Here is a 72,089-nt window from a genome sequence, read left to right on the forward strand (position 1 = left end):
GGATCCACGCCTACAGCTGACGTCAGCTGCTGTAGGCGACCATAATTCCAGCCGCACGTCAGCAGCAAGTAGGAATCATGTTGCATAGTAGCACTCAGTTTGGTGGGTCACCTTTCCAATTAAATTGTACAATGGGTTCACCATTTTAGCCCCTATACAATCCCTATGTATGGGTATATATACCAAATATTTGGTGAGTCCCTATACTCTAAGGACTCACATTCCAACTCATTGGAGATTCATTTTGTCTTAATATTTGTTTTATAATCACTTTATATGGTGATTGTCCCTATTTAGAGACTCCACTGGAGATGCTCTAAGGACTTCCAGTCTCTCTTTCAATTTATCAATTTTTTCTTTGTAGATTGCATTGGTTCCGCACATCTTATAGAACTTTTCCTGATTCCATTCCAGTTCATTCTTCTCCTTCTACAATCCCTTATTATGTTCTTACAATTCATTATTCTTCTCTTCCAAATGATTCTTCTGTTGTTCCAATTGATTAATCTTTTCCTTCAATTCGTTCTTCTCTTTTTTTCAATTGCTTATTCTCTTTTTCCAACTGCTTCTGCTTTTTCAAGTCTTACTTTTCCATTTTCAAAGTATCATTATCTTGAACAATTTTCCTACTTTCTTACGATTACGAGGTTCATTTGAATATGAAATCCACTCTTGGAAATACAAGTGTTCTGGAAGTAGTAAGTGTTAATTGCATTATTCAACATTTGAAGACAAAGTTTTGTCCTCATTTTCTAATACTCTGCAGTATTAGTTTGGCTTTGAGTCATCACTTCTTGTCTTAGTTCTTCTTCAGAATTCTCACATTCCTATTTTTTTTTTCACCCAGAAGTGGCTCAACAATCCATTCATATAATGTTTGATGCCTCATTGTCTTGATCACCGACTCCTTGAGCTGAACTGGGACTCATTTAGTGTCTTTCTTAGTTGTATTTGTTTCTGGTTCCTAAGGTTGAACTGGCAATTGTGGAACTAATTATGCATTTGTTATACTTGGAGTAATTGTATATACTTCGTCTTCTTTTATGAAATTAGCAGCATCATTTATCCTTCTATCAATTTGTTGCGAAAATTAGATAACAAAAATTAAACTCATTAAGTCTTGAATTTTAGTGGTCACAAGTATACGAATCGGATGATTGTATAGCATATAAGCACGGATATCGTCCCACAAAGATCGAATTGCTTCTAAAATCTTAATAACTAAATGGAAACAAATTATAGTGGAGAAGCTCAGATTGAGCATTTTGTTTCACCAGTGGAATGGCTGCTGTTGCTCATCATGTAGGAACAGGTGTTATTTTCAACTATAGTACCATATAATACCGTACAGATTAGTTTAGTTACTAGATTCGAGTAAGAATCTCGGTTAAGATGCTAAACAATTGCTCCTGTAATACGCCCCAACATGCATCAGATACAACATGGATTAGTGAGTGGAACATGATAACTAATTAAATATGTAAGGGATGCTTTGAGGCCTTTTGAAATGTTAAGCGTAAATATGAAAACACAAATAAAATATATATAAGAAAAAAAACAAAGGAAAAATCTTAATATAGACAGTTCGGATTATTGAAATAAAATCTGAGGATGGGCCCCATAATAGGGCTGGTCCTTATACGGCCCAAAATCACCCTGAACATGGAACTCATAAAGCGCAGCTCCCAAAGTTTTGGGCGATGTATTGAGCTTTGAGCTAGCTAGGCCGGATTGAGAGTCCTAATTTAACTTGCAATCTGCCTATATGCATCACATGATCTGGACTACAGTTTCTCGGAGCAAGTTAGTTTTGTACACGAGTACTCAAATAAATTTTACTTCTTGGAAGCTATCTGAATATTGTCAATTGGAAATGATGCCATTTTAGGTGAGGAGATTGTTGCTGGAGATGACATTTATGGAGGTTCCAATCGGTTGCTATCACAAATAATTCCAAAGACTGGAGTTGTGGTGAAGTTGGTATGATTTTCTTCTGTTCTTATGTTCATTCAGTTTGAGTGAACTCTGAATTATAATGCTTTATCACACAGATGAGTGAACACAAGTGATTTAGATGAGGTTGCATCTGCTATTGGCCCCTCAACGAAGCTTGTGTGGCTGGAGAGTCCTACCAATCCTCGACAAATCATTTCTGATATTCGCGTAAGATATTTATATACTAGCATTAGACAAGCTCATAAGTGCTTGATTGCTGGTATGATTTGGGAATGAATTTCCATTCGCTAAAGATGGTCTCGGAAGTACCCTTTGAGGTTGTAATGTAAAATATCTTGCGAAGCAATAAAATATTTGTCATTTGACTAGAAGTTGATATAGAAGTTCAATATGCACTTGTCTTTGCCTTAGAAGTTGATGTGCGATTGTCTTTGCCTTGTGAAAGTTATTGTTCTTATTGTGTTTCAAAATTTCTGTACTATTTAATCAAAGTACTTAGAGCTTCATACTTCCATTCCAATAGTTTATGTGCTTGCTTTTCTGTAGATCAAAGTTCATGGCCAAATATGCAGTATGGTGGCTTCTAATTTTTCCTTTTTGTACCTGACTCTTTTACTTTTTGTGCTATGTTGCTCATTGATCCCACCAGTGACGTAGTAGACCAAATTGTAACTTTCTTTGCATACTTAAACCCAGGTTCCATGCTCTACAATCTATAGATAAGAGTACCCAAATTAGTTGTAAATGGTTAGGAGATATGTAAGCTAGTCATTTAGTAGTTAGAAAAGCTATTGAAATATACTGTGAACAACAAAGGCATAATATAACTTGAGTGGGTAGCATATTGCATAAAATTTTGATTTGTAGGTATAGATGTTTCTAGTGGCAAGTATGTTAGAGTAATTCAGGGATTCTATGGTACAGCAGCAGGGTTATGTAACATTATGGTTTTAATTCTTCATCTACTAAAGGAAAGTAATCTGTGGGTTAAATAAAAGTTTGAAAGGCGCATGGGTTGCCATGACCACCCAAATGCAAAGTTCAATAAATAATTAGTTCCGACTCTTTACACTACTTTTGCATTGATGCTGGGCTATATTGCTGATAGATGAAGCAAGCATTGTTCTAAAAACCCCCACCCAGGCCCCACCTAGGCGCTAGGCAGCTAGTCACCGTCCCAATTAGGGCTGGTTTGGTATTGCTGTGCTTTGAAAAAAAGTTGTTTCTGCTGTGCTGTGAGAATAAGTAGCTGTGAAATAAAGCAGTAGAGTGTTTGGTAAACTTTTTTGTAAAAGTGCTTTTGAAAAAAAAAAGCAATATTATAGTGTTTGGTAAACTTTTATGTAAAACAAATGTGAAAAAAGCCGGGTTTTCAAAGCTCGGTTTTGCAGCTTCTTGTTTTTGGCTTTTTTTCACCCAAAACTGTGAAAAAAAGCTGAAGCTGAATGTTTACCAAACACAAAAACAGCTCCTAGCTTTTTTTGATACCAACTTTTTTCAGAATCACCTCAGTACCAAACCAGGCCTTAATCCCTAAGCTTTTGAAAATTAAGAAAGGGCGCCTAGGTCCCCTAGACCCGCTTAGGCCGCGACTCTCATTTAGACAGAAAATAGATAACTTTCATTTTGCATTTTATTTTTTCAATAAATTATAGGAGACTTGTTAAATACTTGGATGGACACTCATTATATGCTTGTTCCTCATGTTTTCAATGTCCTAATACTTTATAATTTATATGTCATTCTATTTAAATTTATATCCCAATACAATTATGTATTTTTTAAGTATAAGTAGACACTAGGCACTAGACCCTGGTCCATCGTCCGACTAGCGCCTAGTGTCTTTTAGAATCTTGGAAGCAATAGATAACAGTGTTGCTCACTTCTTTCTGTTTAGTGATTTTTGTCATTGATTCGATATCATAAAGTTTGTTGATCTTTTCCGGTAATAACTTTGAGTTCTGTATCTTATTTAGTTTCTTTAGTTAACAAAATTATGATGAGTACACCAGGGTGCTATTTTCTAAAGACAAATTTATTTCATGTCCTTGACAGAAAATAGCAGAGATGGCTCCTGCACATGGTGCTATTGTGTTAGTGGATAACAGTATAATGTCTCCCGTATTGTCACAGCCGCTGGATCTAGGAGCAAGTAAAGAAAATAACCTGCTGACTTCCAAGCTTTTGCAAATTACAAATCCTTTTAAATTGTTATTATTTTTTGCTCGTCCATCATTCTTTCATACATTGTTATGCACTCGGCCACAAAGTTTATTGCTGGACACAGTGATGTCATGGCAGGTGTTTTAGCTGTTAAAGGCTATAGGTTAAGCTTCTTACTCTTATCTTTACCATTGGTTTTATGTCTTATATCCATACCGGACTTCCTAATTGTTTCCACTATTAACAGCTTGGCGAAACAGTTATATTTCCTACGAAGTGCAGAAGGCTCTGGGTTAGCTCCATTTGACTGTTGGATCTGTTTACGAGGAATGAAGACAATGGCATTGCATGTTGAGAAGCAACAGGTGTGGTTTCAACTGCGCTTGTAACTTTGTCGTTTCAGATATCAATCTTTCATATATTTTAAAACATTAGATCATTCTAGACACTGCATATGCTCTCAACTATCGGCTTTTCCTGTTTTGTGAGTTGTAGAGATTGATTACCGTGGCCTGTGTTTTATGAGTAGAGGGATGGAAGGGGGAGTTTCCCTAAGAAAACTGATTTCGAAAGCAGATAGGGTTCTCAATTAGTGCACGTGTCATGCCTAAATGTATCATGCTGTAGGCTATAAGACGCAGTCTGCAGTTAATAACTTACAGACATACTCTTGATTTGCCTCGTTTTGATTCGAAACATATCATTTTGTCATCTTTTATTATTTACAGGGAGTGTGAAGTCCCTTGTAAGCCTGCCCTGCTTCACGTCTCATGCAAGCACACCATCTGCAGTGCGTGAGGCCAGAGGTCTGTCAGAGGACCTTATTCGTATTTCTGTGGGGATCGAGGACGCAAATGATTTCATTGCTGATTTGGACCATGCACTTAAAACCGGCCCTCTCTAGTTGCCCAAGGGTTATGACTGGCATAATGATATCCGCCTGCCGTGATTATTTATATGAATCTCAGACCCAGTTTTAGAAGTGGCATAACTGGAACAGTTGTTGAACCATTCAATCTCTGCATGCCTCTTTCTTCCACAAATCCACGAAAAGGTGAGCAACCAGTCCCAGGTGTGCGACGTCGAGAGAAGATGATGTATCAATGATGAACCCCGCTGAAACCGAACCAACCAATTTCGGTTTGGTTTGGTTTTTTGTTTCAATTCAGTATTAGGTTTGATTTTTTTGGTTTTCGGTTTTTCTAACTCACCCCTAATCGGTAACGTTTAATTTGAAGTGTAATGTAATATTGTCAACTATAGTATACTGCATTAACAATGTAATCTAGTGTTCCAACTATAATATACTACCACACCGTATGGGTCAACCTTGGTAGATTAATACCAACGCCATTTTATTTAGCCTAATTAAACATAATTTTAGGATAATTATGTAATCTTGGAGTGCAAATTTGAACGACTACTGTGTAACATGACCTTAAACCTTGTGTGTTTACGTCATGTTGTAACATGATTAAGATGTGTTCTCGAGTAATAACATACGTCTTTTGTAATGGTACATTATTGGTATGACAATAAATGTTAATTTAGTAATTCAATCACATTGCAGTACCACCACCTGCCTTGACAACGTAATAAAAATATCATTGTAATCATTACGTCATTCTTTGTCATTAACTGGAACCTCATCTTTATAGTGTAACGTTTGATTGTAATTTAAACCATTAGTACATCTTACATTGTACTTATTTTTCAGCAAGGTACCGTAGAATCTCCCTAAATTTGTTTATAGGTTTGGATTTTGGTTCAAAACAATTTATTTGAATCAATTTGGTCGATTCATAGCAATCAATTTGTTTATAAATTTTGATAACCATTTCGTTTTCAATATTTTTTTTATATATATAAATTGAAAACTAAAATCTTGTTTGCTAATTAGTTGTAGTTTTTATTTTCAAAAACCAAAAACTAAAAGTACTTCAAAACCTAGCATTGAACAGGTTTTCAATTTTCATTTTTTTTAAAAAGTAAAATCTTATTTGATTACGAAAACCAAAAACCATTATCAGAAAACTGAAAACCGAAAACCAAATGGTTACAAACATGGATCGTTGACACATCCGTTCTTTTAAAGAACACACGTTCTAAACACAACAAATCTGGTAATCATATGCCCACTTAAGAAAATTGTGTATGAGACTTGTACAAATAATAATCTCCCACGCACTGATTTTTGTCTCTGTAAATCTGATATTCGACTACATTTCTTCCGTCTGACAAAAAAATCCGTACATTTCTTCCAGACCAAGAAAAGAAAAACAAAACTACATTTCTTCATTAGATCAACCAACCAAAACAGCCAAATTTCTTTATCAACTGTCAATAATTCTAACTGAAGCATTGGTTTTCCTTTTACTCCTTTTTTTTTTTTTTTTTAACATCACATCACGAACGTCATTGTCATTAGAACAAACGACATACGTTTCTACGATAAATATACCTCCAAAACCAACTGAAAATAAAACCTGCAGCTAGCAGAATATCCAAGATAACAAAAAACGGCTTCCACAGCGGTTTCCAGCGTTGCTGTCCGCTTGTTGTACGGAACCACTCTAACTGTCATTCTCACTACCATCAGTGAATTTTACACACCAGCCAAAATCTTAAATGGTGTATGTACAAACCCTTCTGTCCTAGGTTTGAAAATTTCCCTGTACACAACGCAAAGACGAAAGTCAGTGCCTTTAGTAAATTTAACGGCATTATTTGGGCTAAAACTCTTGCCCTAACAAAATTTGCATTTCTTCAAATGTGATTTTCCGAGTAAGCAGCTACGGAACATGTCATAAGATTCATTTAGTCTAAATCACGTCAGTACAAAGGTGAAGCTACTGATATAGTAAGTTATCGTGGCCTCTGACAGAGAAACTGAGGACTTCAAATGTATCCACAGAATGAAGATCCAATAATTAGATCTTATAAATGTTAAACTCAATTTCTATGTATGGAGAAACATAAAACAATTTGACATAAGAGGTAAAATGTGTAGGAGGAAGCAAAGGTACGTTAAACAGTGGATAACAGAAAAGGTATATAATGGGAACTTACTTTTGGATTTTAATGTTATAACTATTCACTGCCAAAATCTTCATAACTTACACCTTCTGAAATGGTGTCCAATCTGTTATTGTCTCCTGTAAGAGTGACGGATCAAAATCAGAAAGCCCCTTGCAGTGTAATGAGGAAAAGATATGTCAAGTCCTCACCTTGATGTTCTCTATCACGAGAATCCAGAAAGTTGTCATTATCTGTAGCCATGAAGGGTGATCTAGGATAGCTCTCCAGTATGTCTAAAACATTTAGAACAGGGATTATTAAATAAACATGAGTGTAATGACTCCTCATGTTTAGTGTTTAGATAGCAATTTCTAGAGACAGAGAGATAGAGAGCACCTGAACTCTGAGAAAAGTCAGCTGTCAGATCCGAAAGGCTGAAATTTCGAGGAATCTGACCTAAAAAACCAAATGACGAACAGTCTGCATCAAGCAGTGATTCATTTAGGGGCTGTGAGGTCGACTCTACGCTATTGAATGCTGCAACAGAAGCATCTCCAATAGCGGGCCGCGTTTCCAGGATGTTTCCATCAGCACTAAACATGTATGAACTGCCTGAATATCCAACTTCTGATTTGACAATTCCCCCATTCATTCCTTGCATCAGACCTATGTTGGAGCTCTGGTTCGGAAGCATGTTTGGTTGGACATCAATCCTATTGGTATGAGCAGACATTTTAACAGCATTGTGCATACTAGTGTGCAATGTCGACCCACCATTAGTAAATGCATTAGGTAGGCAGGAAGCAACTTGGTGGTGTATATTTTCTGTCTTCAGCGCTGGTCCTACCTGCTCTGGTGCGTAGCAAGTCGAGTTTTGGTGCACTGTGACATTGTCATGGTTTTTTTTTTCAAATTATTACTGTTATACCCGCAGTTAGAGCATGGATGACATATAAAAGCAAGGATAAGAATTGAAATGAAATGTGATCAGATGAATTTAAGGAGACAAATAGCAGTCGTTATGTCTTGGTATTTAGTTTGTGTGCATCACTGTTGCCAAGTTAAGTAACACCAAGAGAAATATTTTTAAATGGCTGATTTATTTATACCGAGGCCCTACAATTTCAGAGACACGAAATCAGGTTACGGGTACAGATCTCTTGGTCCTGTGAATCTGTAATTTTAAGAGAAAAATCTGTAACCTTGATGTGATATATTTCTAAATGCCAACTATTATTCCTCCATGCAAAATGAAAACTTAATCGAAAAGTTGTTTCTGGTAAAAAAGACAGACTGACAAAGAGAAGGCGGCAGCGGGGGTTGGGGGTGTTGGAGTGGAGAGAGTATCCAAAAAATAATTTCAAAGAAAGTAAATCACACTGATCAGCCCCTAACCACTTTCTTCTTTTCCCATCTATTACATCGCTTATTTTAAGTGGCATACCATTAACGTGAATTGTGAAATAACCAAAATGACATACGTTTACAGATCAAAATCCACATGAATCTATAAAGCTTCATTTGGACGGATACAAAAGAAGCCCAAAGCTTAAGCATCATAAACTTTCCATCAAAGTGAGAAGAACTCTTACTTGATGAAATTTGAGATCCATTGGAACTAGATATTGAAGCAACTTTACTTGAGTGTAACTGACTCATCAACTCCACCTGTTGCTTAAGCAAGTTGTTATATTCTATTATTTGATGCTTCACCATCAGTCTTAAATAATAAGCCCTGAAGAATTCCCGATTCTCTTCCTCAAGTTTCTGCCAAACTGGAAGTGCAGCCAGAATTAATGACAAGATAAGCATAAAAACACACAGAACATGACCCTAAATTTCCCTAATTATTGACAGAGCAGATATTTTTATAAGTTAATGTTGGAGATTAACATTTCATAGTCATTGCAATATAACTAAAAATTTAATTACATGGGACAGTTCAGGATACAAAGTTTCCTACATTGGAAATTAATCATTTCTAAATTGCTGCAGAACAAATTCAGATTCGAAGGCTTATAAGTTAGGTTTCTCATCACCACTGACCACTGAAGAAAAAGAATAAATCTACAAGTTACAGCAGCTATGATGGCTAATACACGACCCCAAAATCAAAGTCCACCAGACTGGCTAATAAAATGAAACACCGTAAGCAAGAAGATATAACTTCCAATTCAGAACAGTAGGTGTATGTAAAAGGTTGGCTCAATACAAGCCAAGATGGATGTGAAGGGAATCCGACATCGGAGAAGTACAACAATAATCTAAAGTTTAATTATAGATGTTCCACTTCTAATTGCACCGAGGCCTTTTGAGATCAAATCCCACATTTGAGGTCCATTGGGCTTGATACCACCCATGGAGTTGGGCCTAGGTGGTTAAGTGGGGTCAATAACGGTGCATGGTGGCCTTAGTAGCTTATGGAGGCCATGACAGCAGAAGGCAATAGAAGTTGATGGCCCCATCAAGAAGAATACAAGCACTGTACAAAAGTAAACTGCTGAAAAAATACCCCAAGGGAACAACTATTCTGACATGCACAATAAGGTATGCCTAAGGGGCCATAAAAAGGAGCAAACCAATTCTTTGTGTAATGTTCAGTTTGCTGAATGAAATAAACACTTTGGTGAGCGAGGGGAGAAACAAACAGAAAGAGACACAAAGAAAAAGAATTTCAGATTAAAGGAAAACATAAAGAGGATAACAAACTACAACTAAAATAAGAAAGAAAGCCTATAGAATAGTACAGGATATCATCTTACCAAGTTCTGTGAAACCAGGCTCTATTTTTGCCTGATCCAGTAAGGTATCTACCACTTCCTTCTGGTTCATGTAAAGCTGGAGACATCGCTCGATAAGGTTTTGCACCTGAAAATAAACAAGCATTTTGCATGTTAAACTTGAATGAAGGGAATACAACAAAAAGAAAGAAATTATAGAAATTTCTACATATAGTTGAGTGAAAAAACCAAGCGTGTAGCCATTACTTGCTTTATCCTCCCTTGACTCCAACTCATTAGTCAACTTAATTAGTGATCCATTCTTTCATTATTGTTTTAATTCACTAAAGTAGTGGATGAATTTATAATGAAAAATTTGCTTGAGATTATAATTTTATCTTTTCATCACATTTATTCCTGTAATAGTTTAACTTTTTCTGGTTAGTTTGGTGCTCTAATTAATCTTAATCTTATCTTGGGCTTGTGTTATTATTTTATGTATTAGATGACAGAAGCAGTACTTGGCTTGTTCAATTTCGTAAGCATATAAACTTTGCACACTTAACAGTATGCTAAGATTTGCATTTTAAAGCATCTAGTTTGTAGTCCCATATCAAATTTGATGAGCTAGTTGGAAGTGGGGAATAAATGTCAAATATGATATTGGAGATAAAAGTGGATTTTATCTAGTTCATTTAACCAAATTTTTTTTTATCTAAATGCACTAAACATCACTTAGCTTTGACGGTAGAACATTCATAATTAATCTTATATCTAACTCTCGAATACCCAGGGTTCTAAAAGACGCTAGGCGCAAATCGGGCGGCGGGTTGGGGCCTAGGCGGGCTAGGTGGATTTAAGTAAATCTATTACATTTCATGTAAATAAGTGTTTGCTTATACTTAAAATATATATAATTTCATCATAAACTACAAAATAGAATGCATATAGATTATGAAGTACTGGAACATAATGAAAACATGTGAAATAAGGATGTAATGTGTGTTCATTTAAGTATGCAACAAGTCTTTTACAATTTATTGGAAAAAAATAAAATGCAAAATGAAAGTCATCTATTTTCTGTCTAAGTGAGTTGCGACCTAGGCAAGGCGGGTCTAGGCGGGCTAGGCCGTCTACCTTAGAAGGTCTAAGCGCCCTTTCTTAATTTTCAAACACCTAGGCATTAATCGAGGTGGTGGCTAGCCGCCTAGCGCCTAGGAGGGGCCTAGGTGGCCCTAGGCGAGGATTTTTAGAACAGTGCTGAACGTATTTCAAAATCCTAGAAATTGATAAAACTTAAGAGTTGATTTAGCAGGTCATGCCTACTTTTTAATAAAAGAATTGAAAACAATATAGAGCTATTATAAGAAAGGTTTGATACTGAATGTATTTTAAAATCCTAGAAATTGTCAAACTTTAGAGTTGACCTAGTTTTGTATTCTATTTTGGATTAGGATTTATTTCCTAGAATAGGCCTACTTTGCTGTGTTCATTATGTTTAAGTCATTACAAATATCCTTCTAATTCCCAATCTTTAGAATGATGAAGAGTTGATATATAGAAAAGTTTTGTTTCCCAGAGATTGGATCTAATCCTGCGATGGGATTACTTTGGTGAGATGCCAAAAGTCTTGGTGAGAGGCCAAGAACGAGTGTGATGCCCCTGGAGAGATTTCAGTTTTCTATAATATTCATTTAATTTCAGTTTTATGTGTTTATCGCTTCCACTAAACTACTCTAAACCCTGCTGCCCAGTTCTGCCCAACACCAATAGAAACAATATAAAGCTACTATAAAGGTCATGAAAATTCACTTGGTTACTTTGCACTTTTTGCAAATAGAATTGAAAAAATATGTCAACTACGTACATTTCACTTCCCAATAAATCATTTCACAGAAGAACTAAGATAAATTATGCTTGGGCACTGAAGGGAAGAACAAGGAATAGAAAATAAAAGATGTATTATAACAAAGCACTGTGTTGTTATCTTCCTACTTCATTTTGCAGCTTTACATCAGAAAAAATCTCACGGTCAAAGTTCCACTGCTATAGCCTAGTTTAAATGGTTTATATTTTTTTTCTTTTTGTATTTTAAACAAAGAAAAACAAGCATAAGTGGATAATCAATGATATAGGTCATCAACAAAAATCCAGTTGAACAACTTACCAGTTGTATATCTTCACGTGAGACCCGTCTAACGGATCCACTCGACATATTGCAAGGTTCCAGTTGGAAGATTCTTGTGTAAGAAAGCTACGCTGATTGATTTTTAAACTTATAAACGAACCTTTCTTGTTAGTAAAACAAATGCCACAAATGACCAGTGAACTTCGAGACTGATGGATTCTTCACTTCAGATTTAGATATATCATATACATATAAATGTGATGCACCAACCTGATGACAAAAGAAAGGACTTGAACTAGTTCTTCAAACTTATTGGTTCAAAACTATGAGCTTTAACAATAATAGCAATTAAGTAAAAGGGCCCAGGCATTCGTATGGTATCAAATACCTTATAATATGTACTTCAAAGAGAGAGAGACATTTAACAAATAACTAAAATGGCAAGCTACACCTTCGTTGACACTTCAAAACAAAAAAATCTTGAATTATCTGTTTCAAAATGGTACTTGCTGAAGAGTACACTGAATTCCACACCCAATTTAACATGTCAGAATCATACTGAATTGGAATATTTAAGTAGTATCTATTTCTCCAGCCTTCCCAAAAATCAACAAAATCAAAGAACCAAAAGAAGACACCTACTGAAACATCCCGCTGTACTAACTACTTTTTTTGTTTTTTTTACACACATCAAACATGAATAAATGCTTAGCACCGCGACACCAAATAAAATATTATTCAATACTAGGATTGTATTGATTGCTCCGTTCACAAGAATGCCGCGAAAAATCTCATATTCCTCAAATGCTTGTACAGAATAATCTATATGGGATGAAAATTGAAATTTGGGTCCAATCAGAGAAACAAAAAGCATTTACCAAAAGAGGATTCAAAATATGGCATGGGAGTAAACCAAAACCAATTCGAGTTTTAAATTCTCAAAAAATTCCCGCTACTCGGAACCACAGAGAAACTCAGAGCGGTTTTCTATTCAACCAAACACAGCATTAGGTTATGGTTTGATCAATTTACATCACCGAATCGATCACAATCAGAAAATGAAATTTTGTTCCATGATCACATGAAATTACCAAAGCAAAACCCTAGACAAATCGCCCCAATTACAGAGACAGATAGATACAGACCGATACATACAAAATCACACACATGCAACACAATCACAATTCAGAAATCAAAGTACGAAAAATCAAACCACAAAAAAGGGGAATCTCTTGGAACAAGAAGCTGGTTTCCAGCTGATCTTACCTGAATTCAATCGAGCTTTTGAAAATTTCCAGGCCTTTTACTGGGAGAAAAGCTTCGAGAGATAAAGCGCCTGATCAGAGAGAGAGAGAGAGAGGAGAGAGAGAGAAGGAATTGGAAAGCGTAAGGTGACGAAGCTTTTAATGGGGAACTCCCCCTCCTCTCGGTCCCCAAAGCTTTTTAGTTAATTTGTCTTTTTTATTATTATTATTATTATTTATTTTTTGGGGATAAAATAGACTGATCGAAGCGGGGGATTCGCGTCACGTGGCGCTAGCGGAGGGTGGTGGGGGGACCTACGGTGGGAGATCAGGTTGAATCATTCTTTTTTTCATTTTTTGAACAAACGATATTATCTACTTAACAGGAAATTAGTGAATTTAGCCTCATAATTAGCTAGCAATAATATGATTTAAAGTCGCTTTTGATGAAAATCGAATCTACGACCATTCATTTACAAATGAAGAGAAATACTACTAGGTCGTAATATTAAGTGGCTTATCATATCGAAAGAGAAAAGAGGGTTTCATAAAGAATGATTACCAACGAGGATTAGTGTTTGACTGCTTTGACCAAGGGTTAATTATCGGTTCATCATATCGCTGTCTATGAAGAAATGAGGACAAGCCAAAGCTGCCTAGTGAGTTTTTAACAAATGCTTGGACTCTACCGTATTGTAGTGGAGCACTGCCCATTTGAAAAAAAAAAAAAAAACGAGAAATTGAGCCTTCATCTTGGTATTTGACTCTTGATCTTTTTTAGTCAATTATATTTAATTTAGGGAAATTTAATCACAAAATTGATTTTAGCCAAATTTTTTAAACTCTTATAATTCTAACCAAAAACTAAGATAAAAAGTCTTAGTTGCGCTTAGTAATACTAATTCTTTCTGTCTTCTCATCATTGTGTCTTCTTTTCGAGAAATTTTTACAAGTGACGGGAACACCATGACACGTGGTGTTCCCTCACACATTAGGATTTGACATCTTGAATATTTTTCAATTTTATATTTCAATAAATATAAAAAACTAAATCCTAATGTGTGAGGGAACACCACATGTCATGGTGTTCCCGTCACTTGGAAAAATTTCTCCTTCTTTTCAAGCGTAGGGAGAGAAGGAAGCAATAAAGAACCTTCAATTGTTGAAAATAGCGGCCCCAAAGACAAAGAAGACCCATGAGAGCATCAACACTAGGCTCACTCCCGTCACAAAGAGTGGCAAGTACACTCTTTGCTACAAAACCGTCATCGATGCCCTCTGCAACTCCAAAGGGAAGCTAACTATCATTTCCAACAATTGCCCACTTTTGCGGAAATCTAAAATCGAGTACTATGCTATGCTCGCCAAGGTTGGCGTTCACCACTACAATGGAAACAATGTTGAGCTTAGGACAACATGTGGAAAGTACTTGTTGGTGTCTTGTCTTAGCATCATTGATGCAGGTGATTTGGATATTATCAAGACGTTGCCTGGTGGTCAGTGAAGGAAAGTAGAATGATGATACCTCTATGTTGAGTCTAGTGTTTTGTTTAGAGACTTGTCTTTTCTTTTCTTTAAATGAAATGCTCATTTTTTTTTTTTTTTTACCAAAAAAAAAATTGAAAACTAACAAAAAGGGCTCGAAAATTTTGAGTTTTAATCAAAATGACAAAAAGGTGTTGTAAGTGAATAGTACCATGAGTGATTTTTTAGAGTAAAAATGTCATTTACGTTAAAAGTGAACAGTACCGAAAATGTTTCTTTAAAACTCCCACAAAAAAATTAAAAAATTAAAAAAAAATTAAAAAAAAGGGATGAAATAATATGTAAAGTCATCTCATTTCTATAACACACCAATCTGCTATTATTGAATGAATTTGATCAAACTTTCAAGAATTTAATTTTTCACTCATTTTCTCACGAATCAATCCATGGGTAGTTTAATTGACCAACCAAATCAGTGGATAGTTTGATACAAGAAAAAAAAATTCCAGGAAAAACGAAGAGCAAATTAAAGAAAAAGAATCAAGAAAACAAATGGTGAAGGAAAGAAACAATGAATTTGAATTCTTCAAAAAGAACTATTATTAGCACTTCAAAAATCTCATTCTACACTCCTCACCTCACAAGTGTAATTTTCTTACTAATTATAGAAAAATTGAAGTGTAAAATGAAATTTTTTGCGTGCCAATAACAATTCCCCTTCCAAAATGCATTTTATTTTGTTGTGAGAGCATAATAAATTTAGTTGGAATTATAAAATTTATGAAAACTAGGCTAGCATTCAATTTAAGGATTAAAAATTTGTTACTAATCAAATTTCCCTTTAATTTAGGGTAATACTAGGCAGACTAATTATTTGAACCATCTTTTTTTAAAACACGTCTTCAAAGGAAATGTCAACATATAAGAGTCAAATTACAATTGATGGTTCATATGGCAATCTGAATTCTTATGTCAAATTTTGTACTTCTTCAACTATAACAATCCGTCCCTAATTTTACGATTTTATTAATTTTTAAAAAGTGAATTGACGAAAATGCCCTAGAGACGAGATTGTTGACTTTCATTGACCGTCATTTCGTGACACGTGTAAGCTACTATTTTAGCATATTTGTGTAGTACTCAACGTTACAAACGCGTAGGCATAACCGAAATCGAATTCGGAATTACGACAAAAATTTTACAAAGCCACAAATGTGATGGGCATTTCGGTAATTTCATGTCGCGAGAGATATTTTTTGGTTTTATCTTTTATGGGATTAGAGTGTGAGCAAACTGGCACCCACACCCCACTCTTCCGTTGCTGTCGTGTCCCTTTTCAGATCTATTGGACCTCTCCCTTGCTGCCACCTCACTTTGTCTCTCTCACCTCTCACTCTAAACACTTTCTCCCTCAGCAACCACTGGCATCGAGACCCAAAAACCACCTTGCCTTGCCACTACAGGTGCATTGCCACCACACCCAACCCACCACCTCGTTCTATCTCTCTCCTCGAAATTATAATTGAGGACAAAACCGTGGAAACCCTCGAATCGATGAGCTCTGACATCAAACAGGATGTTCAACTAGTTCACGATGTTATTCCAACTTGAGTAAGGATCGAGCACGCTCAAAACCCCTTTGTATTGACTTTTTAGTATGATTTCTAAGTTCTCTGTGTGTTTTGACAATGAATTAATACTGAGATAACTCGAGGAAGTTGTTTTCCCAGATTCCGACGGAGCTCGAGATTTTTGTAGGCCATTTTCGGCCAACTCCAGCAATGGCAGGAGACCACGACAGTACATTCTTGATCCTGGCATCCATAATTTCATTTTGGTTCTTAAATCATTAAAAATGGTTGAGTTTTAGACCCTTAACGGAGCTCGGGAAGTTTCCCAGCCAAATCCTACGATATCTAGCCTTCTTCTTCGTTGGGTCAGGTGGGTACAACTCGCGAGCCCAAATGGGTCAACCAGAAAAAGAAAAAAAAAAGAAAAAAAAAAAAAAAAAAAAAAGGGCCTAAGCCTAAATCCGACCCAAATCTTCGGCTCATTGTTCCAGCTCGGCCCATTTTCAAATGGGCTCAGAATATTCCTTGTGTTGACTTTTTTGGAATTTTTTCGAAAACCCTGCTTGGCTAATTTGACGCCCTAAGTCCGTTTTTGACATCCGTTTAGTGAAATTCCAAATTTTTAACTTAGTTGACCGCTGAGACGGCTTGATTGACTTTTTACGAAAATTATCTAGGACACTTCGTAACGTATTTTAACACACTGATTCCAAATCTGCACTCCCAAATTTCATCATTTTAGTTGAGTTTTACCAACGGATCCTAATATTATGCTTAGGTGTAATTACAATTAGAGACTCTGGCTTCCCTCATTCGAAAGGCTACGACTTCACAAGTATCTATGAGTGGGTCTTTTCTTTTATATAGTATATATATATATATATATATATATATATATATATATATATATTATTTGAGTTTCCATACATATATTAACGATGCATTTTCTACGTGGCCATAATTAAATTAACATTATAGGAAATGTCGTAATGATGAGAATTATGAGATCTTTATAAATCCTATGGAATGCCCTAGTCATATTTACAGCCATGAGTAGTATTGTGACGACTAGAATTATCGATTTACATTGCATATTTATATTTATGTTATATGTTCATGAACTCGTGTGTCAGCATATGTCGATGAGCACTTGATATAATATGTTTGTTCATGCGAGAATATATGATTACTAGACGTTAGATGTTTATTTACGAAATATTGTGACATACTGATTTCGTGAGATATTGTAGGCTACGGTAAGTATTTTCATACTATACATAGCATGTATAGTTTGGAAACCATACTTGTTTTATGGTGAGTGGTTATTAAGTTTTTGAAAAGGTTTTTACAAAACTTTATTTTTAGGCTCACTTATCCTTATTTTTCATCCCTCTAGGTTTGGGTAGATGAGCTTTCGTGTTGACGAGGATTCTTGGCAAATCTTGATATAGGTGATTACCTCGATGGTATAATTCTTATCCTACCTCTACTGTACTTTACTTATACTCTGCATCACGTGTGAATTGGGTTCAATCCCACTCACATGCACACTTATTATATTTAGGCACTTTTAGGTTTAAATTTATTCACATTTTTTCCACATCACTACACTTTATGGTTTCGTCACCTTCCTGGGGTCAGCTAGCACAACTCAATTCGAAGTTCAGGTGAACATTCTGGGTCAGGGTGTGTCATCAACCGAATTGTCAAATGTTATTTTCTTATTAAAATAAAGCTTTAAATTATTGTAGCTATTAAAAAATGTTGAAATAAAATTTTTATTGGTTGAAATAAGGAACCCACCATTAAAATGAATTAAAAATAATGTTGGCATTGATGTGAAATTTGACTCTTAATTACAAAGTCTTTAAATTCAATCCGTAAATAACACTTCAATTACAAAGAATTTTTATTTCAAATATGGCATTTCACCTTGGATTTTGACATCTCATTTAGAGACGCTATGTGTCACATCCCAGTCTTAACTCTGTCGCAGCACGATATTGTCCGTTTTGGGCCCTAGCCATGCCGTTACGGTTTTGTTTCTGGAAACTCACACGAGAACTTCTTAGTGGGTCACCCATCCTAGGAATGCTCTCGCCCGAACTCGCTTAACTTCAGAGTTCCGATGGAATCCGAAGCCAGTGAGTTCCCAAAATGCCTCGTGCTATATGAAGCTGGGCATGTACATATAAGGCACATCACCCCCTCTCCGTTGGTCGATGTGGGATGTTACAATCCATCCCCCTTAGGGGCCAAACGTCCTTGTCGGCACACTGGCACCACACATCAAAGTGGCTCTGATACCAAATTGTCATATCCCAGTTTCGACTCTGCCGTAGCACGATATTGTCCGCTTTGGGCCCCGGCCACGCCTTCATAGTTTTGTTTCTGGGAACTCGCACGAGAACTTCCCAGTAGGTCACCCATCTTGGGAATGCTCTCGCCTAAACTCACTTAACTTCGGAGTTCCGATTGAATCCGAAGCCAATGAGTTCCCAAAAGGCCTCGTGTTATATGGAGGTGGGCATGTACATATAAGACACATCACCTCTTCTCCATTGGTCGATGTTGGATGTTACACTATGTAACAACTGATATTTACATATCACATCACTTAATTAATCAATCATTTTAATTCTATAATTAAAATTGAGTATTCCAAAAATATTAACTTCTAGCCTTTTCACATGCATCCCCATCCTCCCTCGTCTCCATTCTCCCTCCCTCTTTCCTTTTCCCCTACCTCCTCCTAACCACCCAATTTCACTGGCAACAATCTTCTCACTACTCACATCTTGTCATCGACTGCAACAAAACTCTTTGTCTACTGCCTTTCCCCAGTTTGCAACGTATCAGTCACCACCACTCGATCTCTGTCTCCACTAATACCCAACTGTCACATCTCTTTCTGAATATCTAATTCTCTACCACGTGGCAACTTATGGGCCATCATTAAGGTTTAAGGTACTATTTCATAACTTGCCACAAGTGATCATCCAAAAAATGCTAGTTTCACTTCAATGAAGGTAGTACCAGAATTTCTCACTACCCAGACAGGTGGCGCCTTTTGGTTAGTCCAAACTCTTACACAACCCATGTGGTAGCACCTGATAAGGCCATGTGATATTTTTATTTTTCCTACAAAATATCAAAAACACATTAAAATAATTCATAATAATTCATTTACAAGTGAGAAAAAAGTGAAGAAAAAAAAATGCAAATGCTTGATCACGTCCTCTACGCTTTGACTATAGGTACTTCGTCATTTGGATTTTTAAAACCATACGTACCCACTAATGTATAGTTTGCATTTGAGTTTAAAACAAATAAAAAATATTTTACAAAATTCAAAAAATATTTCGTCGATTAGTACGTGACAGGGAACGCTGTGGCGTCACGTCCCGAATTTAATATTATTTTATTCTCTAACCTTTAAAATTACAAAAATGCCCTTGTTGGACTATATTCGTGGACGTTTGAATCCTTATCCTTATCACTTTTTATCACCTTGCAAAATGATGGGCAGAATGGTAATTTTGTACTGTTGGGAATTTATTACTTGTTTATCAAGACAATAGTGAGTCGTCAGTATTGTAGGTTGGATACCATAATATCGATGACTTATTCACTGAGTTCATTAAGCAAGTGGGTAAGGAGGCCCGTTTACGTTAGTATTTTATTAAGAGAGATTATAGTCACACACCCTAAATTACTTCTCTCACACCTTTCTAATTTTTTTAATATTTTCTACACACCACTAACACTTGATAGAAAAAATATTAAAAAAATTAAAATTGAATGGGATAAGTAATTTGGGGTGTGTGAATATAATCTGCTTTTATTAATTAGGTCTCGTACCTAATTAATTATTATTTGGGCTGGACCCAAAGACACACACATATATTCTTGGAGTACTCTACGATGCGAACACGTGGGCGCAAGCAAAACTGAATTTGGAGTTACAATAAAGATTTTATGAATTATGGAGCATGAAGGGCGTTTTGGTAAATTCATGTTTACGAAAGATATTTTTTTTGTATTGTCTTTTGTGACTTTGAGCTATCTGCCAAGTGGAGCCCACATCACTCATTCCCCTCATTCTCGTATCTCCCTCACTATCTCAATCTCTCACTCTTTCTCTAACGTTCTCAGATCCTTATCTCTCATTTCACCTTACCCTTCTCTCACTCAAACTCTCTTTATCTCTCTCATTCTCATCTTTGTAATACAAAGAGGTCGAGCACCATACACAATTCACTCACCACCACTAACGAGCTCTCTCACCTCACACTCTTGTCTCTCTCCTTCCCATCTCAAATCATTTGCTCACTGCACAAATTGCACAACATCAAACTAGACGATGGCTCACCAGCATTTTCTCTAATGAGTTCCACCATCTCCGACGTTGGTAAACCTTGAAATCCCTAAGATTCTCCTTTTAAACATGATCTGGTACTGCTTTTAACCTTTATACTGGATTTGAGGGAAGGTTGATACAGAAATGATGAATGGGGAGACTTCCCTAGATTTTTGGAAACCCAGAACCGGGGTTGTCGAGCCACTTTCAAACCTTTTTTCCGACCAACTCCAACCATGACACGACCTCAAATGGGTATAGATCTATTCCCTACATTTCTAACTTCATTTAGGTTTTTGAAACATTGATTTTGGTTGAGTATCGAGCTCAGAATAAGCTTTGGAAGTTGGAGAAAAACTTGCAAAAATCTGGAAATCGCGAAGAAGGCGCATGGGCACGTGTGGTGGCCAGCGCGTGGCTACCAATACAGCCACCTTGCAGCGGCGCGTGGACAAACTCGAGATCTTTCCTTAGGTTTCTCGACGTGCCGAATCCGAATCCCCCCTTCGTTTTTCGAAATTTGATGGTTTTAAAATAGTTCCTTTATTAGTCGTACTTTGTACGAATACGCAAATTTACGTTAGTTCGTTATATATTTACATAAATGGTTTCGTTTCTAGGTGAAACGCATCGCAAGGATCTTCGATGCCCGTGAGGCGGGTTCGACCCAATGACATGATTTGTGAGTGGGTCTTTACTTTTAAATATTATATATTTAGTTATTTTCCATTTAAATATTTAATAAAAAAATTTCTACATTACGCCTAGATTAGACTAACCTTTTTAAGAATTAGTGTATTGATGGAATTTTTGAAATTCTCATAAATTCTATGAGATGCACATTTATGCATATTTTGATGTGATGCCATGAATATATTTGCGATCACAAATATTATTATTTTATTGTTGTGGATTACGAAATTTTCATAGCATCATCATATTTATATTACTGCTCATCGTGCATGTTACACTAGTGTTAGTACTCGATCGGGTCAGGACTAGTCTTCACATGTATGTTCACATCGCACCGTATGCTTATTTTGGATCCACTGTATGTGTCAGTCTTATCCTAGATTGCTATAGGCAATTAGGACTTGTATGTGATGCACATAGCGTCAGTCTTCACATGATTGTAGTACTAGAGCGTAAATCATTGTTCACCTAGTCTTGTTCATGTCAGGAAACCTATGCATGAACTCATTTGTCAGCATATGTCGATGAGCACCCGATATTATATGTTCATTTATGCGAGATATTGTGATTACTGGTTGTTATATGTTTTATAGGTGAAATATTGTTTTTTGCAGTAAGTGTTTTCATACTATATGTAGTATATATATTTGGAAATTATACTTGTTTTACGGCAATGGATTATTGACACACCCCGTCCCGAAGGAGGGCATGCTGGCCGTCACGTGAGAGTGACGTAACCATTTACACAGTACGGAAGCTTTAAGGATACAATTTCTAAGAGGAAACACCCAAAGGTGAGTCCTAATTTTTGGCCATTCTGTCAGAACACCGTTGAATTTCCTCGTAGTCACCACACCTTTGCAATTCTTGAACCTGGAGGGGCGCAAAACAAAGTTGAGTGGGTCAGCAAAACAATTCTTTTCCAAATCCAAACACTTCTCAAAACTTTGTAACCCCTCGCCGTAAAACAAGTATAGTTTCCCAGAAAATAACATATATACGTATGTATGGATATGCCAACATGCTCAAGGGTATATCATTCATGCTCAAGAATATGCCATTCATGCTCGAGAATATGCCACATCAATAGAGCTCTACGCTCAATAAATGCTCAAGCGTAATCCACATCAATAGAGCTCCACGCTCAATAAATGCTCAAGCGTAATTCACATCAATAGAGCTCCACGCTCAATAAATGCTTAAGCGTAATTCACATCAATAGAGCTCCACGCTCAATAAATGCTTAAGCGTAATTCACATCAATAGAGCTCCACGCTCAATAAATGCTCAAGCGTAATTCACATCAATAAAGCTCCACGCTCAATAAATGCTTAAGCGTAATTCACATCAATAGAGCTCCACGCTCAATAAATGCTCAAGCTACTACTGAATACAAACATGAATACCACTTACCTGACACTTACCTGTGCGTCCACAGCACCAAATACACATATATAAATGTATGCTACTACTAATGCATGTGATGATGTATTTCAAATGTAGCTTACCTGGGCCTCCTCAGCACCATGCAACAGTATGCATAATTATGGTAATGCACATATTAAAATATGAGGCATATATGACAGGATATTTAATTCGTATTTCTTTTAAAATACGTCAAGCATACGTATATATATATATACTGAAAAATAACTGCCCACTCACATATCACATCGACGTCTCGTATGTCCCTGAGCCTCCCCTAGATTGGTTACATTCTTCTTTTGTATAATTTTCACCTATACAAACAGTAACCAAATTGACATTATTTAACGCACATACACCAAACATTCGTCCATAACTTTCTCATACGTTATTCAATTTGGGTGTATGAATATACCACGGTGATCTACACGACGTCACGAACGCGTGACAATTTTCAGAACTCAATTTGGAGTTCTCACGCGCCCCCACGCGCCCTGTTCACGCGCTGCCCACGCGCGCGTCTTCTTCCTCGCGTCGCCGGACTGGTTTCGCCGGAAATAGTGTTTTGCCGGAATTTCTGGGTAAATTTCAAAGTGTCATAACTTCTTCATTTCTTAACCATTTTCGACGTACAATATATCAAAATGAAGGTATTGACGAGACGAACACATCCATACCTTCCTCGACCCCTAACTCGCCGTGGTTTCGCCGGAAAACCCCTCGAAAGCTCCGGCCAACTTTGACCACGATGATCCCGACGTCCAAACTTCTCCAACGAAGTACTCCGAGGCTCCTTGGGACCTCACTAACACATCTACAAGCTTCAAAAGTCCAAAAACTAACTAGATTAATCTTGCATGAACAGTACTCGAAATCGGAATACCTCGAATCGACACGAAAACGAAGGATTTCTCACCTGAAAATGGTATGGTTGCACTCGTACGAGTTTCACGAGTTCGATGGTGTCCTTAGTTCCTTCGATCCATCAAGGTTTGGGTGATTTGGGTGTCGTCCGTACGTTTTTGAAGAAAGAAGAAGGAAAAACGGAGCTTGGGAGAGAGAGAGAGAGAGAGAGAGAGAGACAGAAAAGAGACAGAGGGAGAAAAAAACACGGGAGAGTGAGACGGGGTGTATGAGTGTGTGTGTGGTCCTACAACACCACACAACACAAAACTACACGTAAAATAACGAACTAGGGGTAAAATTGTAATTTCAAATGTACGTTTCGATATTTCCGGGACGGGATGTCACAACCTACCCTCCTTAATAGAATTTCGTCCCGAAATTCAAAACAACCAATCAACGACCCCTAGTGGTCAAAGAACAATCTAGGATACAAATCCCTTATCCAATCTTCTGTCTCCCATGTAACTTCCTCGACTGACTGATTTCTCCACAAAACTTTCACTAAATTCACCGTCTTGTTCCTCAGAACCTTCTCTTTCCAATCTAAGATCGTTAACGGTTCCTCGTCATACGTCAAATCTGGATTAATTCTCAATAGTTGCACCGGAACTCCATGTGACGAATCTGCCACCTAGTGACAACGCATTGAAATATAATACATTATGCACCTTAGCCAATTCTGAAGACATCACCACTTGTATGCAACTTCATCGAGTCCTTTAGTGGTCAAAAACGGTCTGATGTGTTTAAAACTTATTTTGTCTCCTTTCCAAATCTCACTATTTCTTTTCGTGATGAAATTTCTAAGAATGTTGAATCATGAAACACATCATGCTCTTACAAACTCTGGAAGTAAATCAAGCAACTTCACATACTCTTCGATGATCACATAAAGTCCGAGGTACTTAGGACTTAATTTGCTTTCCTTTCTAAGCTGAATCATACTTTTCTAAAGTGAAAACTTCAAAATTATAAGATCATCTACGTTAAACACTCGATTAGTGACATGTTCAACTATTAATCTCTTTTGCCATTCCTGGCTACTCTCAGGTTAAACTTAATCACCTGAATACTTTGAGAAGACTCATCCATAGTTTCAGGGCCTACCAAAACTCTTTCGTGATCGAATCTTCTCTATCCAGAAGTATTTCTTTTACAAATCAGCAAAAATCGACACATTTCATGGTCCTTATGGCGTTACTTTGGACACTGTGCAACCAACATACTTAAGAAACTCAGCAGTTCCGTAACCCAAATCTCTTCTCCATAAAACATATAAGTATTGTTGCACTGTGGTTGTTACTCAACACTGGAGTAAATGTACTAACTTGGTACATTGATCAACTATCACTTCAAGTTCAATCATAACCATCCTATTCTCGAACTCAGCAATCTTTCTTTTTCCCTTCTTTCTTTACCTTGGTTAATTCTTAATTTTCTTCGTTAACCATTTGAGTCTTGAGTACGACCTTACTAAAAAGACTTAACTTGAAAATTAGTAATTACAACTTCTTCTCAATCTTCCATTCTCAACTTTACTTCAGTTGATTTCCAATCCACAAGAAGACAATCTTGGCAAGCGTGCCAGACATCAACTCTTATCACCGTCTTTTCACCAAGTGCATCAGCTAGAACAATTTTACGATCACCCTGGTCGTACAATCATGTTCATTAAACAATTCAATCCACCTTCCCTGCCTTATATCAAAATCCTTCCAAGTAATGGATATTGGAGACTTTTTGGATTCGTAAAAATCTTGCATTCTTACCAAATATAATGTCTTCATAACTTCACAGCAAGAATGGTAATCATGACTTCCAAATCACCAGTAGGGTAATTCATTTCATGAGGTTCCTTTTGTCGTGAAACGTATGTAATCACCCTAATATTTGCATCAACATGCATCCAATACCATTCAAGTAACATCATTAAAATTTATGATTACCACTATTCTCTGGGAATACTAAAATACGTGCATGAGTGAGGAAATACTTCAGTTGTTGAATTCTTTACTCATAAATATCATCCCACTCAAACTTAACCTCTTTTCTCGTCAATTGCAAAGCAATGACTGAAAAATCTTTCACGAACCGTCCCTGATAGCTTGTTAAGCTAGGATAACTCCGAATCCCAATCACGATTCGTGATTGTTCTAAATTCTCAATTTCTGCTACCTTTTATGAATTCACTTGAATACCTGAAGCAGATGTAACATATCTCAAAAATACTACTTGATTCATCCAACATTGGCATTTGCTAAACTTAGCATACAATCGACGTTCCTTCGATCTTTGCAATACCAATTTAAGATGTTTAGCATACTTTGCTCTAGTCTTATCAACCCGTTCAATAGCAACAACAACAAATCGGTCTAGATATCATTGGAATACTTTATTCGTCAAATTCATAAAGTAGTAGATGCATTCGTCACTCCGAATGGCATCACCAAAACTTGAAATGACCTTAACGAGTCCTGAAAGTTATCATAAGGGCATCCTCACCGATAATCTTCAACTAATAATATCCAGACCTCAAGTCAAACTTAGAAAATACACAAATACTTCTGAGCTGATTCATTAAACATCAGTACACCATCATGGATCACGGTTCTCAATCGTTACCCGATTCCATGGTCTATAATCAATGGATAGTCTTTAAAGTCCATTTTCTTTCTCACCAATAAACTGGGGTTCCCCCAACGTAATGTACTAGGTTGAATAAAAACCTTTATCAACCAATTTCCAATTCTCTTAGTTCAAAAGGCACATTCTATAATATATGGTTTGTACCTGGAGACAAATCCATAGTGAACTCTACATCTTTGACTGGTGGCAATCCAGGTAAATTCTCAGGGAAAACGTCAGGTAAATGTTTGACTACTCCCACTTCTTCCACACTACTAGAAGTGACATCACTTAGCACCACATGATATAAATATCCTTGGCAGCCTTTTGATAATAATCTCTTTGCTCTCACAGCATAAATAACGGCCTGCCTCACTCCACTTTGCATACTTACAAAAGTAATCTCTAGTCATCCAGACCGATGGAAAATAACTGGTTTCCCGTAGTAATCTATCTTGTCATGATTATAAAGTAACCAATCTATGTCTAGAATAACATCAAATCTACAATCTAATGGAACAAAAGTAGCTAGCAACAATACATACTCTACTAATACTGAGCACTCTGAATAAGTACGATACTAACATAGGATAACCTACCGGTTTACTTGCTTAACGAATCCACGAATAAGTTATTAATATTACGGTCTGCAGCCCGCAATACTGATAAATCATCGTTGTCTCGATAAGTAAGCAACAACTCTTGAAGGTGTTACATTTCCATCTTACTCCACACAGGGATAATTACATATAAACACCTCAATCATGTTCCATCATCACTTTCTTTGGCAACATCATTCATAATACGAAATACATCAGCCAGAGTCAACTAGAATGACTTGTACGACTGATTATCTAGCTCAACTAGTTATGCTAGCATATTAGCCGGAGTTACCTATAGTAACCTGTACGACTTACTCATCAATTCCTCATGTGTCAGCCGGATCCACCTTTCGTGGTCTGTTCGGCTGAACATTCAACTTATCAAACATCTTGGCACCCACAGTTCATATAACCCAAACTAATGATCCAAACACCTGCTGGACTGATATTGGTGGTATCAAGGAAACTGTCGGGTAATAACTAATTCTAGGGACAATTCATAACTCTATATCCCTTCTGTCTATACAAACACATTCACTGATTCCACACTTTGGAACCAACTGACACACCCCGTCCCGAAGGAGGGCATGCTGGCCGTCACGTGAGAGTGACGTAACCATTTACACAGTACGGAAGCTTTAAGGATACAATTTCTAAGAGGAAACACCCAAAGGTGAGTCCTAATTTTTGGCCATTCTGTCAGAACACCGTTGAATTTCCTCGTAGTCACCACACCTTTGCAATTCTTGAACCTGGAGGGGCGCAAAACAAAGTTGAGTGGGTCAGCAAAACAATTCTTTTCCAAATCCAAACACTTCTCAAAACTTTGTAACCCCTCGCCGTAAAACAAGTATAGTTTCCCAGAAAATAACATATATACGTATGTATGGATATGCCAACATGCTCAAGGGTATATCATTCATGCTCAAGAATATGCCATTCATGCTCGAGAATATGCCACATCAATAGAGCTCTACGCTCAATAAATGCTCAAGCGTAATCCACATCAATAGAGCTCCACGCTCAATAAATGCTCAAGCGTAATTCACATCAATAGAGCTCCACGCTCAATAAATGCTTAAGCGTAATTCACATCAATAGAGCTCCACGCTCAATAAATGCTTAAGCGTAATTCACATCAATAGAGCTCCACGCTCAATAAATGCTCAAGCGTAATTCACATCAATAAAGCTCCACGCTCAATAAATGCTTAAGCGTAATTCACATCAATAGAGCTCCACGCTCAATAAATGCTCAAGCTACTACTGAATACAAACATGAATACCACTTACCTGACACTTACCTGTGCGTCCACAGCACCAAATACACATATATAAATGTATGCTACTACTAATGCATGTGATGATGTATTTCAAATGTAGCTTACCTGGGCCTCCTCAGCACCATGCAACAGTATGCATAATTATGGTAATGCACATATTAAAATATGAGGCATATATGACAGGATATTTAATTCGTATTTCTTTTAAAATACGTCAAGCATACGTATATATATATATACTGAAAAATAACTGCCCACTCACATATCACATCGACGTCTCGTATGTCCCTGAGCCTCCCCTAGATTGGTTACATTCTTCTTTTGTATAATTTTCACCTATACAAACAGTAACCAAATTGACATTATTTAACGCACATACACCAAACATTCGTCCATAACTTTCTCATACGTTATTCAATTTGGGTGTATGAATATACCACGGTGATCTACACGACGTCACGAACGCGTGACAATTTTCAGAACTCAATTTGGAGTTCTCACGCGCCCCCACGCGCCCTGTTCACGCGCTGCCCACGCGCGCGTCTTCTTCCTCGCGTCGCCGGACTGGTTTCGCCGGAAATAGTGTTTTGCCGGAATTTCTGGGTAAATTTCAAAGTGTCATAACTTCTTCATTTCTTAACCATTTTCGACGTACAATATATCAAAATGAAGGTATTGACGAGACGAACACATCCATACCTTCCTCGACCCCTAACTCGCCGTGGTTTCGCCGGAAAACCCCTCGAAAGCTCCGGCCAACTTTGACCACGATGATCCCGACGTCCAAACTTCTCCAACGAAGTACTCCGAGGCTCCTTGGGACCTCACTAACACATCTACAAGCTTCAAAAGTCCAAAAACTAACTAGATTAATCTTGCATGAACAGTACTCGAAATCGGAATACCTCGAATCGACACGAAAACGAAGGATTTCTCACCTGAAAATGGTATGGTTGCACTCGTACGAGTTTCACGAGTTCGATGGTGTCCTTAGTTCCTTCGATCCATCAAGGTTTGGGTGATTTGGGTGTCGTCCGTACGTTTTTGAAGAAAGAAGAAGGAAAAACGGAGCTTGGGAGAGAGAGAGAGAGAGAGAGAGAGAGAGACAGAAAAGAGACAGAGGGAGAAGAAAACACGGGAGAGTGAGACGGGGTGTATGAGTGTGTGTGGTCCTACAACACCACACAACACAAAACTACACGTAAAATAACGAACTAGGGGTAAAATTGTAATTTCAAATGTACGTTTCGATATTTCCGGGACGGGATGTCACAATTATACGTTTTCGAAAAGGTTTTTACACAACTTGATTTTTAGGCCCACTCACCCTTGTTTTTCGCCCATCTAGGTTTTAGTGGAGAGCTCTTGTGTCGACAAGGATTCTTGGCAAAAGTTGGTATCGGAGATCACTTCCATTGGTACATTTCTTATTCTAATTTCACTATACTTTATTTATGTTCTAACATCACGCGTGACATGGGTTCAATCTCACTTACATGCGTACTCTTATATTTAGTCACTTTTAGGTTTTAATTTATTCACATTTTCCGCATCACCACATTTTATGGCTTGGTCACTTTCCCAATGTCGACCAGCACAATTCGATTCGGAATTCAGATAGACATTTCGGGTAGGGGTGTGTCAAACGCGAAATCTTTGATCTGGTACGTTCAATATACCAAATTAGTGTCATGAACAATTGAACATGGTAATTGGTCAAGGAGGTGATATTAAGCACCAAATCATGAAACTTGTTCAAGTGTATAATGTAACATGACAAACACCAAGTATCCAGTTAACATTTGTGAAATTCTTCAATTGGATTTCAACACACAATCGAGGTTTATGCTCATTTCTCGATGAGCACGATTCAAGGAGCCGTGACAACTTGTTTGGGCCCAAAATATTATTGCTAGGCCGAGCAGCAGGATGTGCTCGGCCCAAGGTAATGGTAAATACTATGGGCCGAATAATAAATCCTGGGCCAGCTGGCAGGATCGGCCAAATCCTATCCTAAGTAGTCCGGATGAATAGGAAAGGTCGAGGAAGTCCTAGTGCGATCAGGATTCTCGACCAGCAAGGAAGGGAGTCCCGAAAAGAAGGAAAATTCAGAATCCCAGTAGGAATAGGTTTGTTCGAGTTAGAGGCGAAATGGGATAAGGACTCCCAATCCAAATCAGAATTGGTTTTCAAGGAATAGGGCACTATAAATACAAGAAATCATGCAACAGGAAAGGACCTTCAAATCAGCATACAATTGCCCTGCGCAAAAACTCTCAACACCTTGAGATTTTTCCTTTTCTTTTCTTGCCGACACACCTTCAGTTTGGATAAACAGCACTGTGGAAGCGCCCGGCGAGCACCTTCAGTTTGGATAAACAGCACTGCTGCCACAGAATCAGCCGACCGAGAAGCATCTTCAGTTTGGATAAACAGCACTGCGTCGAGGTCGACCGATTATCTATCCAAGTCTCGGTCGAGAAAGGTTTTCGAACATTTTTTGGCAGAGGTCACCTTGCTAGCCTTCTCGGCATAGTTAGGTGTTACGAATTACATTGCTCGGCGTACTGGTCGCCGAGTGGTTTTATGATTGGATACTCACAAGTGAGTTTCAGGGTTCGGCATTCCGACGGCCGAACTACGTTTACCATCAAGACATACATCACGTTCGAGTACCTGTGCCCATACAGTTTGGTCTCGATTCGACGTGCTTATACTCTCACGAATATAATCACAGTGACCGAATCGGGCTCGGACGATTTGTGAACTCCGCAGAATTATCAGCCTTGTCTTCAGGCTGTAGAACCCAGAGACCGAGAGTGTTCCTTCCTCGGTCGCAATCGCAAGATAAAGAAGTCAGCGACGCGCTCAAAGCTACATCAACAAATTTTACTCCTCGGCCAGGCTCGGCCGACGAGTTGGCACGCCCCGCATTCGACCAAAGGACGTAGTTAGCTTATTAGTTACTCGGCCTGCGCGCCACGTAGGTTTTTGTAATTTTTAGGGTCAACATTTTGGCACGCCCAGTGGGACCTTTGTACTAAACCTTCGGAGTTCATGACCATTGAGACACGGTCTACGAAGCAGAAAACAACCATGGGAAAGTCAACGACTGAGTTGCCAGTGCAAGGCCATGGGCAGGATTTGCACACTACAAAAAATCCGATCATAGTTGCGCCGCCCGAGGCCACAAGTGTAACACGCCGAGAGAATGAAGTCTGTCTCGCCGGGCAACCTTACAACCCCGCAGTCCCGAATCAAACAACTGGAATGTTCATAGAAGGGATTGTGGAAGATTGTGATGACGATGGTGGGGAAGGTTCCAATCCACCAACTAGGACATTCCTTCGGAGACGACTGGACGAACAATATCGTCAGGTCTAGCAGTCGATTGGTCAAAAGATGAATGATTTGCTAGACGCAATACGAAGTAACAGCGATACACAGACCAGAATGCTTGAACTACTGGTTAGTAAAGCCTTCGAAGATGGCCAGGTCGGCCAACCTCGGCAGCTCCCGACGAATGTGCCTATACCAGCCGAGAGAGGGTCCGCTCGGCCACAACCAGTCCCCTTAGAAAGAAGAGGACTAGGGAATAGATCCGAGGGACCAAGCCAGGGAGAAGAAGTCGCTTCCATAAACGTGACCGAAGTCCAGAGAATGATTGATTCGGCCCCAAAGAAAGGGCCGAAGTTTCCAAAATTCATTCATACCCGGCTTATGTGGAAAGGTTTGAATACCCACGAGGATTTAAGATCCCCGATTTCAGCCTCTTCGCCGGGGAATCATCTTTATCCTCACTAGAACATGTGGCTCGGTTCACAGCGCAGTGTGGGGACGTCAATAGCGATTTCTACAAACTACGGCTGTTTAACGTTTCACTGACAGGCTCAGCTTTCGCCTGGTACATTAATCTTCCACCCAACTCCGTGCAGAGTTGGGAAGAGTTGGTCGAAAAGTTCCATGAACAATTCTATCGGCCAGGGATGGAGATGTCTGTATCATCGTTGGCCAGGATGGCTCAAGCATCTAACGAATCTCCAATGGCATACCTAACAAGGTTTAAATCGGCTAGGAATTGGTGCCGAGTGCCACTCCCCGAAGTGGAATTCGTCAGGATCGCCCTCAACGGATTAGACGTGGAGTACAAAAAGAAGTTCCTGGGGGCGAACATCCGAGATATGTACGAACTTGCTCAACACGTTGAGCAATATGATTATCTGCTCCGAGAAGAAAAGATATCGAAGCCACCATCTCGGGGAACGCTGTATAAGAATCCCACGGTTAGCTACGCATCGGCCGAAAGTGAAGACCCTCAGTATGTTAGTGTAGATGCGGCCGAGATAGTAATAGACAAACCCTATGTTTGCAAGGCCTTGGTGCAGGTGAATTCCAAAGACACCAAAACCCGTTTGGCCGCCGAGGAAATGAGTAAGTCATCGAAAGTATACACTTTCGATATCACCAAAGCTGATGCAATTTTCGATCAATTATTGGCAGCAAAAATCATCAAGCTTCGGCCGGGACATATTATCCCTAAGGCTGATGAATTAAAAGGAAAGATATACTGCAAGTATCATAATTCTAATAAGCATGCAACCAATAATTGTGTTGTGTTCCGGGACACAATTCAAAGTTGGATTGAAAAAGGAAAGTTGAAATTTCCGGAAAAGATGGCTGTCGATGTTAATCCTTTCCCTTCAACAACGATTGGTATGGTGGATGCTCACCTTCCCAAAAATAAAGGGAAGGCCGAATATGTCCCGGTGCAGCATATCCGTCAACGGAATGGTCGAACAAGACTAAAGCTTGATATATTTTCAAATGCATCACCAACGGAACAATCGGTGCGACCCGCCGATGAGCCGATGACGAGGTCAATTTCTGACGAAACTTGTGGATCGAAAGCTTTATGTGACCATTGTAAAACACCAGTTGAACCTGGGAAGAAATTGTCAACACCACCCACAGCTCCTACAACATCATCAAAGGGATTAGGTCCACGACGTCAAGTGTTTGATCGACTCGGCCACAAGTACAGCCGAAAGACCAGACCTCGGTCAGGCGGCGTCTTGATTTCGACGCACCTTTCTATAATGAGGATTATTACTCGCGCAATGCCAACAGTTCGGGCTTACCAGCTGATCGCAAAACTTTCAAACCACCAAGGACATCAGATCAACGCTGGTACAGTTACAATTCTCCGACTGGCTTGTATACGGCGCTGTCTAAATCCCAAAAACATTGTCGTCAACGGATAGATTGCATGGCTCGACGACGGGAAGCGCAGGCCAGCCCGGCCAACCAGTGGCAACCAAAAAAGGCCGTGGACAACATCAGCGAACGGCCAACCCCGACTATCATGACCGAGTTAGCCGAAGGGAAGAAAGTAGCGGATGCTGATTTCGAAACCACCATTGAGGAGGCTGAGAAACGTATTAAGATCCTTCTCCGGCCTGGGGAAACGAGAGCTCGTCTAGAGTACTTTACACAAGAGGCCGAAAGGAAACTTTCTCCGTTACCACCGCGCGAGCCGTTTATCAAAATACGGCGCAACTTACACCCTCCATTCCTCGGTGCATCCATGGAATACATGCGAGAATTTCATAAGAAATACTCCGCAAATGACTTGTACGGACTCCCCAAGGCATGTCAGGAAGCCCTCGACTTAGTGCTAACTTGTCCTGATGCCGAGTAAATTATCCAGAAAACTTCTGATCCAGCCATTAAAGCTAGGTTTCAACATATACGGGAGGCTCGGGTCCTTGGTTTTGAGGTCGATCCTTATACAGATATCGACGCCGCCGAATTACCCTTTTCGCTCGAAGATCTTCAGCATTTACGCTATCATTTCGAAGTCTTCTCGGCTGTATCGCTCTTCGGCCTCACGGCCGACGAGGAAAAACGAATAGCACGTTTGGATACCTATCTAGACACGAGGAACGCCCGTATTGCATATGAAGAACGAGCCCATGTAACAAATGACCAACGTAAATCTTCGGCAGTCCACATCGTCGAAGGAAATGGCTCACCCGCACTCAATTTGGTTCCCACGTCTCGGATACCGGCTCTTACCGAGGAACTCAAAAGTTTGATCGAGGATTTTCCGACGACTGCTACAGAGGATAGTTCTCCAGAAGACGACGACCATGACCCAATGGGCCCCTCGGTCCTCGAACATATGGAGATCAGTATGGTACACGTTCTACCAGCTGAATTCCAACCGAGTACCCACCAGTCAAGTTTCTTGGACGGGGACGTAGTTGCCAAGGAAGCCACATAAGTAGACTTCGTCGCAAACGACGACGACCGAGAAAACCAAAGTGGAGATAACCTTAAGGCAGCTTTGGCCGAGCTATTTCCCCGCTCCTCCTCGGTTAATCTCCAACACCTGAAGCCGTTGTACGTCACGGCTCACATCGAAGGATTTCCCATTTCTAAAGTATTTGTCGACTGTGGAGCCACAGTCAACATTATGCCAATATCCGTCATGAAGGCTTTACGCCGTTCTGATAATGAACTCATTCCGTCAAGGATCACTATGAGCAGCTTTGTTAGTGACAAAACTCAGACCAAAGGGGTGCTCCCGTTGGAAGTTAGCATTACCGGTCGTCAACACATGACGGCATTCTTTGTCATTGATTCCAAGACGGATTATAACGCATTACTTGGCCGCGACTGGATCCACCAAACCAGTTGCATTCCTTCATCATTATACCAAGTCCTCATCTTTTGGGATGGCAAATCGGTCGTAGTTCACCCAGCCGATAACCAACCATTTGAAACCAACATGATTCAGGCTCGCTATTATGATGATCACGTCGGCTACATCACCCTCCAAGGCCTTAACGAGGATGAACGGCCGACGAGAATTTCAGTACAAAAAGTGATTGAGGTCGGCGCCGAGACTGTCCAACAGGATTCGGCGAGACTTGGCTTGGCGAACTTGGTCATCAATGCCGATGATTGAGCACACCATGCAAGAACGGCGTCAGGCCGCGGTTTCATCTACAATGGAACGTCTGCTGGCCCATTGGTACGCCATTACCAAGCAACCACATTCTGGCGTCAATTTAATCGAATTTCTGGCCGAAGCAGATAACGGCCCCGTTCTATCTTTCGATAAAGTTCAGGCTGCGCCGGCCGAACTCGAAGACCATCGACCTCAAGTCAAGGACCCGTTAGAGGAAGTTAACGTAGGCACGACCGAGGATCCTCGCATATTCTTTATTAGTGCGTTACTCCCACTATCCATGAAGGTCGAACTCCGTAAGCTACTCCACGAATTTAAAGATTGCTTTGCGTGGAGTTATCATGAAATGCCAGGCCTTGACCGAAACCTTGTAGAGCATGAACTACGCATCAAGGAGGGGTGTAAGCCTTTTCGACAGCCTCCTCGCCGATTTTCGAACGAAGTACAACTCGGCATTAAGGAAGAATTAGTTCGGCTTCTAAAAGCCGAATTTATTAGGACCGCTCGGTATGTCGAATGGTTGGCCAATATCGTCCCCGTATTAAAGAAAAACGGTGCCCTTCGCATTTGCATCGATTTCCGTAATCTAAATCTGGCTACTCCCAAAGACGAATATACGATGCCGTTCTCAGATTTATTAATTGATGCCGCAGCTAATCATGAACTGCTATCTTTTATGGACGGTCATGCGGGTTACAACCAGATTTTCATCGCCGAAACCGACATCCACAAGACGGCTTTCCGTTGCCCGGGGGCACTTGGTACTTACGAATGGGTGGTCATGCCATTCGGCCTCAAGAATGCCGGCGCCACATACCAACGAGCCATGAATATGATCTTCCACGACTTAATCGGTACAATCGTCGAAGTTTATATCGATGATGTGGTCGTAAAATCCAAATGTCGTCAAACACACCTGGACGACCTGAGGCAAGCGTTCCTTCGCATGCACAAAAACAACCTCAAGATGAACCCGGCCAAGTGTGCTTTCGGTGTTTCGGCCGGTAATTTCCTAGGGTTTTTGGTGCACCATCGCGGCATCGAGGTCGATGAAAATAAAGCCCGCGCCATCATTAGCGCCCCACCGCCGACGACAAAGAAACAGCTCCAATCGTTACTCGGGCAGATAAATTTCCTCCGTCGTTTCATCGCCAATTCGGCCGGTAAAATGAAAGCATTCTCTACATTCCTTAAACTGAAGGAGACCGACCGATTTGAATGACGCGAAGAGCATCAAGCTGCATTTACGCAAATCAAGGTGGCCCTTTCCACCCCACCTGTGCTCGTTCCACCTTGTCGCAACAAACCCCTTAAATTGTACATTTCAGCAGCTGCTGAATCCATTAGGTGCCTACTCGCACAAGATAACAACGTCCGACGCGAACAAGCTATCTTTTACCTTAGCCGAAACCTGAATTCACCAGAACTTAATTATTCCCCTGTCGAAAAACTTTTCTTAGCGTTGTTTTTCGCCGCATCCAAGCTTCGGCATTACATGCTCCCCACAGTTACGCAGGTCATCGCCCAAACCGACGTAATTCGTTACATGCTGACTCGGCCTATGGTCAAAGGCCGAATTGGGAAATGGACACTCGCCCTATCCGAGTTCAGCCTTCAGTATGTACCATAAAAGGCCGTCAAGGGGCAAGCCCTCGCCGACTTCCTGGCACAACACCCATCCCCTTATGGTTTTGAGGGGGGAGACGTCGACATCGGTTTCGTCACCACACGCGATAACCATTGGACTATGCATTTTGATGGTTCCAGTACTTCGACCTCGGCAGGTGTCGGTATCGCAATTCAGTCGCCTGATCACTGCCGATGGTATTTTTCTCTCAAGTTAGATTTCAGCTGCACCAATAATCAAGCCGAATATGAAGCCCTCATTATCGGCCTCCATGTTTTACACGATCTGCGGGCCCCCCGCGTTCTTGTCCTTGGTGATTCCGAACTTGTGATTAACCAACTGAATGGCGTGTTTCGTTGCATGAGTTGTACTTTAGCTCCCTATCACATGGTCGCCACCTACCTGGCCGAGTCGTTCGAACGAATCACATTTGAACACATTTCACGTATCCACAATACTGACGCCGACGAACTCGCCCAGATTGCCTCCGGAGCACAACTCATGGGGGCAAACTAGGTCGAATTGTGGGAATTGCGAACACGGGTCAACGATCGCACCCCGTTTTGATTAATTAGCAAACCCTCCAACGCGCGCACGTAATACGTACAAGGGTAATGTCGCTCCCATCCCTATTAGAACGAGGAGATCCCATAGAAGTATGTGTCGTCGAAGTAGAACCAGATGATTGGAGAAGGACGATGTTACGGTACCTCGATAACCCCAATGGGAAACACGACCAAAGAACGAAGGTGCTCGCGACAAATTACGTGTCGTATCAAAATGAATTATATCGCAAGGGCGATGATGGTTTACTACTGTTGTGCCTCGGCCCACACGAGGTTGCCCAAGCAATGGCCGAGGTACATGAAGGAATTTGCGGGGCACACCAATCTGGATGAAAGATGCGCTGGTTGCTCCGACGACACGGTTATTTTTGGCCCAATATATTAAAGGATTGCATCGAATATGCACGGAGATGCGTATCATGCCAAATTCATGGACCCGTGCAGAGAGCCCCGACCGAATTACTACAATCGGTTACTAAACCATGGCCGTTCAGGGGTTGGGCAATGGATGTAATTGGCAAAATCACGTCATCATCGGGGGCAGCGAAACACGCGTGGATAATTGTAGCAACTGACTATTTCACTAAGTGGGTCGAAGCCAGGTCATACGTCGAATTAACTGCTAAAGAGGTATGCAACTTCGTAGAGGAGAATATTGTGACCAGATTCGGCGTGCCAGATAGGTTTAGGGAATACGCGGCAAGTTTGAATATCCGACTCGAGCAATCTACGCCGTATTACCCACAGGCAAACGGACAGGCCGAGGCAAGCAACAAAGTGTTGATCGGCATCCTTGAAAAAATGGTAAAAGAAAAACCTGGTTTGTGGCATTTGAAGTTAAATGAAGCATTATGGGCATACCGAACTTCACCCTGGTCGGCCACTGGAACCACTCCTTATGCATTAACTTATGGACACATTGCTATGTTACCGGTCGAGTTGAGTATAAGCTTGTTACGAGTAATCGAGCAGACTGATTTATGCAGTATTGAATACAGTCAAGCGATGCGGCAAGAGTTGGAAGACTTAGAAGAAAGTCGAATCGACGCGGGTAACTTATTGGTTGCACAAAAGAAAATTGCCGAGCGAGCATATAACCAGCGTGTGAGACAAAAAACGTTCGGCGAAGGAGAATTGGTTTGGCAAACTGTGTTGCCTGTTGGGATTAAAGACCCCAGATTTGGTAAGTGGTCGCCGAATTGGGAAGGGCCATTCATAAGTTGCCGATTAATGGAAAGTTTTTAAAGAAGTATTATCCAATTACATGGGAAATGCAAGAGTAAGACCATTGTATTAATAGCAAGACAACCATTGTATTAATAGCAAAACGACGATTGTATTGATAACAAAAAGTCATTACAAGAAGAACAAATACAAATACAATGGTGAAATCCTAAGGGGTCGAGGGGAGGAAAATCTCAAGGATAGCCTTCAGCTCCAGCCACTTCGCTTCGCTCAAAATTATCTCAGCCTGCCTTGTCTTCTTGTTACACTGCAGTTGCTGGATACGCCGTGCACCGGCAGCAAAGGCCGTCAGCCGACCCTTGTTAGTCTCAAAGTCTTTCTCCAGCTCAGAAGCAGCAGCCGACCTTTGCCGTTGAAGGTCAGAGATTTGACGTTGAAGGTCAGAGATCTGACGATCAAACTCAGTCAGCTTTGCTTTCTTCGCCTTGATTGCCTCCATCTCTACTCGGCCAGCCTCATGCGCGACCTTGGCCACCTTCAAATCGTCCTCGACTTGTAAGGCTCGCTTGAAGATGAGAAAGTGTTGCCGAGTCCGCTCCAAGAGATCGGTGAGGAACGAGATACCTTTCGGGCTCAGGTGACCGTCGCTGGCGAGGTCATTGAGACACTCTCCAACAGAGTCAAGGCTCTTGCACCGGAGAGCTTGGGAGGCAGTCAGAGACAAAACTTCGTGCAGCTTCACGAAGACTTCGGCGGGCGTGGCTCCCGCCGATTCGGCCGGAGCTGCAGAAGAGCCGGCCTCACCGGTCGTGCTCTGAAGAAGAGCGTCAAGCTCCACTTCCCACGATGGCTGCACATAAAAGGAAAACTTTGTGAGGAAAGTAAGACATCGGGATGTAGTGCATAAAGGAAAAAGGGGATTGTTTTAGACCTGCCGAGAGGAGACTTCGGCTATGCCCTCTGGGTCATTGCTCGAACCCAGGGAACTTAATGGCCGAGCCCAGTGCCTTAGACCGCCACGCAATTCACGCGGCCGATGGAGGTCATCTACATTTGATGGCCACGACGGCGGCCAGGAAATATAGACAACGCCCCTCGGCGCGTAAAATTGCCGGTGAAATGAATGTTCGGGCACCTGACATTTAATAGGCGTTTTTAAAAAAAAAAAAAAAAAAAATGTGCCACACAAAAAAAAAAATCAACACAACAAAAAGCGAGACTTACAAAGGCCGAAGAGACTTCCTGTGGATGAATGAGAGGATCTTCGTCCTGCGGGTGGATCGGCGTTTCAGCCGTGGCCTCAGGATCGGCAATAGGTCTCTTGCCACGATCCGCCGCAGTAGGACGTGGTCGAGCGGTCGCCTCGACGACCGGAGGAGGATAGACGGGAGGAGAGTTGACTGGTCGACGACGGCGTTGCAGCGGGACTTCGTCACTCTCGCTCTCGACATCCTGAACAAAAAGATAACATTTAGCATTACAACCAGAAACCTAAAGAAGCAAGTGGAAACAGAATTATACCTCCAAAACGACTGTTGGAGACGATGGTGCTTCGGCAGGCGCAGCCGACTTCCCCACTTCAGGTGCCACGACCGACTCCGAAGCTGGAGCGGGTGCGACGATTGGATCGGCCGGGGAAACGGCTGGAGGATTCGAGGTTGGGGATGCCGCGGCAGCCGGCACAGATGGAGAGCCGGCAGGAGCAGGCGTCCCAGAAGTATTACTGAGGACGACATGAATTTCTCGGTCGCCCTTCTTCGCCAATTTCTTGACGCGTTTAGAAGGGCGAGGGGTCTCCTCCGCAGGCTCGGCCTCTCGGTGAGGGCGTTTGGAAGGGACCGTCCGCTCGGTGACAAGGGTTTTCTTCTTGGGCACCAGCTTCTTCGCCTTTGCCACCGCAGCGACCACTTCGACCGTCCTCGACCCGCGACCCCCTGAAATAGCAAAGTGATTAGTAACGAGGACAAGTAAGTTTCTTTTTCTGAAGTAGCAAAGTAGTCAACAATATACCTTGGGCCGACTCCTTAGGTTGGGTCGAGAGCGCCGGTCTGGGCCGGTCGCCAAACACTTTGCTCACCACGTCTTCGGCCGTGGCGCCGAAGAAGTCGCCGGTGTACTCATCACACCAGTCCCCAAAAGTGTCGGTGCCCAAGGATTCCGGAACGATTGGCCGAAGACGAAACTTCTTGCACCAATCCTGAAACTCTTGCTCTGTCGTCCGGCACTCCCTCTCGGAAGAACCAGAAAGACATCCCCGGCTCAGGAGGGAACGAGAGACGATCAGGGGTACAGGGCAACCTTGGAGGTAGCCGAGCTGCCGGGCGACAAAGTGGGGCTGGTAGACCTCCCAACCGGCTCGGCGGGCATCGCAACCAAGGGGAAGGTCGCGAGCCAGTACGATTGACCCCCAGGACTGACGAAGGCCCGCGTCTTCGGCCGCGGCCCAAGGTGCCGTCGGGAGCCCGATTGAAGCAGGATACTCCTGGCGCCGGCACACCAGGAACTCGTCGTCCGAAAGAACGTCGAGGCTGAAAAAGTGCTTAAGGACCTCGTCAGCCCGGTGAGGAGGAGCCGGTCGAGAGGCCAGTTGGGGGCTGAGGGCGGCTGAGCGCTGGAAAGCAGGGACCTCAGGCCGAAGAGTGGAGAAATAGACCTGCAGCCAGAGTTGGAAAACCCAGAGGGGCCCATTCTGGTACGGGTCAATCTTGTTGATGGTCGTCTCGGCCAAGCAACGAAAGAGGTTGGCAAGAATTGCCGGGCTGAGCGCCAGAGAGTGACCATTAGCCAGGGCTTGGGCCACCGGCATATTCTCGACCAGGCATTTGTTCGACCTGGTACAACAAATAAATTTGTTGTACCAATAGAAGAGGAAGGCTTCATGTTCTCCCTTCCTGAGACTCTCCTCGCCTCGGCCGGCAAAGTGGAGAATCAGAGTATTGTATTTGAATAAGTTCTTATGAAGCTTCTGAACTTCTTCTCTGGAAGGCTTTCGATCTCCTCGGCTGAGTGTTTCGACGGCCCGCTAGTCGAAAAGCGCCTTCAGGTTAAGGAGGGAGGGGCATCCAGAGAGAGTGGCGTCGATTGGGAGGCCGGACGGTGGAGTCCCAAGAATGGCCGAGATGTCGAGGATTGTAGGGCCGAGGGGTCCGAATGGAAGGACCATGGTGTTGGTGGCCGAACACCATAGAGTCAAGGCCGCCATAAGCAGCTCCTTGTCCATGGTAATCTCCATGGTCGAAAGCAGGATGGCATCATAGATGCCGAGGGCTTTCCACTCCTCGCCGAAGATTGATCTCATTCGATCCACCCAGGCGGCCCAGGCTGTGGTGGTCGAGGGCCAAGCTCCTTGAGGTCGAGCCAAGCACCATTTGGACCAGTCGAACCCTTGGAGCAGGGGTGTTAGGCACTGCTCATTGAGAAGATTGGTGATGCACGACGGCACTGCATCCCTGAAGAGGGGGCCCAGAATCTGATGAGTGGTGGCCATGTCATTCTCAAAGCGTAGTGTTTTGATCGCATTCCGATCGATGAAATCTTTGCATTTATTGATCTCGTCAGAGAGCTTCGAAATAAAGGAGGCCATTTGGAAAGATGGTAGGAGATAGTTTGGAAAAGAAGAGATTGCAGAGGAAAATTGGAGAGGAAATCGCAGAAGGAAGAACTGGAAGGATTTTTGCTTGAGCGAACAGGGATGATAAATTTGGGATTTTGGAATTTCTGAAAGCGTAAAATACGAATGGCAGAAATGTGGGTATTTATAAGCTTTTCAGAATGAAGATCAAACGTTTGGAATTCGAAAAGCACTGGTTCAAATTGGGGGGAAATTTAACCGGGAAAGGCTCAATCATTTCGGATATTTTGGGAACCTGCGAAGAGGGGATCGAGGAGTCGAAAATCCAGGACGCACGATTGCGTGCGACGCCAGTTTTAAGGCATTAATGAGGATAAGACGTTCCAGTTAGTGCACGGTTTCGAGGCCCACGATTGAAAGTTTTAAGAGCGGCGGAGAATCGACACGTGGCCACGCTTTGGGGGCAACGAGGGAAGTGCAATCATGGCTCATAATTGCGCAGGAATAACGGTCATTAAGGAAGTAAAGTCCGAAAAAGCAATAAACGTTTTCGCTTCTTCAAGGTCGAGTCCCGACCAAGAGTTAACGGTCAGCGACCTCAGAAGCGAGGGGGCAATGTTTGGGCCCAAAATATTATTGCTAGGCTGAGCAGCAGGATATGCTCGGCCCAAGGTAATGGTAAATACTATGAGCCAAATAATAAATCCTGGGCCAGCTGGCAGGATCGGCCAAATCCTATCCTAAGTAGTCCGGATGAATAGGAAAGGTCGAGGAAGTCCTAGTGCGATCAGGACTCTCGACCAGCAAGGAAGGGAGTCCCGAAAAGAAGGAAAATTCAGAATCCCAGTAGGAATAGGTTTGTTCGAGTTAGAGGCGAAATGGGACAAGGACTCCCAATCCAAATCAGAATTGGTTTTCAAGGAATGGGGCACTATAAATACAAGAAATCATGCAACAGGAAAGGACCTTCAAATCAGCATACAATTGCCCTGCGCAAAACATCTCAACACCTTGAGATTTTTCCTTTTCTTTTCTTGCCGACACACCTTCAGTTTGGATAAACAGCGCTGTGGAAGCGCCCGGCGAGCACCTTCAGTTTGGATAAACAGCACTGCTGCCGCAGAATCAGCCGACCGAGAAGCATCTTTAGTTTGGATAAACAGCACTGCGTCGAGGTTGACCGATTATCTATCCAAGTCTCGGTCGAGAAAGGTTTTCGAACCTTTATTGGCAGAGGTCACCTTGCTAGCCTTCTCGGCATAGTTAGGTGTTACGAATTACATTGCTCGGCGTACTGGTCGCCGAGTGGTTTTATGATTGGATACTCACAAGTGAGTTTCAGGGTTCGGCATTCCGACGGCCGAACTACGTTTACCATCAAGACATACATCACGTTCGAGTACCTGTGCCCATACAGTTTGGTCTCGATTCGACGTGCTTATACTCTCACGAATATAATCACAGTGACCGAATCGGGCTCGGACGATTTGTGAACTCCGCAGAATTAGCAGCCTCGTCTTCAGGCTGTAGAACCCAGAGACCGAGAGTGTTCCTTCCTCGGTCGCAATCGCAAGATAAAGAAGTCAGCGACGCGCTCAAAGCTACATCAACAAATTTTACTCCTCGGCCAGGCTCGGCCGACGAGTTGGCACGCCCCACATTCGACCGAAGGACGTAGTTAGCTTATTAGTTACTAGGCCTGCGCGCCACGTACGTTTTTGTAATTTTTAGGGTCAACACAACTTCGAAATATTTTTTTCGTTTTTTCTAAGATTTTATTAAAAGTTATACCTTATATAATATTTTATTCAATATATGCCATGTGACACCTTATGATTAGTTTGATATAATTTTCTCGAGTTTTTTTTGTGTCAAAACAATGAGCAACCTGCAACAAATTTGTAGCAACTTTTGAATTTTATTTTTCTCTTATTTTATATGAAAATTTCAAATTATATATATTTTTTATTTCTCATTGCCATGTGCCATCTTCTCGCCCATCACTAGAGTTTAGGGTATTATTTCATAACATGTCACAAGTGATCATCCCAAAAATACCAGTTTAACTCTAGCGAGGGCAATACCGAAATTTCCCTCAAGACAACCCAGACAAGTGACACATTTTGTTTGGTCCGAACTCTTACATAACCCACGTGGCAGCACTTGATAAAGGTCATGTGTTATTTTTATTATTCCTATAAAATATAAAAGCACATTAAAGAGATCATAATAATTAATTTACAAATGTGAAAAATATGAAAACGTTTGTGATTGCATCCTTTACTCTTTGACGATGGGTACATTGTCGTTTGGATTGTTACAACTATAAATCCATTAATGTATAGTTTGAGTTTAACATTAATAAAAAAATATTTCTAAAATGCGAAAAATATATCGTCAATTGGTACGTGACTGGGAATGCGATATCTTCAACGTGGTACGTTCAATATGCCGAATCAATGTCATGAATATGGTGATTGGTCAAGGAGATTCAATTAAGCACCATCATGAAACTTGTACAAGTATATCATGTAACATGACAAGCACCAAGTACCCAATGTAACATTTGTGAAATTCTCCTATTTGATTTCAACCACTGTTCTAAAAATCTCCGCCTAGCGCTGCCTAGGCCCCAGCCTAAACGCTAAGCGGCTGGCCACCGCTTCAATTAATCCCTAGGTGTTTGAAAATTAAGAAATGGCACATAGACATGCTTAGGCGCCCACCTAGCCCGTGTTGGTCGCGACTCTCACTTAGACAGAAAATAGATAATTTTCATTTTCATTATGTTCTAATACTTTATAATCTATTTGTCATTTTATTTTTCAATTTATATATTCCAGGGCACCACTTAGTGGGAAAAAGCTTTGTTGTTGTTGTATATATTCCAAGGCAATTATGTATTTTTTAAATATAAGCAGACCCTTATTTATCCTATAGATAATAAATTTACTTAAATTTACCTAGTTCGCTTAGGCTCCGCCTAATAGCCTAGGTGCTAGGCACCAGCTACCGCCTGACTAGCGCTAAGCACCAGCTACCGCTCGACTAGCGCTAGGCACCAGCCACTGCCCGACTGACACTTAATGTCTTTTAGAACCTTAATTTCAACTTGTAAAAGAGGTTTTATGTTCATTTCTCAATAAGTCGGTTCAAGAATTTTGTGGGAACATTCGAATTATTTTTTCGATTTTTCTTGATTTTACACGAACACCTTATATAATATTTTACTCATTATGTACCACATGCACCTTGTGATTTGTTTGATATAGTTTTTCTCCATTTTCTTCAAAACGGCGAGCACCCTGCAATGAGTCAGCAGCAACTTCCGAAATATTTTTCCAATTTTTCTCCTATTTTATATAAATGATTCAACTTATATTACATTTTATTCAAAATTTGCCAATTTATTAACTTGTCATTTATGATCAGGTTCCACCAATGAGTTCAATTTTATTGTGAGACATCCAGATGAAATCCAACGGTTTAAGTTGGTCCACGTGGATGGTCTGCAAAAAATATTCCGCACCAGAAAATTTGCGAAGAGTATTAAAGCATAACATCACAATGGACTTTTAAGTACTCAAAATGGCTTGCTTGGGTCCATTAGTATATTGAGATCTCGTTTGACAGCTCGGATTGTACTGACTATTTCAATCAGATAGGATAATTTATCATCGGATAGTACTGACTAATTAATCGGGCGTTTGGTACAATATCAAACTAATAGTCGTATTATTTATAGGGATGTTTTGATATAAGTGCCTGAGTTTTCAACTCTATAGACTAAACATTTGTTGGTTTTAGAGATTTAATTAAACATTTTTCCTACAAATTTGAAGTTTCATCTATCATAACTATCCTTTATTTGTACTAAAATTACAGATCTTACCACTGCCTAAATTCTTCATGTCAGGAAAAAACTGTAGAGATATTGAAACAAATTTCCTACAATCTAACTCCTTTGATTCCCTCTAAAGATAATTATACCCAAAAAAAAATGATTATCTACAATTTATAAAGTAATAAAATGAAGAAATAAAATACCATTTAAGATATTTGTAGTAATCCATATATAAATTTTTGTAGTTTTTCATATAAGAAAATAACATCGAGAATAATACAAATGTACCAATAAAAAATATGTATGAAAACAAGCCTACTAAAACCAGAAATAAACGTAATTTGTGCTCCATTAATTTGATTAATTAATACTTTTTTCACATTTATGCTCCATTAATTTGATTAATTAATGTGGATAAGCCTATATAAGGTGATGGACTTTTAAAACTCAATTGTCATAGGGTATGGCTGTGATGACTCATTCATGTTGTGGGAGAGCAGTTTCATCCGCTCTAAAGGGCAAGAGCCATGTAAATTGCTTTTACTATTCACTCTCAATAGTATTTGTATTTGTGCAACTCTACTTGTTGAGTAAAGGCGATTACTATTTACAAATATATATATATATATTTTATTTTTTTTGGGTTGTTTTGTTGCACGTAAATTATAAAATGTGGCTGACGTTAATCTTGCTCGATGGTGCAAAGCCAGGCTTAACTTGCTCGAGCTTTTGGATAGGCTTTGCATGACCCACCACTTACCCTTTTTGATTCGGCCCGCTGGGGTGGTTCTTCAGGTTGAAGGTCATCTTTCAAGCCCTAGCCGTTGTCAGAATGACAAGGGTGAAGTTTTGGGGGCATGTCATGACAGGCTGGGGTAGGGACTCGGGTGTGCTCTAGCCCACCGCAAATCAGAAAATGTTCTTGACGAAAATTCTAGGGGCTCCCCTCGCCACTTGCAAGGCACTCCGGCCACCCCAACTCACATGAGAATAAAGACTAGAAAAACAAGGCGTATGCACCCGGTTTCATGAACGGTTGTCGAATATTGATATCGAGGAGGATGTGAAAGATATGCTGCTTTCTTTTGGTTTCAGACTGAGGAGGCAAATCATGTGCCACATGCTTTTGCAATTAGGTGACTGGTTGAGCTTGACTTGATCTAGACAAAAAACACAATAATTTTTATTTAATTTTGTTGAGAATGAATGTCACATCGATAAGATGACGAACATACTTAAGTAAGTTGAGCTACTTCTTATATTGCAAATTAGTTTTATGGTGGAACCTCAACTTTCTTCATGGTATCAGAGCAGATTGTCCAACATGTGAAGCTCAACAGCCACATGTGCGCCATGTCACCTCGTTGTGTTGTCCATATGTTTAGGATTGAAAATCACCACATGAGGGATGTATTGAAAATAAATCTCACATTGATAAGAAGAGAAACCTTGCATAGAGTTACTAAGTTGAGCTATTTTTCATATTATCAATTAATTTTATTTTAGAATCTCAACTTTCTTCAAAACTAATCTAATTTAAATTGAGAAGAGAGGCTTCGAACTTGAGTCAAGTAAGAGAATCACACCGCTCTAACCAATTTAGTCAGGCCCAGACCTTCGAGTCTTAAACCTTTTATATTCAGGCCAGTTATGATTTTTTTTTTTTTGGGTCAAATCAAAAATTTTGTTAGATTAAATATTCGATTCCCGCAAAGACTCAATTCATTTCCACTACTATGATTGCAGGCCAGTTATAAATTGGGATGCACCAATTTAAGTGCAATTTTTTAGAAAAACAAAAAGCGGAAATAAGGAAACACTCTGTTGATCAAAGTAACCCTGTTTCATTATACATCAATTTATTTATTTAATTTTTCTACTTTATGTCATTAATCAAAGTAGCACAACAAAATTGGAATGTAACTATTTTCATGTAAATTGTATACATGAAAAAAAAACCCTCTACGAAAAAAAAAAAAAAAAAAAAAAAGGAAAAGGGAAAAAAAAAAAAGAAAGGAGAACAAAGGTAGTAAAATTACATTGTTCAAATCATCAGGAGATAAAAAAAAAAAAATGGAAATCAAACCAGAGTGGCGATCCCACTGTATCTGGGTCTAGTTCTATCAGGTGAAAGCCCCTCTTCCATTGCCTTCCTCTTGTTATTGTTGGGCGGCATCGTTTGCGGTTGTTGCTGTTCTAGTTCATGATCCTGCTCCTGTGATTGAGTCTCTGAGTTTTCAGATTCATCTTCTTGTTTTTCTTGGTTTTGATTGCTGGACTTGGATTTCATCAGATGGGGTCTAAGCCTACTCAAGTCTGATAGTCTCACTGGCTTTAAGAAAAACTCCTCGGCCCCTTCTTCCAAGCATCTGTTATTAACCAAATAGTTAATCAATTAAACTTCACAATTCAAATTTTCCTACCATTTTTTAAGGAAGGTGATTTCTGCACTCTCTTTTTTTTTTCTTTTTCCGTTCACTCTGTTCCTCCCTTTTTCATTTTTCTTTACGTTTGGATAAAGGAGAATCAAGAGACGGAAACCCAAGGAGTGCAGAAACAGAAAAGGACAGAAAAGGTACCTGGTGATTCTTGAAGGAACATTCTCAGATGACATGATCACAACAGGTATGTTCCTCAGAGATGAAGACTCCTGAAAAATCCACAAAAACAAAAAATCCTGTAAACTTTTTGGAATGTGACAGAGGAAATCTTGTGACTGACATCTGGAACCTGATTTATTTTTGGGTTGAAAATTTGGTGGGCAAATATTCCAGGGGATTTTAATTGATGGTTTAAACCCAAGTGGGCAATTGGACAATTGTAAAACTCCATTGGACAGATGGAAGAAAAATCAATAGGGAAAGATCGAGGAAAAGAAAACATGCACGGCAATATAAAAAAAATAAACAAATAAAAACTAAAAAAGTATACCTTGATTTTCTTGAGCAAATCATATCCTGTCATTCCAGGCATACAGTAGTCTGTAATTACAAGATTCACTCCCACTTCCTGCACAACCACAGAGAGAAAACCAATCAAATTTAGAAACCCATATTTTTTTTATTAATATTTTTACAAAAAAAAAAAGAAAAAGAAAAAAGAGAAAGGAAAATAGAGAGAAAAGTAATCAAAAGATTGGGAAATTGAGAGATTGAGAGAGGACCTGTTGATTGTTTGGGGAGACAGAAGGTGAATCTGAACTGCTTTGTTCATCCTCATACAAACCCAGAAACTCAAGAGCCTTGCTACCAGAATCAACTGTAGTAACTGCATTCAACGTCCAAAACCCAACGTTAATATAGTAAAACAATGAGAACCCAACACTTGAAATTTCATCAGGGGGTTTATTCAGGAAAGGAAAAAATGGAACTCGAAACCTCGAGTGCAGGGGTTTATTTACCTTGGTACGATGAGGTCTTGAGGAGCCTCTCGATCAGCTTTCGATCGATGACGCTGTCATCAACAGCTAGAACGTGAAACTGTGAATCTGTGGCAGACATCCCCATTTCTTACCGATGAAGAAGAAAGCAAATACCAAAAGAAAAAGCTAAAATTATTTTTGTGTTGGTGCTGTTTTTTCTATGGGAGGAGGAGGAAATGAGAAACAAGGCAGGTTTGTTGTATTGAAATAAGAAGAGGAAGACCCACCAATATCCACATCCCACAAAGCAAGACCCGACCAGATTTCAGTGTTTCACCCCAAATCTTGTTAATTTTTTTCCAACTTTATTTTTTGAATTACAGGGCAAGCAATGTGAAAAGAAAAAGGAAATGACAAAATTAATTTAATAATCCCAATGAAATTAATATTTTTATTTTATTTTTGGTTGACAGCCGCGAGGGAGGAGTAGTAGTGGGTTGTATGTATTTTTATACAAATGACTAAAGGAGGAGGGTATAGACATTGCATTAGGATTCTTTTTCTCTCTTTTTTTTTCTCCAATTCTCTCTCCTTCTATTTGAACAGTCATACTTAAATCACGTTAACATCTTATATTAATTTTTTATAGAAATAGAAAGACAAAATAGAGAATGTAAGAGGAAATGATGGAAAGAAGAGGGGAGAAAATCCTAGTCCATAGACATTTTATGTGAAAATTGATTAGTAAGAATAATAGTATTTTTTTATTTAATTATGAATTTTTGTTTTTCGAACTACATATTAATTCAAATTATTGAAAAAAAATGATAGAAAGTTTTGGGTGGATTGAAGAAAATTAAAAGGTAGGGGTATTTGTTGTTCATTATATGGTTTATCCGAACTTTTTCTTTTTTTTTGTGTAAAATATATTTGTACTTGAAAAAAGAATAAGGATATTAGAGTATTCACACATTTTTTTTTATTTTTTTAACATAATATATTATCAATACTAAAAAGTTGAAAAAATACAGATTAAACCTCACATTGACTTAATCATAATTTTGTTTAATTTATTTGATTCGATAACTTAAAATTAAGAAAAATGTATAAAAAGATAAAAAACATGTATCAATAACATTACTCGAAATTAAATTAAAAGGGTAAAGGGTCGGAGTAGAGAGAGAGAGAGAGAGAGAGAGAGAGAGAGAGAGAGAGAGAGAGAGAGAGAGAGAGAGAGAGAGAGAGAGAGAGAGAGAGAGAGAGAGAGAGAGAGAGAGAGAGAGAGAGAGAGAGAGAGAGAGAGGTGGGATGGTGGTGGAGGAGGTGGGCCCGTGAAAATCCCCAAGAGATACAGGTGACGTAAGCAGAGGTGCTTTTTCGCCGGGTGTGGAAGGAGAGAGGGCAATTTCTTTTGATTTCCTTTTAAGATTTGCTTCCCATGCCATGCATGCCAAATACATGATCATGGGCATACCCAACATGCCCATACCATGCATACGTTCAACTTTCATTTCAATTCATGACCTGCTTGCCAAATTTGCTGAATGCTGTGCCTATTCAAATCTCAATCCAGTTGATTCAACTTACCGCGTGTTTCGAGGACGGAAAAGCATCCAGATCATTTTCTTAGAAATTTCGTAATTATAATTGTTTATCGTATATCGTACGATTAGAAATTATTTTAAAATTTAAAATTTAAAATTAAATATAAATAGTACTTAACAAAAACTAATCGCACGATATACGATGAATGGTCACGATCACGGGATCCTCAGGAAAAGGATCCGATGAGGATCTTTTTCCTTCAGGGACACGTTGTACATATCCTAGCGATAATTAACCACTTATATTGTGCCACGTAAGAAGTTTAGAATGTAGCGTGATTATTAGCCACATAATATTATTAGTTTATATGAGTAAACTGGTAACACTATATAACGATTATTAGTTTATATGAGTAAATTGGTAACACTATATAACGATTTGATAATCTTAATAAAAAATTATGAGAAGATTTTTTAGTGCAAGTGAGGCGTATCATATTCAGGTCAATGAAAGACATATGAAGGGCGATACATCCTCGGCTGTTTGGTAGAATCTCTGTGCATTATGTGTCACTTGATGGGTTTTAGATTTGTACAAACAAGTAAACTAAAGCAAGGCCATCAAAGCATTTGAAGATGATCAAAATTGTTTGTTTTTTCTAGTTACATTGAATTTTACCATGCGTCAATTCATTTCGACTGCAAAATTAAACACACTCTAAACCGCATAAATTTCAAATCTCTTCTATAATTCTTCCATCATTTTGTATAAAGAGTGAGATCACTAGTGAATTATTTGCACAAAAAAAAAAAAGAAAAAAAAAAGAGAGTTCGAACTCAAAACACAATAATTAAAATGAAATGCTTTATCTACCAAGAAAATTCATCACTTGTTCACCTTTTATTTTTTTATTTTTTGAACAAAACCTTTTATTTTTCTTGAGGCAAACCAATTTCGTCTATTTAATTGGCTATTCAAACAGTCAAAGAACCTCTTGTAATTCAAGATTGATGAAGCCACTTAGTACTACGGTCTAGTGATATTCCTCTTTATTTGTAAGTGAGAAATCTTAAGTTCGATTCTCACCAATGACGAATTTGAACCACATTATTACTAGTACATTGTGAGTTTCACCCTTATCGTAGATAATATCGTTTGTTAAAAAATTCTAAACTTTGTGAAAAGATTCCTTTTTATTTAGTCACTAAATTAAAAGTTTCTCTCAAAATTGTCATCATACAGTGGAATATAGTAATTAACCAACCATCCTGTGTATTTTGGCTATTTCAAAATATAATTTCCATGAGATTTTGAATTTAATGTGCTATCTTGTAATATTATTATCACGATTAATAGATAAAAGGTGGACCAATTAGAAGAAATCCAACACATGGAAAAGAACTGAGAAATGTGTAACAGTGTAGGAAGACCAGATTATGGGCTAGTTTGGGATTGTTATGTTGTTTCTTTAAAAATGTTTCTACTGTGCTGTGAGAATAAACTGCGGTGAAAAAAAACAACCAAGTGTTTGATAAATTATAGTGCTAAAAGTGTTTTTAGCAAAAAAAACGAAAAAACAAAAAAGGGTAGTATTGTCAATATGAAAGTTTTATTAAAGGTTACTGTTTGTGCGCCTCCTATAAAAAAAAAAAAAAACAAAAAAGTTTTTTTGAGAAGTATAGTTAAAGCTGCTTCATTTTCTATTGTTTTAGACCCATGATTTTGAAAAAAAAAAAAAAAAAAAAAAAAAAACTATTTTTTTTTCTTTTACCAACACAATTTTTAAAGAAGTTGCTTTTAAAAAAATTGAAAAACCCCAAACAAGCCTTAAATCAAGATCGTCTTCTTAGAGTCTGTTTGGAAGTGTTTTTAAAATGACTGAAACCGCTTTTGGTGAAAATATTTTTTAAAACAATTATTTGTAAAAATGCAAGTAAATTCTGAAAAAACACTTAAAGTGCTTCCTGGAAGAAGCACATAACCGGTGCTTCTTGTATATAGCAATTCAAGTGCTTTTGGAACCCAAAAACATTTCCTCCAAAAGGGTTTTCAGTCATTTTAAAAGCACATCCAAATGAACTCTTATTTTTCTTGATCCAAAAGACTTCTTATATTCGTGTAAAAGTCGTAAAGCACAATAATTTGGTATTGTATTTGAGTCGAGTTATCCTAACAATATCCACATTAGCATTCCTAAAACGAAGAATGGGCACAACCATAAAAAAGCCAATTAGTGTTATTGTTTTAATCTCATTTTATGAATTTACAAAGGAGCTGGTGTTTTTAATTATCTTCATGTTTACTAAAAAAGTTGGGGCAATTAGTAAAATCAGAAATCTGTTTGAAAATTATTTCAATTTTTAATTTTATGTTTTTCAACTTTTAAAAAAATGAAAAATGAAAGCAAAATTTTGAATAATCACAAAAGTAGCTTTCAATTTTTTTTTTATTTGTTGTTGTCCCTTTTTTAGGGTGGGATCACCTTTTTGTTGTCGTCAAAAGGTCGAATATAGTAAACTCTAAGGGGATGTTTGTTTGCCTTCATTAGTTGTCATTGAACTAGGTTAGACTAACTATTAATTTAATCTTGTGTTTGTTATCATGCAGGACTAATGTTAATGAGATGAGTCCAGACCACCTACACTAAAAACTTCGTTAGAGGTTCTTAGCCAGAATCTCCGAAAACCATGAGAAAGAAAAACAAAAAATTATAGAAAATAAAAAGAAGCTTCTGTTCTGTTTTTAAAGTGGAACGCCACATTTGGCCAGCATGCAATGCAACAGATAATTTGGCAGCCATTTTGCTTCTATTTTTTGTAGAAAAGATTCCCAGACACACTTTTATTTTCTGTTGTACAACCTGTCACACACAATCCACACTTGTTAAACTTGCACGGTAGATGATAAAGGTTTGTTTTGGTCGGGCCAGTACCACATCCATTGTCATGCCAGACATGATTGTTGATCCAATGATCCCATGTTGCTCAGCTCTACCACATGATTTTTCCAGTTTTATCATGTTGTATTGTGAAACATTATAGGGCCAAGGATACTCCACCACAAATATATTGATATTATCTCAATTTAACCATCAATTACTATGTGTTAAGTTCTTTTTACTTTTATCATGTTGTATTGTGAAACATTATAGGGCCAAAGATACTCCACCACCAATATATTTATATTATCTTAATTTAACCACCAATTACTATGTGTTAAGTTCTATCACAAAAGATCTCGGTAATATTAAAGGTAAAAACTCTCATATATTAATTGTATATAATTGTTATTTTGTCATATGATCGATGTGAGAACTTATTCTCCAATCTTACAATCATCATACCATAAAATAATTTAAAAATTATTACAATATTAGAAAGGCTTTTTAGCTAAAATAGTCTATGAGATTGACACAGCTCCTCATTTTGGTCTCTAAGATATAAAATCGATAGAAATGTCCCTGAGTTTGTCCACAATCAATCATTTTGGTCATTTCGTGAGAAATTCCCATTAAATAAGGAGAAAAGGATAAAATACCGTCAATTTTTTGTCAAATCATTTTGGCTCAATGTTTATTAAACTGAGAATATTTTTGTCATTTTGGCCCTTATGAAACACAAAGATTTTTCATGAAATGACTAAAATGATTGACAATGAACAAAATCAAGACCACTTCTATTAATTTCAAATATCAGGAACTAAAATGAAGAGTTATGCCATCAGAGATTATTTTGGCTAAAATGCCTATTAGAAACTATATATGATACAACAAATACCCTATTTGGTTCAATCAAAATTTAATTATAAACTTATATTTAAAAACTGAACTGTATGTAATCGTGTGTCTTCAGACCAACCAAACTGTTATTACTTTGGGTTATGAAACGATAAACACCCCATTTTTAACATCTCACATATTATTATTTATGAATTATTTGATGAGATGAATGGGCAAAAATAAAGAAAAGTGTATGCAAACAAAAAATAATGTGAGAAATCACCGCCTTTTTGAATTGTCATGTGTAGGATTTTAAGAATCAGCGGCATTGTCGTTATTGAGCTTTTGCTCAAGGGTTTTGAATCTCCATGCCTCTTTCTTCAATTTCTTAGGTTTTTTTTTATGTTCGTTCACACCTCCAAATCTTCTTACATACGAGAAAATCAATCATCTTTTCCCAAAAATTGTCGATGTTTTCTTACCTAGGGTGAGATTTTTCTGTTGTCGTGGTTCTTTGGGGTCTACGTCTTAATTTGTTAATTTAATGTGTCCAAATAAATTTTTTTTTTTGTTTTTTTTGTAAAATAAATATGGCTAGGAAACTTCTTCTAAAGTGATGAGTTTGATTTTTCCTGTATAAGTTTCAAGGCAAGTGGTCTGCAAATTCCTTCGTACGACCTCTCTTTTCAATGCTCATGTGCAACATTTTTTAATTATTCTCATCTAATTTTTTATGATTCATTTTTTTTTTTTACTTAAATGCCTCGAAATTTAAAAGTCTCACATCCAAACATATTTTTAGTTTCTTCGTTCAAAACGTTCAAGCTGTTTCATAATATATATATATATATATATATATATATATATATATATTCTCTTTAAAAGAGGGACAACTGGTAGTAAACCACAGTTATCGATCACTTTCGGAAGATGAAAGATTCATAGAAACATTTCAACTTATTCCTGACCACAATTCTAACTTCCGCACTATATTAGGAAGATCACTTCGGTCAAGAAGTTCTTTGCTCAGCAAAAGAGTCTCCGCATTACCTTTTAGAACTAAGCATATATAATTAAATATTTATTTTATCCCATTTTTCACACATGCTGCAGCACCCAGTCGATTGCGAAACATCTGCCTAGTGAGTTTACAGGAAGCACTTAGGAATTTTCAAAAAATAATATATATGCCTTTAAGTTCTAACCAAAGTGCTATATATATTGGCAAACCATATATTCTTCCTACGTAAGCACTTCTAAGCTGAACGTTCTCAGTAACCCTAATAACTTTACTATGGATCTGAAATATATGACAACCGAACATGCATGCAAGCTTAAGCCACCAACCAATCACTTGGCACGAAAATTGGCCAGACCTCACTAAAAGCTCCCTCACAATTATACAAGATGACCACAGATAGATTTTCTAGTATACTCGGGGAATATTTTATTAGGAATTTTAACGAAAAGTTTCTGATATTGTTCATTTTAATGAAAACCACATTTTTACACTAAAAAGTCAATCATGGTATTATTCACTTTACCTTTTATTTTGTCCTTATCGGTAAAACTCAAAATTTTCAAGTCATTTTCATTAATTTTCTTTATTTTATTTGTAGTTTTTAGTCGTTAAAATACTTCAAAGAACTGTAAAGTTTTCCTCAAGCTAACATATTCAACACTAGCTGGTAAGAGTAAGAGATGGATGGACAGAAGTAGGCCAAATATTCGAAAATTTGGCCATGTTCGATCATTTGTAACAGTACCCGTTGTCCACCACGGCAGGACTGCAGGAACCTTGCATGTTCTTATTTCATGTATTTCATCATATCACATCCTAACCCTACCAACCTCTGTAGGGCATAATTGGTTGCGCTCAAAATCATGGACCAATATATATCGATCCCGGGATCCTGTCGCATGCATTGTGGTTGATTTGTTGTGCAGTTCTTACTTCTTATTAGCAGCTCATTTTGTTCATTAATAATTGTCACAAAATATATAATCGCGATCAACAGATTATTACAGATGATTTTGTCCCCATGTATAATAGCTGGATATCTATTTACAAGAGTTAGTTAGGAGGTTATTGATATTGATTTTGCAGTAACTTTTTGAATCAAATTGGAAGAAATATTCTTGAACTATAGCGTTAGAACACTCATCATTATCTTCATTGGCATACATGAATATGTCACAACATGGGTTGTCAATATACGCACCAAATAAGATCGATATGTATGTCTATATATATATATATATATATATATGCTTGATTAGTTACGACTACGCGTGCGATTACACATTAAACCATACGCATCAAATAAATTAAAATGATCTAGCTTGAAAGAGTGAATGTTTGAGTTTCGCAATCCTTTCTCTCTTTCGTCTTCAATGAGAGCAACTCCAGCCCATGGAGATAGGCTAGTACAAAGCATGGAAAATAGGCTGGCACCATCAAAATCCACTCCAGCCGAGCCAAATAGGCTAGCACCCAGACCAAGCTAGTTTGTAGGCTGGCCCAAAATGTGCTAAGCAATGTCCCGGCTTATGTGACGTCACACTCGCTTCAACATGATGTCAGCGAGGCCCACTCCTTTTTTTTTGCATCAGGCGCGTGGGAAACACACGTACGTGGGCACATGTTCCCGACAAAAAATAGGCGGTGGGGCTCGCCAGTGCAAGCACAATAATCCGGAGTAGGGAGAAGCCACATGGCGAGTCTTCGGCGGTTGGATTTCCAACAACTAATTTTCTAGACCGTTGGATTTCCAACAATAAAAAAAAGTTTGAAATTCAAACCCAACGGCTAGTGACATGGCGCATTCTGGGCCGTCTGATTCCTAGATCAACGGTCCACGATTTTCGGTCAAAAAACATAAATAAATAAATAAATTAGAAAACGGTTAGAATTATGACCGTTGGCCACGTGTCAAAATCTGGGCTGTTAGATTTCAATCTTTTTCAAATCCAACGGTACATATTAATTAACTTAATAAAAATGGTTTAAAAATACAAAAAAATAAAAATAAAAATAAAACAAAAATTTATTATTTTTTTCTATAAATACCTAACCATCATCTTCCACCTTACATCACATTTCAATATTTTCAACACTTTCAACCAAAGCTTTCATAAATTTTTGTGTGCAAAAAATGGCTACATGGAAGATCATTGAAGATGTTACGTTGTGTGAATGTTGGGTTCAAATTACTCATGATCCAATTACGGGTAATGAGATGCAGTTACGAGAACTGTGGAGTAGAATTAATGCAGTGTTTTGTGATATGCTCGGAAAAGACGCAAGAAGTAGTCAATGTCTTCAAGGTCGTTGAAAGAAACTCAACAATTCGCTTACTTGTTGGAAAAATGCTCCCTCTCATGCTTCCACTAATCTGAGTAGTGGAAGAAGTTTAGCGGATCTGTAACATCCCACATCAACCAACGGAGAGGGGGTGATGTGCCTTATATATACATGCCCACCTCCATATAGCACGAGGCCTTTTGGGGACTCACTGGCTTCGGATTCCATTGGAACTCCAAAGTTAAGCGAGTTCGGGCGAGAGCATTCCCATAATGGGTGACCTTCTAGGAAGTTCTCGTGTGAGTTCCTAGAAACAAAACCGTGAAGGCGTGGCCAGGGCCCAAAGTGGACAATATCGTGCCACGACGGAGTCGAGACTAGGATGTGACAGGATCAAGTGACAATATATTTATTTATTTATATGTATTCCACCCGCATCAATATTTTAATTTATTTATTTGTATTACACCCACATTTTATAATATTGTCTTATCCTACATTTTATATGCACTACAAGCACAAGCATTCTACAACGCGAACAGCAACAACAAATCATTCACCAGATGGGAATGTTGTCAAAGATTGTCCTAGATACAAACTTGTGCCAACCGGTCCATAAGTTGTCATGCACGGCATCCATCTACATAGTTCGCCAGAAAGTAGACCTGGTCCAACAGGAAGGTGACACATTTGAAGAGCGGGAAGGGACGCCTGAAGAAGTGACGTCCCTAAGGCCTCAAGGTAAAAGGCGACAAAGAAAAAAGGGAGTTCTTCCAAGAATGACTACACAAAATATATGGACGAACTTGCTCGCCAAGGTGAACTGAGCATGGTGCAGGAAGCGGCTAGAGATGAGGCAAAAGTTACGACTATGCAAGTAATCTTAGTAGCTACTGAGAGACGTGATGTAGGTAATGAGAGACAAAGAGAAATACTTAATCGAGAAATGGAGATGCTTAGAGAAGAAAGGATGGCTCAAGCAGATCGTGACACTATGAACAAACCTTTAGAAGGAATGTCTCCAAATTCTAAATTTTTTTGGACATCGGAAAAAGAAGATGTGGTGCGAAGGAGGTGTGCAAGAAATGAGGGAACAAATGGAGGGGGTTCTAGCTACACAAATCCTGGCAACCAAGATCCTAACACCACATGTCCAAGCCCCTCAGACTTTTTATATAATTTCTAATTTATGTTTGTACTTGACGTAAGTTCATATTTATTTTTAGTACTTTATGTAATTTCTTATTTATTTGTAGTACTTTATGTAATTTCACATTTATTTTTAGTACTTTATGTAATTTCTTATTTCTTTCTAGTACTTTATGTAATTTCGTATTTATTTTAGTTCTTTATGTAATTTCTTATTTATTTTTAGTACTTTATTTAAACACACCTAATAAAATTACATAAACACATCAAAATAAAATTATATAAACACACCAAATAAAATTGCATAAACACACCAAATAAACTTACATAAACATACCAAATAAAATTACATAAACTCACCAAATAAACTTAAAAGAAAACCCAAATAAACTTAAAAAAACAAACCAAATACAATTACATAAACTCACTAAATAAAACTTACAAAAACACGCCAAATAAGGTCATTTTGAGCTCCTGGAACACCAAAAAAAGCATGTCAAATCCATGTATCAAATGAAGCCACCACTTCCAAAATGATACTTTTGGCTCATTTTCTGTTGCCATAAGCTCCTTGCCAAACACTTGGATAGTTTTTCCAGGTCCAATGCATAGAGTCGATGCTTCCAATCATGTCAGGAAAGCCTCGCATCTCACCCTTCTTAAAAAACCTTCGCATGTCCATTGTTGTGGGTTTCCGAAGGTACTCATTGCTGTACAAGGCTTTGATTGCGGAGCAAAACCTCATCAAGCTCCAAAATAGTTGATTTTCCCATTCTCACTATCTCATCCACTTGATATGCAGGTGCTCCATATGCAAGCATCCGCAAGGCAGAATTAGTTTTTTGCTCAGGAAGAAGACCTAGAACATGAAAAACATCTTCTTCTTTTTTGCACAAAGTATGGATCATGGTTGCAAATAACAATCATGATTTTGTCGAACAAACTTCGTTGCATTCTAAAACGACATCTAAATCTATCCACAAAATAGTACATTCGAATAATGACACATGGCGTGACAAGATTGGTTGAAAATCTTGGCTAAATTATTGTAAACAGATAGTGACATATGGTGCGTCGGGATTGGTTGAAAATCTTTTAGGAAATCTATCCCCAAAATAGTACTTTCAGAAAATGACACGTGGCAAGATTGATCAAAAATCCTATCCGAAATTAAAACTAAATTTTTAAAATTATTTTGTAAAAAATTAATAATCTTTTAATAGGCTGGGTGCCAGTGCATTTTTTGGGGTAGAGATGCATTTGGCCAATTACTGTTCATTGAGGTCAATCACTATTCATTTGAGTGGATTAAATGGGCTCGGTGCCAACGTATTTTTAGAGGTGGACTTGCTCTTTTGCACAAAGTATGGATCATGGTTGCAAATAACAATCATGATTTTGTCGAACAAACTTCGTTGCATTCTAAAATGACGTCTAAATCTATCCACAAAATAGTACATTCGAATAATGACACATGGCGTGACAAGATTGGTTGAAAATCTTGGCTAAATTATTGTAAACAGATAGTGACATATGGTGCGTCGGGATTGGCTGAAAATCTTTTAGGAAATCTATCCCCAAAATAGTATTTTCAGAAAATGACACGTGGCAAGATTGATTAAAAATCCTATCCGAAATTAAAACTAAATTTTTAAAATTATTTTTTAAAAAATTAATAATCTTTTAATAGGTTGGGTGCCAGTGCATTTTTTAGGGTAGAGATGCATTTGGCCAATTACTGTTCATTGAGGTCAATCACTATTCATTTGAGTGGATTAAATGGGCTCGGTGCCAACGTATTTTTAGGGGTGGACTTGCTCTTTTGCACAAAATATGGATCATGGTTGCAAATAACAATCATGATTTTGTCGAACAAACTTCGTTGCATTCTAAAACGACGTCTAAATCTATCCACAAAATAGTACCTTCGAATAATGACACGTGGCGTGACAAGATTGGTTGAAAATCTTGGCCAAATTATTGTAAACAGATAGTGACATGTGGTGCGTTGGGATTGGTTGAAAATCTTTTAGGAAATCTATCCCCAAAATCACTTTCAGAAAATGACACGTGGCAAGATTGATTAAAAATCTTATCCGAAATTAAAACTAAATTTTTTAAATTATTTTACAAAAAATTAATAATCTTTTAATAGGCTAGGTGCCAGTGCATTTTTTGGGGTAGAAATGCATTTGGCCAATTATTGTTCATTGAGGTCAATCACTATTCATTTGAGTGGATTAAATGGGCTCGGTGCCAACGTATTTTTAGGGGTGGACTTGCTCTTATGTACCGAAGATGTATTATGTTATTTTAATGAATTCATTGTTATATATATATGGATTGTTGGTGGCATCACATTTTTTAAACGTGTTCTAAGCCATTAAATTTGTATACTTTTAATGGTTGAGATGTAATCTAATAAATTTAATTAATTTTCTTTATTAAATCCAAATTGATTTAAACAAATTATGAAGGGCAAACATTTCTCTCTCCTCCCCTCCTCATCACATTTTCTCTCTTTCTCTTTCCCCTTGTCTCTTTCGTTTCAAGTTTCTGCAAGCCAAAATAATTTTTGCAGTGCAAACATTCATCAAGTCCTTTCTTCCTAGACCAGATCAGAATATGACTTATGGATGCAAATTTCCGCCGTCTTCTCCTTTGACAAAAATACACCTGAAAATTAATAACACCTAAGATTAAGGCCAATAGCTCAATCGCCCACGATGAATGGGGGGGGGGGGGGGGAAGGCTGTGGCCGAAGAATCTCCGATGCCAAAATTAGAATTTGAGAGAGAAACTGTTTAGGAATATTTGGGGTGAGGCTACCTATAGGGGAGTGGCTGACCCTATATGGAGAATAGGGTCCCGCCATAAATGGTGGGAATATGAGTACAATTGCAAGATATTATGTGAAATAATATCTTGCAATTAATTTGGCAATTAATCCTAAATTGAATAGGAAAATTGAGAGTTACCTTTTGAGTGAGGATTTGATAAGGAGTGATAAGAGGGATTTGAATAAATATCATTTTGATCACCTTTGACTCTTCCTTGATTTGAGCCGTCATTGTCCGTTGCATGTGCATGAGAATCCCAGTGTGTCTTGAGGGTAATTTTGTTATTTTACCCAAAATTACACCTGTCACCTCCATAATTTTCTTAATTATTTTTTGCTCCACATGACTTATGTCGATCTCTTTTGAAAAAAAAAAAAAAAAAGACGTGAATATGATTATAAACAGAAGATTAATAACTAAAATTCTAGTGAATTTGAAAAGGAAAATAAACTCAAGATGAACTTTACAAAGAAAGAAAAGAGAATAAATTTCTTGTTCTGCCCAAAACCGTAGGAACAAATTTATATGGAATGGAATTCTGTTTGTGGTAAAAAAATTCCAAGGGATATAGATCGGATCTGAAGAGATTTATAAACATTTTACGGTGGAAATTTAAAAACAAAACCAAAAACTTGGAAAAGAGCATGGCCACTTGCGGAAAGACCGATCATTGTTTTTTTTTATCGGATGGTGTATGTAGTTGGAACCAACGATCCAGATTCAATGTTTTGTTTAAAAAAAAATATATATCAAATTTATAAATACATTAATCCAACGTTGAGATCGAATATAAGCAAATCTAATGCTAAAAAAAAAAAAAAAAAATCTAACAACTCAAAATTAAATCCAGTTGCGTAAAAAATTAAAATTTTTATTTAAATCAAAATTCACTCAAAAACTCTATAAATACCTATATATTTGTTTAGACATTCATACAAAATTTATTTTCGTCAAATAATTCTTCCTTTCTTTTTGTACTTACCTATGTATTTGTGTTTAAGGACAGGGTAGGTTTAGGTTGTGTGGTTTTTCATGTGGTGCATATGTGTTAGAATGAGGTAGGTTTAGGGGTGGTATTGGCACGATTACCGTACCAAAATCCATGTATCAATTACCATATCAAACTTTTGGTATGACAAAATTTATTACCATTACCGTGCCAAACTTTCGGTATACAGAATTTCGGCATGCCAAATAGTTCAGTTGGCATGGTATGATAATGGTAATTGCCACTTTATTTTGGGCCAAAATTTCATTTTTTTTTCAATCCAATTTCAATTTTTTTTTTAATCCAATTCAAGGTCCAAACGTGTTTTGCCACTCTCTTTAAGTTTCTAAAACTTTTTTTTATTTAATTATGAGAATTTTATAGAGATTCATTTAAGAAACAAGAAGTAAATAGATGGAACAATTGCTGAAAGAACCCAACATGACACACCCCGACCAAAATCTGGGTGTGCTGGCCGTCACGTGAGGGTGACGTAGCCATGTGCACAGTGCGGAAGCAAAATATAATAGTAAAAGTACGAAAAAATAAAACTCACTACAAAACAGAGTAGTTAACATACAAGTGCAAGTGTAAGGGTGAAAACAATATTCAGAGCATAGAAAGCCTAGTGCAGTCCAGAGGAACAACACTAACTAAACACACCCAGAAGTGGTCATACACTGGTGATAATCTGTCAGATATGCTGTGGATTCCTCGTAAGCTACCAAAAGAGCAACCTAAACTAGAACCTAGAGGGGCGCAAAACAGAAAGTGTGAGTGGGCAAAAATAAAGCTTTTCTAAATCATTTCATTATAAAAAATTCTAACCTCTCGCCGTAAAACCTGTATAGTTCAAAGAAAATAGAATATACACATATATCGAAAACATGCTCAGAAATATGCCATGTCGAATGCCTCCACATAAATTGTAAGTAACCCAGGTAATGTCAATCAATGCAAGTAACATGTCAGCCGGAGTTACCTAACGTGACCTGTACGGCTGAATTTAGAGCTTAAATCCCCAACTCACTAACTATAGCTGCACACGAGTCGGAACCACCTAAAGTGGTCTGTACGACAGGAATGAGTGTAAATAAATACGCTCAAGTGCTACGATCACGTGAAGACTGGGCGAATAATCATGGGTCACCTACGAGTCGAAACCACCTAAAGTGGTCTGTACGGCAGGACTGTGTACCTAACTTGGATCCAAGATAAGTGTGTGGTGCGAAAGGTGAACATCACGTGAAGGACTGTGCCCTACTCTGGGCGGGAGCACTAACACCGAGGGTGCAGGTTATGAGCTCTCTATGCATCTTACATAACTACTAATCACAATCATAAACCATAACTTACCTGGCACTTACCTATGCGTTCGCAGCACCAAGCATACATATATATGCAACCACTAATGCATAAATAAATAGGCAAACACTATGCATGGCATTTAAAACATATAAACATTCCATTTCATTTTCTAGGAAAAACCACAAGTATATAGGTATATACGGAAAACCAAAAGCCCACTCACTAATATGTGGAAGGGTCGTAACCCCCCTGCCTCGAGTGACTGCGCTCGTCCTCGGGATAGGTCTCACCTATATGCGAAACAACTATAAAAACGTTAATTTAAAGCATATAACCAAAACTAGGTAATAACTTCTCATACAATGCTTAAATGAGGTGTGTGAATACACCAACGTGATCTACTCAACCTCATGAACATCCCCATATTTTTAAAATAATTTTCTGACGTTTCACGCGCCCCCACGCGCCAGCCAAGGCACGGCCAGACGCACCGGCCAGGCGCAGGCACGTGCCTGGCACACGGATAGAATCCCTAACGGAGTTGGGGAATATTACGTCTAAAAGCAAGCATATTCCGTTAAAACTAACCTGACGCTGTTAAGAATATTCCATTAACTTAACGGAATATTCCCTTTTCTTCTCCAGTGAGTCTCGCCGGCCGTTGCCGTCTGCATTGCCGGAAGGTGGAAAATTTTTCAAAACTTCAAAACTTCTTCATTTATCAACCAAATTCCATGAAATTGGTACCAAATTGAAGCTCACAACAAGTAGAACAAAACTTTACCACTTTAAAGCCCTAAAACCAACGGAATCTTGCCGAAAAAACCTATGATATTCCGGCCAAACCTGCAACTCACTGAAACTGGGCTTCCTGACGTCCAATTCCTTCCAACTTTCTTCCCCGAGCTTCGTAAGGACCTTCTAAAGCTCCCCGTGATCTTAGAAACTCCTAAAAACATCACGATCATGTGTGCATGAATAGTGCATGAAAACATGGATTAGGATTCTCGAGGTTTTCAAAGTTTTCAAGTTTCACAAATGGTATGGATGAACTCAGGAGCTTGCAAGGAGTTCGAATCTTACATTCTAGACGTCGATCTATGCATGGAAGATTGAAGTTGAAGTTCGTCCATACACCTTGTAAAGAAAATGGAAGAAGTTCGAGAGAGAAAAGAGAAAGAAAGGTCACGGGAGTGTGGTATGGGTGTGTGTGTGTGTGTCCTGTAGAGTTAACCACCAAACATAACAAAACAACACCCCACAACACCAATTACGTCCAAAGGCATTTTAGTCTTTTCGCACCTACGGTACAAATAATTCGGGACGGACTGTCACAACCTACCCACCTTAATAAAATTTCGTCCTGAAATTCAAAACAACTCAAATTAACCACTAGTAACCATAGAACAATCGAGGATACAAATCTCTCATCCGGTCTTCCGTCTCCTAAGTAGCCTCCTCAACTGAGTGATTCCTCCACTAAACTCACAGTCTTGTTCCTCAAAACCTTTTCCTTCCAATCCAGAATCGTTATTGGTTCCTCGTCATATGACAAATCCTGGTTAATCTGTAATGGTTAAGGAGGTATCACATGTGACGAATCCGTAACGTAATGATGAAGCATGGACACATGAAAAACATTATGCACTTTAGCCAGCTCAGAAGGCAACTCAAGCCTGTAAGCCACATCACAACCTCGCTCAGTGATCATATATGGTTCGATATACCTGGGACTTAACTTGCCTTTCTTCCCAAATCGTATTACACCTCTCCACGGTGAAAGCTTCAGAAACACCCAATCACCCACTTTATACACTCTGTCAGTAGCATGTCGGTCCGCTAAACTCTTTTGTAGCTCCTGGGCCGCTTTCAGGTTAGACTTAATTACCTTAACATTTTGAGTAGTCTCCTCAACAATTTCTAGACCCACCAAAACTCTTTCTTCGACCTCAGACCAACACAAGGGTGTACGACAAGATTTACCATACAGTGCCTCAAATGGTGACATGCCGATACTCGAATAAAAGTTGTTGTTGTAGGCAAATTCCATTAAATCCAACCGCTTGTGCCAAGCATCGCCAAACTGCAACACCAAAGATCTCAACATATCCTCCAACGTCTGAATGGTCTTCTCTGATTGTCCGTCTATCTGAGGATGATATGCTGTACTATAGAGTAATCTCGTACCCAAAGCTTCTTGAAAGGCCACCCAAAATTTAGAAGTAAATCTTGGGTCACGATTTGAGACAATACTCACTAGAACACCATGGTACTTCACGATCTTCGATATGAATAATTCAGCTAATCGGCCCAAACAATATTTCTCCCTCACTGGAATAAAATGCGCTGACTTAGTAAGCCGATTAACTATCACCCAAATGCCGTCAAAACCATAATGTGTATGCGGAAGCTTGTACACAAAATCCATCATAATGTTTTCCCATTTCCACTGTGGAATGGGAAGCGGCTGCAACAACCCAAACGGCTTCTTCCTTTCAGCTTTAACTTGTTGGCAAATGGCACACCTACTCACATACTCAGCTATCTTTCTTTTCATACCCGGCCAATAATAAAATGGTCGAATGGTATGATACATTTTAGTAGCTCCTAGATGCATCGCATAAGCTGAGATATGCGCTTTATCAAGAATTGCTTTCTTTAATTCCAAAATATTTGGCACAAACATTCTACTCTCCTGCATAAGCATGCCATCCGATTCTCGAACTCTAAAGTCTTTCTTTTTCTCCTGATTCCTTGCTTGAATTATTTCCTGAGTCTTTTCATCAACCATCTGGGCTTCAAGTACACGATCAATTAAAATCGGCCTAACTTGAAAATTAGTAAGTAAGCTACCTCCTGATCTTCTACCTCTAACCTCACTTCAATTGATCTCAAGTCTACAAGAAGAGGAACACGACTAGCGTACAACGCATTAATACGGCCCTGAGATTTTCTACTGAGTGCATCAGCTACCACATTCACACGACCAGGGTGATAATCAATCATGCAATCATAATCACTAAGCAATTCCAACCATCTCCGCTGACGAAGATTAAGATCCCTCTGCGTGAAAAGATATTGAACACTCTTATGATCCGTAAAGATCTTGCATTTTTCTCCATAAAGATAATGTCTCCACATCTTCACAGCAAAGATAATGGCTGCTAACTCCAAATCATGCGTAGGGTAATTCAACTCATGAGGCTTCAATTGTCGTGAAGCATAAACAATCACCCTACCATGCTGCATCAGCACACATCCCATACCATTTAAGGAAGCATCACTGTAGACTTCAAAATTACCACTATCGTCTGGAAGTGCCAAAACAGGTGCATGAGTGAGACAATACTTCAATTGCTGGAAACTCTGCTCATAATTATCATCCCAGTTAAATTTAACATCCTTCCTCATTAACTTCATCAGTGGTAAAGCAATCACGGAAAAATCCTTTACAAACCGTCGGTAATACCCTGCTAAACCAAGAAAACTCCTCACCTCAGTGACGGTTCGTGGTTGCTCCCACTTCTCCACTACTGCTACCTTTTGAAGATCCACCAAAATACCTTGAGCGGATATGACGTGTCCCAAAAATGCCACTTGATCTATCCAAAATTGGCACTTGCTAAACTTAGCATACAGTTGGTGTTCCCTCAACCTTTTCAACACCAAAGTAAGATGTCAAACATGCTCAGATTTAGACTTAGAGTATACCAGAATATCGTCAATGAAGACAATGAAAAACCTATCCAAATACGGCTGGAATACTCGGTTCATCAAATCCATAAAAGCAGCTGGTGCATTTGTCAATCCAAATGGCATTACCAGAAACTCATAATGACCATAACGAGTCCTGAAAGCTGTCTTAAGGACATCCTCACTATTGATCTTTAATTGATAATAACCAAACCTTAAATCAATCTTAGAAAATACACAAGCACCTCAAAGCTGGTCAAACAAATCATCTATACGCGGCAATGGATAACGATTTTTAATTGTTACCCGATTCAATTGCCGGTAATCAATGCATAGCCTCAAAGTCCCGTCCTTTTTCCTCACAAACAACATTGGAGCTCCCTAGGGTGAAGTACTAGGCTGAATAAAACCTTTATCCACTAATTCCTGCAACTGGATTTTCAATTCCCTCAACTCAGTAAGAGCCATTCGATAAAGAGTCAAGGATATAGGATTAATACCTGGAAGTAATTCAATGGTGAACTCCACATCTCAGTCTGGCGGCAATTCAGGTAAATCATAAGGCAAAACATCAGGAAAATGCCTGACTACCCTTACATCCTCCACGTTACTAGGAGCAACATCGTTCAACACCACATGAGCTAAGTATCCCTGGCAACCTTTTGATAACAACCTTTTTGCTCGCACAGCAGAAATAACGCCATGTCTCACCCCACTCTGCTCACCCACAAAAGTAACCACAGGTAATCCAGGACGATGGAAGGTAACTATTTTCTCGTAGCAATCTATATTGGAATGATTAAAATGCAACCAATCCGTGCCCAAAATCACATCAAAATCAACAATATCTAACGGGATAAGGTCAACTAGCATAACTACATCCTCTACCATCACTGGACATCCTGGATATACATAATCGACATAACATCTCTCTCCTCCAGGCATAGCAAACTCTAAATCATACCCTAGAGGTGTAGGGTGAAGTTGCGTCACTTGAGCAAATGTATGACAAATAACAGAATGTGTAGCACCATAGTCAATCAATACTCTAGCAAAATAACCAAGGATATTTAACGTACCCATGATCAAGTCTGGATTATTCTGAGCATCCTGCAGAGAAATATTGTGGATACACCTCTGGGGCTGCTGTTGTCCACCACGACCTCTACTAGTCTGATCGCCTTGACCCTGCACATTACGCCCCTGACTAGGTTGACCAGACTGCCTTGAAGATCCCGTACTATTAGTAGCAATCTCCCCCTGCGGAGGCTGTCCTCCCTGGTACCACTGAGATCCACCCGCTGGAATGAGAGGATACGGCATATAACCACCTGAAAACTAAGGATACCCACTTTGAGAATAATGATTCTGGGGATACGGATATTGTCCTGGAGCATAAGGAACGACATCACCTTGATAATAGTAGGCACCACCACGACCCGACTGACCATAACTAACAGGCCCTGGGACCTGCTAGATTAGCGCAGGTGATGGCAAGAACGACTGCTGGGGCCTCTGCTGACTTTGGGGACAATTTGCAGCTCGATGTCCCATCTGCCCACAAGTGAAACAACCACTGCTGCCTCTCCTACACTCTCCAAAATGCCGATTGTTACACCTGCGATACAACAGAGCTCTTCCTCTACCAGTATCGCCCTGTCTCTGGCCTCTAGGACCCTCAAAAAATCTACCACCTCTTCCCTAACCAGTGGCACTAAAACCACCGCTGGAAGAACTAGAACTAGTTCCACCTCGCTTAAAACTCTGGGTCTTGCGAGGTCTTAGAGATGTCTGGCCTTTGCCTTTATCGTCTTTCCTCTGATTGCCATCTTTTTCTTTTTCCTCACTCTCGCTAGGCATGTTCTCGGAATCCTCAATCCTCTACAGAATCTCATGGAACTCTTGATAAGAGTCGCAAGGGGTAGTGGTCGTCATAGAACGCCACTTCTTTTTAGTGCTCAATCGAAAACGACGAAGCATCTCACCCGGATTGGCAGCAACCTTAGGATAATAACGAGATAAATCAGTGAACCTCCGATAATACTCGTTCGCCGTCAACTTCCCTTGCCTCAACTCGGTGAATTCTTGCTTCTTACGATTAATGTACTCCTACCAGGATGATGATTTCTTACCTAAGAACCATGATATCATCTCAACCCACTTCTCAACAAGAAGATTACCTTGATTATGCAATACACGAAATGTCTTTTCAATATGCTCCAGCCACTGCTCAGCTCCCTCAAAACCCTCGTGGCCCTCAAACTTATCCAACTTCAAATTGTACATGGTCTCCAGAGGAGTCCTCTGGGTAGGGCGGAGCGCCGACTGAATAGCGGTAGCAATAGCTTCCCCTCAATTGAGCTACATCAGGAAAACTAGGCTCAGCAGAGCGACGTGGTTCCCTACGAGGCGACATAGTTCTGCCAGAAGACACCAAAATTAGAACACTCACAAAAATATATAAGACTGCCAAACCTATGCTCTGATACCAAACTGACACACCCCGACCGAAATCAGGGCGTGCTGGCCGTCACATGAGTGTGACGTAGCCATGTGCACAGTGTGGAAGCAAAATATAATAGTAAAAGTACGAAAAAATAAAACTCACTACAAAACAAAGTAGTTAACAAACAAGTGCAAGTGTAAGGGTGAAAACAATATTCAGAGCATAGAAAGCCGAGTGCAGTCCAGAGGAACAACATTAACTAAACACACCCAGAAGTGGTCCTACACTGGTGATAATCTGTCAGATATGCCGTGGATTCCTCGTAAGCCACCAAAAGAGCAACCCAAACTAGAACCTAGAGGGGCGCAAAATAGAAAGTGTGAGTGGGCAAAAATAAAGCTTTTCTAAATCATTTCATTATCAAACGTTCTAACCCCTCGCCGTAAAACCTGTATAATTCCAAGAAAATAAAATATACATATATATCGAAAACATGCTCAGAAATATGCCATGTCGAATGCCTCTACATAAAATGTAAGTAACCCAGGTAATGTCAATCAATGCAAGTAACATGTCAGCCGGAGTCACCTAACGTGACCTATACGGCTGAATCTAGAGCTCAAATCCCCAACTCACTAACTATACCTGCACACGAGTCGGAACCACCTAAAGTGGTCTGTACGACAAGAATGGGTGTAAATAAATACGCTCAAGTGCTACGATCACGTGAAGACTGGGCAAATAATCGTGGGTCACCTACGAGTCGGAACCACCTAAAGTGGTCTGTACGACAAAACTGTGCACCTAACTTGGATCCAAGATGAGCATGTGGTGCTGGATGTGAACATCACATGAAGGACTGTGCCCTACTCTGGGCGGGAGCACTAACACCGGGGGTGCAGGTTATGAGCTCTCTATGCATCTCACATAACTACTAATCACAATCATAAACCATAACTTACCTGGCACTTACCTGTGTGTCCGTAGCACCAAACATACATATATATGCAACCACTAATGCATAAATAAATAGGCAAACGCTATGCATGGCATTTAAACATATAAACATTCCATTTCATTTTCTGGGAAAAACCACAAGTATATAGGTATATACGGAAATCCAAAAGCCTACTCACTGGTATGTGGAAGGGTCGTAACCCCCTACCTCGAGTGACTGTGCTCGTACTCGGGATAGGTCTCACCTATATGCGAAACAACTATAAAAACGTTAATTTAAAGCACATAACCAAAATTAGTTAATAACTTCTCATTCAATGCTTAAATGAGGTGTGTGAATACACCAACGTGATCTACTCAACCTTACAAACATCCCCATATTTTTAAAATAATTTTCTGACGTCCCACGCTCCCCCAGGCACAGGCCAAGGCACGGCCAGACGCGCTGGCCAGGCACAGGCACGTGCCTAGCACACGGACGGAATCTCTAACGGCGTTAGGGAATATTTCATCCAAAAGCAAGCATATTCCATTAAAACTAACCTGTCTGTCCATAACTACTCGGACCCTGGTAGTGGTAGTGGTAGGCACCACCTCGACCTGCCTGTCCATAACTACTCGGACCCTGAATCTGCTGAATCGGTGCAGGTGGTGGCATGAAAATCTGCTGCGGCTTCTGCTACTGACTCTGGGGAAAATTCGCAGCCCGATGTCCCATCTGTCCACACGTGAAGCAACCACTGCTACCACGCCTGCACTCACCAAAATGCCGATTATTACATCTGCGGCAAAGTGGAGCTCTGTCTCTACCACCATCACCCTGTCTCTGGCCTCGA

The 72,089-nt window shown here is 39.3% G+C and overlaps 2 protein-coding genes, 2 long non-coding RNA genes and 2 pseudogenes across 6 annotated transcripts; 1 reads left to right on the forward strand and 5 right to left on the reverse strand.

Annotated features, from left to right (window-relative positions):
* Positions 1-6,287: 6,287 nt before the first annotated feature.
* LOC137713202 (uncharacterized) lies at positions 6,288-13,454 on the reverse strand. Of its 3 annotated transcripts, none has more exons than XM_068452474.2 (8): positions 13,252-13,454; positions 12,025-12,255; positions 9,900-10,005; positions 8,730-8,912; positions 7,534-8,019; positions 7,347-7,430; positions 7,189-7,274; positions 6,288-6,791 (listed from the first exon to the last, which is right to left on the reverse strand). In XM_068452474.2, exons 2-7 carry the CDS (start codon positions 12,070-12,072, stop codon positions 7,210-7,212), a joined length of 972 nt encoding a protein of 323 aa, XP_068308575.2. In that variant the 5' UTR covers positions 12,073-12,255; positions 13,252-13,454; the 3' UTR covers positions 6,288-6,791; positions 7,189-7,209. The 3 variants fall into 3 exon arrangements, with proteins under 3 accessions (XP_068308575.2, XP_088540368.1, XP_068308576.2); XM_088684242.1 differs by having other exon boundaries at positions 12,025-12,116; positions 13,252-13,399; XM_068452475.2 differs by having other exon boundaries at positions 12,025-12,111; positions 13,252-13,341.
* Positions 13,455-13,864: 410 nt separating this feature from the next.
* LOC137712031 (large ribosomal subunit protein eL30 pseudogene) lies at positions 13,865-14,737 on the forward strand (annotated as a pseudogene).
* Positions 14,738-22,023: 7,286 nt separating this feature from the next.
* LOC148691321 (uncharacterized) lies at positions 22,024-23,786 on the reverse strand. The gene is made up of 5 exons (XR_015955413.1): positions 23,680-23,786; positions 23,441-23,584; positions 23,179-23,340; positions 23,004-23,077; positions 22,024-22,211 (listed from the first exon to the last, which is right to left on the reverse strand). It is a non-coding gene; the product is annotated as an uncharacterized LOC148691321 (long non-coding RNA).
* A 3,727-nt stretch (positions 23,787-27,513) lies between these two features.
* Positions 27,514-29,242, reverse strand: LOC148691322 (uncharacterized). The gene is made up of 5 exons (XR_015955434.1): positions 29,117-29,242; positions 28,878-29,021; positions 28,616-28,777; positions 28,441-28,514; positions 27,514-27,648 (listed from the first exon to the last, which is right to left on the reverse strand). It is a non-coding gene; the product is annotated as an uncharacterized LOC148691322 (long non-coding RNA).
* An 18,524-nt stretch (positions 29,243-47,766) lies between these two features.
* On the reverse strand, positions 47,767-49,631 carry ARR9 (response regulator 9). The gene is made up of 5 exons (XM_068453044.2): positions 49,345-49,631; positions 49,108-49,211; positions 48,876-48,953; positions 48,524-48,594; positions 47,767-48,313 (listed from the first exon to the last, which is right to left on the reverse strand). Exons 1-5 carry the CDS (start codon positions 49,448-49,450, stop codon positions 48,025-48,027), a joined length of 648 nt encoding a protein of 215 aa, XP_068309145.2. The 5' UTR covers positions 49,451-49,631; the 3' UTR covers positions 47,767-48,024.
* A 12,020-nt stretch (positions 49,632-61,651) lies between these two features.
* Positions 61,652-69,710, reverse strand: LOC137712183 (uncharacterized; annotated as a pseudogene).
* Between the last annotated feature and the right edge of the window lie 2,379 nt (positions 69,711-72,089).

This window comes from Pyrus communis, chromosome 14 (genome assembly GCF_041283825.1).
Source record: "Pyrus communis isolate YQ-2024b chromosome 14, ASM4128382v1, whole genome shotgun sequence".
Classification (NCBI taxonomy): domain Eukaryota; kingdom Viridiplantae; phylum Streptophyta; class Magnoliopsida; order Rosales; family Rosaceae; genus Pyrus; species Pyrus communis.

Excerpts from the sequence above, each read along its gene's own strand:
- LOC137713202 (XM_068452474.2), bottom strand. The coding sequence starts at position 12,072 with ATGTCGAGTGGATCCGTTAGACGGGTCTCACGTGAAGATATACAACTG. Across the intron at positions 10,006-12,024 it reads CACGTGAAGATATACAACTG|GTGCAAAACCTTATCGAGCG; the intron begins GTAAGTTGTTCA and ends GTTTATTTTCAG. Across the intron at positions 7,431-7,533 it reads TGACTTTTCTCAGAGTTCAG|ACATACTGGAGAGCTATCCT; the intron begins GTGCTCTCTATC and ends TAAATGTTTTAG.
- ARR9 (XM_068453044.2), bottom strand. The coding sequence starts at position 49,450 with ATGGGGATGTCTGCCACAGATTCACAGTTTCACGTTCTAGCTGTTGAT. Across the intron at positions 49,212-49,344 it reads CAAGACCTCATCGTACCAAG|TTACTACAGTTGATTCTGGT; the intron begins GTAAATAAACCC and ends CGTTGAATGCAG. Across the intron at positions 48,954-49,107 it reads TCTCCCCAAACAATCAACAG|GAAGTGGGAGTGAATCTTGT; the intron begins GTCCTCTCTCAA and ends GTGGTTGTGCAG.